General features: G+C 37.7%; 1 protein-coding gene and 3 long non-coding RNA genes across 6 annotated transcripts; 1 reads left to right on the forward strand and 3 right to left on the reverse strand.

Annotated features, from left to right (window-relative positions):
• Positions 1 to 18912: 18912 nt before the first annotated feature.
• LOC131632990 (uncharacterized) lies at positions 18913 to 19694 on the reverse strand. The gene is made up of 2 exons (XR_009293206.1): positions 19599 to 19694; positions 18913 to 19393 (listed from the first exon to the last, which is right to left on the reverse strand). It is a non-coding gene; the product is annotated as an uncharacterized LOC131632990 (long non-coding RNA).
• A 715-nt stretch (positions 19695 to 20409) lies between these two features.
• LOC131632979 (uncharacterized) lies at positions 20410 to 26180 on the reverse strand. Of its 3 annotated transcripts, none has more exons than XR_009293204.1 (6): positions 25780 to 26180; positions 25310 to 25688; positions 25077 to 25210; positions 24836 to 24940; positions 20618 to 20664; positions 20410 to 20543 (listed from the first exon to the last, which is right to left on the reverse strand). It is a non-coding gene; the product is annotated as an uncharacterized LOC131632979 (long non-coding RNA). The 3 variants fall into 3 exon arrangements; XR_009293203.1 differs by having other exon boundaries at positions 25039 to 25210; positions 25780 to 26179; XR_009293202.1 differs by having other exon boundaries at positions 24836 to 24946; positions 25039 to 25210; positions 25780 to 26179.
• Positions 26181 to 45502: 19322 nt separating this feature from the next.
• On the forward strand, positions 45503 to 47900 carry LOC131632989 (uncharacterized). Its single transcript, XR_009293205.1, has 3 exons — positions 45503 to 45985; positions 47153 to 47331; positions 47473 to 47900. It is a non-coding gene; the product is annotated as an uncharacterized LOC131632989 (long non-coding RNA).
• Positions 47901 to 49728: 1828 nt separating this feature from the next.
• LOC131632995 (tetraspanin-19-like) lies at positions 49729 to 57706 on the reverse strand. The gene is made up of 6 exons (XM_058903698.1): positions 57332 to 57706; positions 55140 to 55239; positions 54458 to 54538; positions 54206 to 54310; positions 50163 to 50342; positions 49729 to 50063 (listed from the first exon to the last, which is right to left on the reverse strand). The coding sequence occupies exons 1-6, from the start codon at positions 57499 to 57501 to the stop codon at positions 50052 to 50054; spliced, it is 648 nt and encodes a 215-aa protein (XP_058759681.1). The 5' UTR covers positions 57502 to 57706; the 3' UTR covers positions 49729 to 50051.
• Positions 57707 to 72089: the final 14383 nt, after the last annotated feature.

Consider the following 72089-nt stretch of genomic DNA (forward strand, 5'->3'; position numbering starts at 1 on the left):
AGGATAAGGATGATTTCAGCAACGGGTTCTACCAAGTTACTCAGAATTGTCAGCCCCCTCTAAAGCACCCTCGAACATGGTACATGCATACCACGCAATGATACTTTAGGAAGAAACCTATCTGAGCTGTAGTATTGGGTCGCGACCATAACTTTGCATGCACCAAGAATAGCCCTCCCACTACGTTCCTAAAAGTTAAGATGGGTTAAAGGTGACTAAAGGTCCTTGAGCTCCGACGCACCCAAAGATACATGCGTAAACCTCTCTCATGCAAAAGTGGTACACAATAACCAGTGGAGGCCTAACTCAAGTGCAAACTTCATTTTGACCAATCCCAAGCATGCACAAGGGAGGTCTCCATGACTATGTCGCTCCTAACTTAAGTGTTCTTGAATCCAGGTGTAGGATTCGTCCTTCATTTATTCCCAAAATAGCCCTGAAAAATAAAGCAAACAAAGCAAAGAATAGAAAACATTTAAGTGAATCCTAAACTTTTAAGGTAACCCCTCTTTTATAAGAAAATTCTCCCCAGCAGAGTCGCCAGTTCTGTAATACGGTGAACTGACTTTATCAAAATGTCGCGGTAAGCAAGAGTCGTCACCGACTTTTATTTTATCCAAATTATCAGAAAGGCTAAAAGAACAGGAAAAATCTTTTAAATAAAAAATTGAGTTCGGGGGTAATTTATGCAAAGGGAAGGTGTAAGGCACCCTTTGCATCCATGGTTTTCCATGGGCTCTTAATTGCTTTGCTCTTTAGTTTTGAAGCCAAAAGTTTTAGAAATGTAGAAGAAGAGAAATAAGGACTTTAGCTCGTAAATGAGCGTAGCCTTTTTGAAGGTTTATGAAAAAGTGTAAGAAAAAGATTTAAGCCAGAGCAAAGCAATTAGGGGAAAATTACCTGGTTAGATGAAAAATGTTCTTTTTAGCCTTTCAGGGCTATCCCTACCATAGGAGGGTAAGGAAGTCCTTTGATTTGGAGGTTGAAAGGTCGTCGAATTATCGTTCTCCACAAGACTGTCCCTGCCATAAAGGGGTAGGTAGTCTAAGGGAAGGATCAGAATAGCCATTTACTTTTAGGCAACCGGAGGATACCTCAGCACTTCATAGGCAACTTCGAGGGACGAGATCATATTAGCGAATCGAAGGCAGCATCATTAGGGACTTATGATCTTTGAATAAACTGAGGGCAACATTGCTGAGGTATCCTCGTATTCGAGGGACTTGGCTATTCTGCATTTAAAACACAAGGCAACAGGCAACAGGCAACAAGAGGGGTACCATAAAAGGTGCGTGGGTGCAACAATCACGTGATCAGATTCAATTATATTATCTTGTAATTAGGTGATTCTAATTCAATTCAGGGTTATCACTCCCTAGGATTACTAACCACACAATAATATAATATGACAGATTTAAGTGCCTTCAAGGCCACACAATACAACCTCGAAGCAGTTACATGATAAAATATGGGGAAGGGGAAGAAACAAAGCAATGAAACCCCAATAATGCGTTTGACACAAGTAATAATTTAAAACAAGAAAGAAAAATGAATTAGGTTTTAGGGTTACCGACTAATCGAGCTTTGACGGTTGGCTAACCCTGAAAATTGGAAAAAGAGAAATAAACACAAAGGGGTGAGTGCGTTACCAATTCATTGACATTGAAAATAAAACCATAATTTTAAATCAGAAAGGCAAAAATAAATAATCAAATTAAAAGGGCAAAAACAAATATTTAAATTAAAAGGCAAAAATAAATATTTAAATTAGAAGAATAGAATCAGGTACTTAGCTTTGATCTGATATGGCTCGTAGTCAGAGGAATCCTGATGCTAACCCTGAAAAAATTGCACAAGGAAAACATTTTTAGTGTAGGCACGTTCTTCGTAAACCCTGATTAGGGCACGAATTAACTAAGTTTAATAGAATAAATAAAATCGATTTAATTAATTATTGGTTTTCAACCTAATTAATTAAATCGGCAAAAATATATTTTTGATTTAATTATCTAACCCTAATAACTTAATCAATTAAAAAATTTATAATTAATTAAATAATTAAACAATTGGATTAATTTATTTAATCATTTAAATCAAATAAAATTATTAGTAATAATAAATATTTTTATATTTTATGTTTTTTTATGAAAAAGGAAATTTAAACAAAAATTTGTTGAAATAGAATATTAAAAGTATTTGGAAAAATAAACAATTAAATAAAAACTATGTCATAAAAAATAAAAAAATTTAGAAACACTCAGCTGGGATTCAGTGTGGTAAGCTGAGAAGGACCATGGTAGATCCTCGTCCTGGCGCGCGTTGGATCTTGTGGTGGCAGGATCTGATGGTGGAGATCTAAGGATGCACCATGGACCCATGTGGGATACCTGCATAGGACCACTGAAAAATATTGAAATTAAATATGCGTAAGGTGGGGATTGACAAAGACCTCACGCTCTCCTCTTCCCACTAAGCCAATTTGCGTTTCATGTAAATTAAACAATCTTCAAATGATATATACAATAAACCGTTCAAATTTTAAACAAAAAAATAACTGAGCCCGCGCGCAGTAACCAAAGGGTCGTCTTCTCCGTTGCTTTTTCTGCAAAAAGTGGATGTTTTTACCCACGGTTTTTAAACGTCTCCATAGGTCCTGCAACTCAAAACTCAACAAAAACGAATGGTACAGCAAGAATAAAACCATGGATCAACTAGAAATCATTCACTGAATCCAATGGTACCATTAATTTTGGCTAATTTCTCCTCTATCCTAATGTCCCTAAATCAAAGATCAAGAACCCTAGCCATGGTGTACAATTCAAACACGCACCAAACTCAAATTAATCATCCAGAACACTTATAAACATCCTTCTAAACATAAACACACAATCAAATTCAAATCATAATGCATATGTCCCAAGAATCGGAATTCGAACATTTGTTCACCGTATTCAAAGGGGGCGCGATTCCGACCGTATGCTGCCTTGAAGATGCTCCGGGTAGTTTCGGCGAACACCTAAGAACGGATTGCAATCGTCAAATCTCTTGGAGCTAGGTTAATTCCTTGAGTCCGAATCTCCCTTTGTATGATTTTTTTTAAACTACCGTGAACGTCACTAAAGCCACCAATCCTTCTCCTCCTCTTCGTTTGATTGATGCACGCTTTTGGATTCTTTTTGATGATGTTTGCTGGTAGTTTGTGTGAGAATTGTAAAAGCTGCAGATCGTTTAACCGGCAAAGCTACTGTGTATGAAATTGTAGAGAAAAAAAATATTATTGTGTAGATACGTACATGAAACAGGGTACGTTCCAGACTCAACAACAAAGATTAGGAATTGGTCCCCTTTTTATATTGATTTTTTTTTAGGTTAAATATAAAAGGCAATAATCAAATAATTAAACCATATATAATCAAAAATTAAAATAAAATTTGATTTGATTTTAATTCTTAATATATTGGATCAATTATATTGATTCATTCCTAAATAAAACTATCCTAAAAAATGCAATGTTTTTAAAATGATGAAAGCAAATCTTTTATATTTTTATGATGACTTTTTTGATTTTTTTTTTTTAAAAAATAGAAAAATTAAAAAATTAATATTTTAAAGAGTGCTTAAATAGTATATACAAAAATTAAAAATTAAAATGATAAAAAAAGTAATTTTTGTGATTTTTGAATAAAGGTAAATAAAGTTAAAACTAAAATTAAAAAATTAAAAAAAAAATAAAAATGAGAAATGTTAGAAGTGAGATTCGAGCCCGGGACCTCTCGCTCTTGTACCTTTACACTCAAACCCTTACCAACTGGTCTATGTCACTTATTCGAAATAAAATGACATTTGGCAATATATGAGGGCAAATTTTGGGGATGACATTTACACTCAGACGTAGTTCTAAACAATAGCGCGCTTGGTGTCATAGTGGTGACTCCAGTGCAATACATATGTTGTTAAGTGCATAGAGCAAAAAAAAGTAAATAAAATAAAAAGGTCTGGGCGAGGGGGATTCGAACCCCAGACCTTGGGCACGCGCAACAGACAAACTCTCTTTACCACTGGGCTATAACGATGTATTCGTTATATGAATACCTTGCATTAAATATATTTTAAACTTGACCAGGAATGATTGAAAATGGCGGGCCAACCACCATCTTCGTCTTCAACCTCTAGCTTCCCTCAATGCAAAATTCCAATTCTCTCATTTCTCAACCAAATCAGATGATGTAAACATCAAACTTGTTCCATTTTCTCTCACGAACTCAAATATATAACTATCACAAACTATAATTGGCTATAGCTACTGAATTACTTATAATACGTGAAGAACCCTAAAACTTGAAAATCAAATTAAATGACTATACTGAAAGATAAACAGATGATGATAGAGGGTTTTTAATCCTCTGATGATGCTGAATGAAATGGTATCAAGTTTTAACAAAAAGAGTGCAAAAATTAAAGAGGTGGAGTTCAAAAACTTACCTCTGAAACTGAAGGTCGTGATGATGATGGATAGCTTCTGGCTTTGAATGAATGATTGCAAAAGCTTCCTGGGACCTTGATGATGCTATCTGGACACTTAGATTGCTTTGAAAACCTCGGAAATGATCTACTCGACCCCTCTTGCTTGAGCTTCAAGTAGGAATTGAAGATGATGATTCTTCACCTACAGATGAGCTGCGACCATCTGGATAGCTTCACTACACTCCAAGGAAAGTGTTTGAATGCTTAGACTTGCTTGACACCCTCTGTATTGTTCTACAGACCTCCAAGTGCTCAAACTCCAAAGTGAAAGTGATTATGGTGTTTCTCCACTTACAGAAGTGATCCAGGTGCTTGGATCACCTCTAATGAACCTCCTTGAGATGTTAGAAAGCTTACTTTCAAAAGAAAAGCTCTGGTTTGAAGAATTCGATTCTTCTTGCCAAAGAACTCTTGAAAACCATAAGCAAGAGGGAGAGAAGGAGAAATCAAGAATTAGAGTTGCTTTGGTGTGTTTAATACTGAGGAATGCACATGTATTTATAGGCAAAGAGCTCAGTACAGATTGGAGGAGTGAGCTTGCTTAGTGAGGGAGTTTTGGTTTCTTGGTCATGAAGGAATTCAAAGAATCTCCAAAATGCAATGATGGCCAAACCGAGCTAGCTCCCTATCCATTGATTTTATCTGATCTTAGGGGATATTTCGATGCAGAGGAGTGTTCCAATTGGTTGGTGAGAAAATTCCTTTGGTGATTCATCCATTTGCCATAAATTCCCAAATGTAATCATTACATAATCACATGTTCTTGTTTTGGGAATATTCTCCAATCCTCATGTCTTGGTTAAAATGAATGCATGGCATCTTTACTTATGTGTTATGGGTCGTGTAGCATCAATTAGTTGAGCCATTTGCACAAATTTGCAAAGTTTCAAAATGGTACATGACCTATAATTTCACTTCATGAGGCCAACTTTGGACAAGCATAACTCCTAGCTCAAAATGAATTTGGAGAAGGTTGAGCACAATTTGGAAAGCCCTTAACATTTAATTCAATTCATTAGTTTGGAGTTTCTTCAATATCTCTTGGGAAAATTGTGAAAAACAGGCCCAAAGTTTGAAGAAAACTAGGTTAAAAAACACTTAGAATTTTTTCTAAGTTTTTATGACCTATAACTTCAAAAGCTCATATCTCTTAAATGATTGATCTCTTGAAAAAAGTTGCATTGTGAGAAGTTGTTTTATTTCATGAGATCTACAACTTTTATGTTGGGAGATTTTTGAGTGTGTAAGAAAAATTTTGAGATCCATGAACTAGGTCAAAATGCACTTAGTTTGACTTTTTGTTGACTTTTTGATCCTTGATGAATTTTCTTGATTTTATTTGGTCAAATGTCTATAATAATCATATGTTGATGATATTGATCCTTAAAAGTTAAGGTTTGACCAAAAATCCTAAAAGTCAAAGGTGATCTTGTATAGTTGACTTTTTCCAAATGAAGTGAAATCTTGGACTTTTGTGTTGAATCAAGCTCTCCTCCTCAAATGAATGATATGAATGGATTATATTGACGTAATAGAAGTTCTCGAGCCATGTTTTGAGTTGTGGACCCATGTCCTGATTAAAAGTCAACTGTCCAGGTGAATTAGGTCAAAAACCCTAATTGTCGACTAGATGAAATTGATAACTGTAGATCTTGAATTGAGGTACAATGCTAAATGTATATTGTTATATGGATCATTTGAAGATGATTGAATCCTTTAAGTGATGTCCTGGAGCTTTTTAGGGTTTCCCAAATGTGGTCCTTGATTTCAGTCCTTGATGGGCTCAAAACCCTAGTCTGGTGATCTGGGCAAACCTGTGTCTTGATGACTGGTGACTAATCAATCATAGGTGAATGAATGAATCATTTGAGTCTTGTGATTGTTTAAGAGACCATTCCCTTTATTGATTAATCCTTTGCCTGAGCTCTTTTGTCCTTGAATATCCTCGATTAGGTACCAGATGAACAAGTGACTGCTCTGTGTAACATCCCGATTTTACTAATATTTTTATTAATTATATTAGTAATTATACTATTTGGTATTTTTAATAATTATTTATTTATTTAGTTTTTATGTGATATAATAATTATTTGAAATATTTAATTGTATGTGTGTTTGTGTTATTTGGGTTAATTAAGTTGTATGAGAGATATAGTTAATTGGGTCTTAGTAGTAGAAACGTAATAGATGGATTATGGGTTAAGCCCATTAAGAGAAAAGAGATAGTATGAGGAGAACATTAGGGTTTTAGAGTTGGAGTCTCATAACTTATTTTTGGGAGAAAGGAAAAATAGAAAAGAGAAGAGAAAGAAGGGAGGAGCACTTGTGAGAAGAAGAAAATTATGGAGGAAGCCTTAATTTTAGCAGCAAGTTCCAGCATAGAGTCACCTTGGAAAATAGGGCATATCTCTCAATCCAACCGTTGGATCGTTATGGTACTTGGACACAATGTTCCTGACTCATAGAGGTAAGTTCTGACCGGAGCGATTTTGATTTTGAGGGTTTTAAGTTTGTCTGATAAGCTGATTCCCGAACTGGTGTTTAGGTGTGTCTCCAATTGATGTTAGAAAGGATTTCTTTTGGAGAAAAACTTAGAGCTATGATGAAAGAGTCCATATTTACCAAGGTAAGGGTGGGGTTCGAATTATATAACCAGGAATATGATGATTGTATGTGGGATTAAGGTGTATGAATTTTTCCATGGATTATTTGTTGTGATTATGTTGTGTTGATTCGATGAAATTAGTTGTTGTTGTGGTGATAATTATTGTTGTTTTATGCGAAGTTGTAGGATATTTCATTGACGATGTATACCTCTATTTATTGGTATAGCGACAATATAGGCTTATGCCTTTGTGACGATGATGTTGTTTATTGTGTGTGTTTGTTGCATTCATATACATATGCATTTTTGGTGATGGCCTGGATTGACAAATTAGTGACGAAGGCTTATGCCTTGATGCCTCTGTTAACTGGCAATTGGCGATGGGGGCTGAAGCTCTGGGTACCACATGCATGTGCAGTTGTAGAGTCTCATTATATGTGGCATGAGTGTGATTTAATTGTGACGTGATGTGACTTGAGTTGTTGTTGAATATGACGATGTGAAGTGAATTGTGATAATGTGAAGTTGTAATTATAAGTTGTTATGCTAATGACTTGTTGTGACAGGTACCGTCTGGAAGATGAAAAATAGTTGTTATAACTATTATTATGTTGTTGATTTTGTTATTATAACTGTACAGTTTTAAATTGTTGTTATAGCTGTCGTCTGAAAGTTGTAAAGTGCTAATTTTGTATGATTTAATTCTAACATATTAATTATCATACTTTTGTTTATATTTTTCGATATCTCACCCCTTCTGAATGATGTTTCCCTTACCGTGGGAAACGGACAGGTACTCAAGATAGCGGTGGAAGTTTTGAGGTGATTTTATGAAGTCTTTAGTTGTTGTTAGTCGAGTTGGTGTCTTGCCCTGATACGTAGCACTCGAGGGGATAAAACGATTGTTTTAACTATTAATTCGTTTGCTGAATTTTTATATGGTTTTGGTTTAAATTGTAACTTAAAGTTACCGTGCAATGATGCTACGACTTGATTTAAATAGTTATGAAGTTTGTTGATTTCGCTGTGAGTTAATTACTGAATTTAAACAAAGTGATTTTTAGTAATGATTTGATTATCGTTTTAAATTCTTATGCTATGTATCTATATGAAGGCAAGTAAGCCATAAATGTTTTTGAGATGACGAATATGTGATACCTCAAATGAACTTGTTTGAAATTTATACTCGGATTTTCTGCATAATTTATTGCGTAGATTTGGGGTGTTACACTCTGAGTACCTGTCTTGAGTTTGATGAGATGTTTGGAGGTGTGACATCTCAGGGGGGGTCAAAATTAGGGTATGACAGATGCCCCTATTTAAGTTTCTTTCGTCCGGAGGGAGAAAGATTGTCATCTTGGTTTCTCCCGCAGGAAAGAGACTTAAATATCAAAGAATGCCCGAATTTTGGGCGTCCTCGAGATGTCGCAGCGATAATGAAACGTTCATTCATGACTTATTACCGTTGTCGCACTCGGCGGGGGTAGGGAGACAAACTCCCGTAGAAATATGTTATGCGGATTCTGGTGAATGGATGGCAATGTAAAATGCGTGATCCATCTTCTTTGACTAAGTGTTTACTACTTAGAAAAAGGTAACCAACCTCCCCTTGTTTCGGATGTCCGATCACGAAACTAGTCTCAGTTGTGATTTTGGACGATATCTCAAATAAAGAGATAATTTCCAAGGGTTTGTTTCCTTATCAAACTTCTCACCAGTACTTATTGGAGAGATACAATTTGATGGCAACTAAGAAACTTCATCATCTTTAGGAAGATATCTCGGATGAAGAGAAAATCTCCAAGGGTTTGTTTCCTCATCAAATTTCTCACCAGTACTTGTTGGAGAGATACCATTTGTTGGCAACTAAGAAACTTCATCATCTTTGGGAAGATATCTCGGATGAAGAGAAAATCTCCAAGGGTTTGTTTCCTCATCAAACTTCTCACCAGAACTTGTTGGAGAGATACCATTTGATGGCAACTAAGAAACTTCATCATCTTTTGGAAGATATCTCGGATGAAGAGAAAATCTCCAAGGGTTTGTTTCCTCGTCAAACTTCTCACCAGTACTTGTTGGAGAGATACCATTTGATGGCAACTAAGAAAATTCATCATCTTTTGGAAGATATCTCGGATGAAGAGAAAATCTCCAAGGGTTTGTTTCCTCATCAAACTTCTCACCAGAACTTGTTGGAAAGATACCATTTGATGGCAACAAAGAAACTTCATCATCTTTTGGAAGATATCTCGGATGAAGAGAAAATCTCCAAGGGTTTGTTTCCTCATCAAACTTCTCACCAGAACTTGTTGGAGAGATACCATTTGATGGCAACTAAGAAACTTCTTCATCTTTTGGAAGATATCTCGGATGAAGAGAAAATCTCCAAGGGTTTGTTTCCTCATCAAACTTCTCACCAGTACTTGTTGGAGAGATACCATTTGATGGCAACTAAGAAACTTCATCATCTTTTGGAAGATATCTCGGATGAAGAGAAAATCTCCAAGGGTTTGTTTCCTCATCAAACTTCTCACCAGAACTTGTTGGAGAGACACCATTTGATGGCAACTAAGAAACTTTATCGTACTTTGGAAGATATCTCAGATGAAGAGAAAATCTCCAAGGGTTTGTTTCCTCATCAAACTTCTCACCAGAACTTGTTGGAGAGATACCATTTGATGGCAACTAAGAAACTTCATCATGATTTCCTTCCAACTTGACGTCTTTGAAGGAATACCATATGATCATGCATCCTTTTGAGGAGCTAATGACTTTGCTTGAAAGTGGACGAACTGTCTTCGGGAAGAAAACTACCATTCATCGACTTATGCTGAGAAAGCCTTGGAAGTGAACAAACTGTCTTCCGGAGGAAGACTACAATCTGTCAATCCGTTGGGGAGATCCAAAAGTGGGTGAACTATCTTCCGAAGGAAGACTACCATTTGTCATTTCTTGGGGAGTTGATAAACTGTTTTCCAGGAGGAAAACTGCCATTTGTCAACTTTGCTGAGGATTCTGAACTATCTTCTTGGTGAAGACTACCATTCGTTGACTCTACGAAAAATCTTTTAAGCGAAACAAACTATCTTCTTGAAGAAGATTGCCAAGTGTCGCTCGATAGGAGAATCTCGATTGGGGAATCCCAAAAGTGAACTAACTATCTCTTTGAGGAGGATTACCATTTGCCGACTTGCTGGGGATTTCCAAAAGTAAACAAACTATCTTCCTGAGGAAGATTACCATTTGTTATCCTCTTGGGGAAATTCCTGGTATACAAACTGTCCTCATGCCGAGGAAAGCACTTTATTGACTTGCCGGGGAAACTCGAGTTGAGGTCCACGTGTCTTGGGTAATTGCAGGATCAAAGCCTAGCTAGATGATCTTAACTATGCAGACATATGATATGATGCGTGAAGCATGCATGAATATTGTGATGATTATAAAATGTAAAGTGAATGTGAATAGAATTGTCGCGGATGTGAAATCCTGTGACTTGAATTTTTGTTGATCAGAAGATGTCTTCTTCTTGCAGTTTGCACTCTGTTGGGGATACCTGGTTACCGTTTGTCCGCTGTTTGAAGTGAGTGAAATAATTTGAAGTGAAGATCCTTAGTCGGGAAATGTTCGCAAAGCGACCTCATGGGGAAACTTGTTCCCGGAGTCTCAACCGTTTTTGGAGCAACTGTTTGCATTATTCCTATTGTTTGTAAACCTTAGAAAGAAATTTCTCCTTTATTTTGTAAGTAAATTCATTTTATTTTTGAAAATGTTTGTTTCAAGAAAAATGACTATCAGACCTAAAAAATGCATTTTAAGAAACTGGATAAGACTCGATTGCAAAGAAAAGGCACAAGGCTCGAATTGTTATTTATGGAATGGTAATCAGCCAAAGGCTTGATTCCATGGAGTATTTACAAAGTTGGAAATTGGTAATTTTCAGGAAAAAGGGCTACGATGAAACGTGACGACCGTTATCCTTCCCTTCCACTCTGAATCGCGCTGTATTCGTGCTTCGTAGAAGATGACCTTCTGATGATGAATACCCCGCTATGGATTTTCTGAATGATCAAGTATGTCCTGAACACAGTTACTTGCCATATATCCCTAACTTTTGCGTAGACTACCCCTTTTGGGTTTTAAGTCTACCGGGATTGATTATATATTTTTATGTCTCTAACTTTTGCCTGAATCTCCCTTTCAGGTTTTCGATTCACCGAGACGCTCTTTTTTGCCTAAGTTGCTCTTTGCGAGTTTTCAACTTAGCGAGCTGTTCTTTTAATTATTTAGGCGAAGTATTTCTTGATTGCGTCGATGTTCACAGGACGGGTGAATTCTTCTCCATCCATTGTCGTGAGTATTAAGGCTCCTCCTGAGAAAGCTCTCTTGACCACGTATGGGCCATCATAATTGGGAGTCCACTTGCCCCTCGAATCTGTGAGAAATGATTGAATCTTTTGAGTACAAGGTCACCTTCTTTGATTGTGCAAGGTCAAACCTTTTTGTCGAAAGCTTTCTTCATTCTTTGCTGATATAGCTGTCCCCACATGGAGAAAGGCCAAGGGGAAGAGAGTATGTTGAGAAGAGATGGTGGCACCTGAATTCTATCGGCGTAGATCTGACATTTGTGACACCTCTTTGCATACTGGTAGCAATCTGACTCCATCTTCAGCCAATAATATCCTGCTCTCAGTATTTTCCTTGTCATGGTATGTCCGTTGGTGTGAGTACCAAAGGAACCTTCATGTATTTCTCTCATGAGTGTTTCTGCTTCGTTTTTGTCAACGCATCTGAGCAGAACCATGTCGAAATTTCTCTTGTACAGAACATCTTCATTCAGGAAGAATCTTCCAGCTAACTTTCTCAAAGTTTTTCTATCTTTCTTTGACGTCCCAAGAGGGTACTCTTGCCTTTGAAGAAAGCTTTTGATGTCGTGATACCACCGTTTGTCGTCGATGATTGCTTCTACTGTGAAAACATGAGCGGGCCTATCCAGGCGCATAACATCGATCCGAGGAATGTCATTCCAATGATTTATCCTAATCATGGAAAAGAGTGTGGCTAATGCATCAGCCAAGTTGTTTTCTTCACGAGGAATGTGATGAAAATCTACCTTGTCGAAGAATGGTAACAATCTTCTCGCGTAGTCTTTGTAAGGGATTAGCCCGGGTTGGCGTGTTTCCCATTCTCCTTTGATTTGATTGATGACCAAAGCAGAATCTCCGTATACATCCAAGTGTTTATTCTTAGATCCACGGCTTCTTCGAGACCCATGATGCAAGCTTCATATTCGGCCTCATTGTTTGTGCACTTGAAAGTTAATCTGGCGGTAAATGGAATATGGGTAACTCGAGGGGTAACAATGATTGCCCTAACTCCTCGTCCATAAGCATTGACAGCTCCGTCAAAGATTAAGCCCCACTGGGATCCTATCTCAGGTCCTTCGTCTGGTAGCGGCTCGTCGTAATCTTTCATCTTGAGGTACATGACGTCCTCGTCCGGAAAGTCAAAACTGGTTGATTCATGACCATTGAGTGGATGGTGAGCCAGGTGCTCAGCTAGGATGCTTCCTTTCACGGCTTTCAGTGCGTGATACTCAATGTCGTATTTTGATAACAACATCTGCCAACGGGCAATTCTCCCAGTTAAGGCAGGCTTTTCAAAGATGTACTTGATTGGATCCATCTTGGAGATCAAACAAGTAGTATGTCGAATCATATATTGGCGGAGACGCTTGGCAGCCCAGGCCAAAGCACAACAGGTTTTCTCGAGCATGGAGTAGCGGGATTCACAGTCAGTGAATTTCTTGCTCAGGTAATAGATGGCATGCTTTTTTCTTCTCGTCTTGTCTTGATGTCCAAGGACGCAACCCATGGAATCTTCTAAGACGGTTAAGTACATTATCAAAGGTCTTCCTTCCACTGGAGGAGACAGGATGGGTGGTTCGAGCAGATATTCCTTAATGCTGTCGAACGCTTTCTGACAATCGTCTGTCCAGACGCAACTTTGGTTTTTCTGTAGAAGTTTGAAAATTGGAGCACTGTTGCTGTCATGAGATATATGAATCTCAAGATGTAATTCAGACGTCCAAGAAATCCTCTAAATTGTTTCTCGGTTCTGGGAGAAGGCATTTCTTGAATTGCCTTGGCTTTGTTTGGATCTACTTCAATTCCTCATTTGCTGACGATGAAACCAAGGAGTTTTCCTGAGTAGAAACCAAAGGTACACTTGTTGGGATTCAGGCGAAGCTGAAACTTCCGTAAGCGTTGAAATAACTTTGTCAAATTCTGTATGTGATCTTCCTCATTTTCTGATCTCGCAATCATGTCGTCCACATAGACTTCCACTTCCTTATGCATCATGTCATGGAAAAGTGTAGTCATGGCTCTTTGATATGTTGCCTCTGCATTCTTTAGTCAAAAAGGCATAACGCGGTAGCAGAACGTGCCTCAGGGGGTGATAAAATCTTATTTCTCCATGTCTTCAGGTGCCATTTTGATTTGGTTGTATCCCGAAAATCCGTCCCTGAATGAGAAAACGTTGGATTTTGCTGTACTGTCAACCAACATATCAATATGTGGTAGAGGAAAGTCATCCTTAGGGCTAGCTTTGTTCAAATCTCTGTAGTCGATGCACATGCGGATTTTTCTGTCTTTCTTAGGAACGAGAACAATGTTAGCTAACCACTGAGGGTATTCTGAAGTGACGAGGAAACCAGCGTTGATTTCCTTTTGAACTTCCTCTTTGATTTTCATTGCCATCTCCATATGAGTTCTTCTCAATTTTTTCTTGACCGGAGGGCATTCTGGTTTCAATGGTAAGTGATGCTCCACTATACTGGTATCCAACCCTGACATATCTTGATAAGACCAAGCGAAGACATCTGAGAATTCTTTGAGCAGTTGTATCAAACTCTCTCTGATCTCTGAACTGAGTGAAGCTCCAATCTTAACCTCTTTTCTATTTCCATCGGAACCAAGGTTAATGATCTCTATAGGCTCATTGTATGGTTGAATGGCCTCTTCCCTTTGTTGAAGTAACCGAGAAATTTCCTTTCATATCTCTTCGTCTTCTTCTTCCTCTGCCTCGAATACAGGAAACCCAAAGCTTGGAGAAGTCATACGATCGCACGTTTCAACGGGGTGTTTTATGATTAATCTGCATATGTGTGATGAGTTTTATTTAGACAACAAGGGAAGACTCGGTGTATGCAGTTAATGGAATATTTTGATGTTTTTTAAGGGTGTTTTTTAGGATTACCAATTTCCGAAAAAAGAAAAGGGAAAAACTAACGAAGAAACAAAATGACATTTTTATTTATCGACAGTCACTTCTTGAAACAAAGACCCTATAAAACAAAACTCTATTGCTTTGGGCGAAGCAAAGAGGGACATTTTCCTAAGAAATAGTAAAATGCAAAGCCCTATGAAACATCTCTTCACCTTGGGCTATGGTGAGAGGACAAAATAACGGTGAAAGTTCCTACTTTGGAGTGCGAACAACAGTCGAAACTTCAACAGTCGTCCAATAGTGGCGAACCCCATTGTGCACTAGGTAGTCTGTCACCTTAGGCTTAAGCTGGCCTGTGGTAGGTCTTGATTTACCAACCACTATCTTTGCAACACTTAGACGATCTTCTTCTGCTTCAGCAGACTGAGCGGTGTGAGCATACCCATTCCCAAGTGGAGTATGTCGGACTTTCTTTTGAGGAAACTTCCAATATTCTGAATGGAGAGACTCATTGTCGGAGACACTTTCGAGATCATCCTCTTCTGTATTTTGGTCTTGCTCTTCTCCCAAGATGCCATTGACTAGGTATGTGAACTCTAAATCCGTAGTCTCTGTGGGTAACTTGGGGATATAATCCTCAATGATGACTTCACCAGATGCTGATGATGAATAGCAAGGTTTGTATATCTCTCTTGGTTGAGAAAAGTACTCATGATCAATGTTCCATCCAGTCGGAACAATGTCTTCAAGAGAGATTTTTGAACTTTCAGGAGCGTAGTATTTCACCATGTAGTCGAATTTTCCGCTCGGTTCTCCTAATGTATCCCAAGTTTCTTCAGGGATAGGAGGAACTTCTCCTGATGAACCATGACTTCTGGTGGTGAAGCTGTTAGTAACTTCGTTACTGCTTGGTTGAGTCTTACTTTCAGATCCTTTAGTTGGATAACAGCAAGGTGAATCAGACTCTGTTAGGGAAATGTATCCTGTTCTGTGGAGATAGGATAGCCATTCCTCTTCATCAGTGTTTTCCATACCGATGGTATTGACTGTTTGTTGAACAGGTTGGAGAAAATCTCCGCTGCGGAAAGTTTCTTGAATTAGAAGAACTACCTCAATTCTTGGAATAGCCTTTGATGTTGGAAAGAATCCAACTCCTGTTCTGTTCTTTTTGTTGTTAGGAATCTCAATGTGCCCCCAACCACTGGTAGTGCCATCCTTTACAACTTGGATTGCATCTTTATAGGAAGAAATAGATGCTGCTTTCTCCTTTCCTTTTTCCTTATCCAAGGAAAGTGCTTGGAATTTAGTTCCAGCGACTCCTTTTGGTTCTATGTCGGAGAATGATGATAGACTGCTGACGATCAGAGCTTGTTCTCCACATATGGTTACCAATTTGTCATTTCGTATGAACTTTAGTTTTTGATGAAGTGTTGAAGTAGTTGCCCCAGCTTCATGAATCCATAGGCGACCTAGCAAATAACTGTATGTTGCATGGATATCCATAACTTGGAAAGTAATTTTAAAAGTGTGAGGTCCAATAGTTATGGGAAGATCTACTTCTCCAAAGACTGAATTCCTCGATCCATCGAACGCCTTGACGATGACGTGACTGTCCCTTAGAGGGAAATCCTTGAAGGATAATCTTGACAATGTTGATTTGGGCATGACGTTGAGAGAGGATCCATTGTCTATTAGGACTCCTGTGAGAACATCACCCATGCAGCTAACTGAGATGTTGAGTGGAAGGTTATGGTCCACTCCTTCTTCAGGAAGATCTTCGTCACAGAAACTCAGGTTAGTTCCTGCGGAGATGTTGGCAACGATGTTGTTGAATTGCCCCACGATAACACCAGGTTCTACGAAAGCTTGTTCCAAAACTTTCTGTAGAGCTTCCCTATGAGCTTCAGAACTCAATAGCAGGGAGAAAACAGATATCCTAAACGGCGTATGTAGCAGTTGGTCTATAATGTTGTATTCACTCCTCTGGATTAATTTCAAGATCTCATCATTTTCTTTTGCTTGAACAGCATTGGTCGGATGATTGTCTTGCTTATGTGGCGCTTCGTCAGAAGGCTTCTCCACATTTTCTGTTGTTCTATTGAAGACTCGTCCACTTCGAGTGACTCGACTAACATCAACAATGTTGACAATAGACGGTAATGGTATTTCCTTACCATTTTCAATGAATGTAGCGTTGTATTTGTATGGTATATCCTTGCTGGACTCATACGGTACAGGACCTGGTAAGTAGATGACTAATGGAGCAATTGCTGTCTTCCTGCTGTCATACTTGACTTGCATTGGTTCAACTTGATTAATCTGAGGAGATACGATAAAGACTTCACCATCTTCTATGTTGGCAAGAACTGTAATGGTATTGTCATCCATTAGTTTCTGAATGTCGTTGCGGACGCGCAAACATCCTCGTGAATTTCTTCGACAAATTCTACATCTACTATAAGGATGAAAATCCGTTCCAAAGTAGGCAAGTCCATTTAAAGATTTATGGAACCTTACTACCGATCCTTCGAGATCTTCAACTTTGTAGATCTTGTATTCTCCTGGACATCCTTGAACCATGTTGATGTCGTACTCAGTTTTGACTCGGATGCGTTGAATCCATCCTAAGTCCATTTCTTCTTGTAATGCAACTTGAACTACAGCACATCCTTGATTATTCTTTGGACAGATTTCACATTTGAAGTAGTTGTGAGGTGGTACGTGGCCGTACCCAGCTTGTCTAACGTGCATTTTGACGAGATTTTCCCTTATCTGACGAATATCGTAGATTTGAATGACATTGGGGTGTTGATCTATCAGATTTACTGAAGCTTCTTTGTGATGCGGCAAAGGATTTGCTTGGACGTTAGGATTAGTATCTTTGAAGGATAGCATTCCGCTCTTCACTAATCTTTGAACGTCGGTCTTGAAAGGGAGACAGTTCTCAATGTTGTGACCTGGTGCCCCCTGATGATAGGGACAAGATTGGTCAGCCTTGAACCAAGGTGAAGAACTGTTTGTAGGATTTGGAGGACTACTTGTCTGAATGAGTCCTTTTTCCATTAGTGCTGGAAACAATTCCGCATACGGCATTGGTACGGGGTCAAAGGTAAAATACCTCGGTACCCGATTGTTGTAATTTGGAGGTCGAACCTGCTGCTGAGGTTGTTGTGACTTTTGTTGAAATGGTTGTTGAGAAACCTGAGGTTGATAAGCTGGTGCTGAGTTAACAACCGGAGTTATTGTAGCAATTTGAGGTGGAAACTTCTTCTTTGCTTTGTGCAAGACATTGCTGACATCTTGATCCTTTTTCTTTGGGAAAGAACTTCCATACTTCCTAGGACCAATAGAAGATTTCAGTTCTTTGTTCAAGCGTCCTTCTCGAACTGCTTCTTCTAAACGTACGCCCATGTTTACCATCTCGGTAAAGTCACTGGGTGCACTTGCGACCATTCGTCCGTAGTAAAATGGACTTAAAGTCTTAAGATAGATTTTTGTCATTTCTTTCTCTTCAAGTGGAGGACAAATTTGAGCAGCAACTTCACGCCATCTCTGAGCGTATTCCTTGAAACTCTCTTTATCCTTTTGAGTCATGGCCCGGAGTTGATCTCTGTCGGGAGCCATATCCAGATTGTACTTATACTGTTTGACGAAGGCCCCCCCGAGGTCTCGAAAAGTACGAATCTCTGAACTGTCCAAGTTCATGTACCATTTAAGTGCAGCACCAGTCAGGCTGTCTTGAAAATAATGAATGAGCAATTGTTGATTATCAGTCTGAGTTGACATCCTTCGAGCGTACATCACGAGGTGACTTTGTGGGCATGAATTCCCTTTGTACTTCTCGAAATCTGGTACTTTGAATTTGTGAGGAATCTTAACATTTGGAACCAGACAGAGGTCTGCACACTACAAAAAAAAAAGTCTCCTGCCACGCCCAAGAAACCGAGGCTATATGCAAAATAACCGTGGCGTAACGCTGAGGCCACAGTTTGGCCACGAAAATCCAACTGTGGGATATGCGGCCGTGGCCTAAAGTATAGTCCACGGTTTTTTGGTATATACCACGTTTTTTTGACAATCGTGGCTTTTATAGGCCACGGTTTAGGTAGTTTGATTAAGGCCGCGGTTTATATTTTCCATGATTACAAAATTGTGGCCATATGGTAAAGCCACGGTTTCAATTTAACGTTTAACATACAATTTTGGTTCAAGATATAGCCACGGTTTGGTTATGACCACATATTTAAAACCGTGGTTATATGATTTCCTTAATAGAGATGAAATTATTGCTGAAAGTTTATCAACCGCCAAATAGAGAATAGGATATGATTTCCTTAATTTACCGATTCAAATCATAGCATTAAACAATAAATCGTGAACTTCAAAATTTAAATGACAAATGAATTGTGAATCTGCATAATGTAGGTTCACATTTGTGGGTCTGCATAATCTAAGTTCATCATTTGTGAGTCTGCATAGTTTTGATTCGTTCAGTATAATGAACCTCGTATTATCCGGGTATAAAATAATGTGTAGCAACATGTATTATACAAGCATGAACTCCACTACAATCATTCATTAAAAGTTAATCTATAAAATCAACAGACAAACAAAATTATAAATCAATTATTAAAAGTCAATCTATAAAACCAACAAAAATATTGACAGCTTCCAATCTTTGCAAAAAAGCAAATCTCGGAAAATTTATCTATGACATCCTATCAGGAGAAAGCTTATGGTTTTTTTCTTAGAGAAAAAGGATTTCAACATTTAAGGTGTGGCTCGGCATTGAAAGGTGTGGCAGATTCATCAACTGAACTACGTTGTGATGATCTACCTGATGCAGTAGGTGGGCTTCTCAACATTTTATCAGTTGATCCATACAGATAGAGAAACTCAATTTGCAGTTTAGTATCTTACATAACGAGCAAAAGCTATTGCAAAGCATAGAAATAGTGTTTCACCTGATTCGATTATCTTTCCTACCATGATCTTGACTGACTGGATCTCTTTTTGATATAAACTAAAAAGCTTGATCTGCATGTGGTCATTCAAATTCAACCGTTAAATATTATTATCTTTCAAAAGATAGAAAATGAACACTTCATTTGAAAGCAGGGTTCCGAGAAAATTTTCATTCTGCCAGGTACACAATTCTTCCTAGATTGTTTTCATCATTGATAGGAACGTGATATTTTTATTGCTATAATTTGAAGGAAAAACTGAATAGTATGGGACAAACCACTTCACAATATGCAAGGCCTAAAACGCGATCAAGACTCTCTTGATGCTTCAACAAGAAGGGACGCAGATGGTTCATGTATAACTGTTTAGCTCCCTGCTTGAATGCAAGAAGTTTGTTAGCAAAATAACAGAACAAAACTGACGGATTAAAGAATCAACATAAAAGAGTTTTGAAGTAGTCTTTTGTAATCTAAATGAGTAATCTAAACCCAGTCTTAGACAACGTACAGGGAAGTTATCATCATCATGTGTATATAAGTTAGTCACCAAACATTATAGAATAACAAAACAAATTCCTTATTATCATAAAAATATCTATTACCCAATAAAAATTTACCATTCACATATTTGTACTATTATCTTATAAAACAATAATGAAACATATATTTAAACATTGATATGTAATTGGACTTATGAGTAAAACTTTATTCACTAAAGATTAAACTTTATGGAGCTTATAGAGAGTTTTGTATTGAGAAACATTGATTCATTTCACTCCTCTCATTGGAAATCTATTATATGCTTAGAAATCTAATGCAATAATCACATCAGGGGCTTTTTGCTGACCTGCCTCCAAAAATGGCTTGGCTAAATTACTAGCTTATATAACCTTATTTTGATTCTTATAAAAATAAGAAACTATACGTCGCACATTCTAAGTAACACATCCTTTCGACTATCTCATCAGACTACACTAGAAAATGGCTTCATTTTCTTAGGTGGAGGGTTTCCTCTAGAGACAAGTGCACATATAGGTAAAAGCAGAGCATTGAAGAACTAGAAAGAAAATTTTCACGCATATATAAGGAGTCAGACCAAAGTCAGAACCATCTTGAAGCCAATAGACTGAAAGAAATAATAATTACGAATTTCAAACACAAATAGCTAACAGACTGAGATACCTTATAATAGTACTGATGCCGGTTGGAAATATTTTCTTGGCCTGCATGCAGAAAAGAGATTGAGTATAACAATGAAATGTGGTGCAGTATGTCTTTTGCGAAAAATATGTAGTACCAATGAGTAGCTTTAAATGTTCTTCTAGATAAGGATCCCTGACAATGCTGCAAAACAAAGAACCAGGCATTAAAGAATATTTATCCAAATAAAAAAATCATCATGCAACATTGAACAAACACAACACCATGAACATTCAATACAAACATGAACCTTATATACAAACAAATAGGAAACACATATTCCTTAAAGAAACATTGTAAGTTATCGAAGTGCACTCCAACATATATGGTCAATGAGTCCAAACACCAACATTTATAAAAGGTACTTAATAACTTTCACTTATGACTTTAGTATAAAAACATGTATATACTTTTTATGAAAGAAAAATATGAAGTGATTCAAATGTTTAGGAGATTCAAAGCAAGAGTTAAGAAGGATATAAACCAACATAATTAATGTCTTTGAACAAAATTGTGAGGGAGAATACACATCTAGTTAGTTTGTAGATTTATGTAAAAGTAATGGAATTGGGAAGAGTTGACTTTCAATTCTTACTTGCTGGGTCAGAGCGTAGACGAGCGAGCAGAGCCCAGGATACAGGGAAGCCCGTCATAGAGCAGTCGACTAGAAGTAGAAGACTGCTGGCCTGAGAGAAGGCGGCCTCCCTCGGGAAACATGGCCCAATTTTTCTTCTTTCTTTTTTGATTACCTTCTTTTAAGAAAAGTGAAGGATTATGCACGTGGAATACTCCTTTCCATTTCTTCTTTCTTTTCTTTAAGGGAGCTGTTCCAGAAGTTGCACTTTCTTTCGATGTTGGTCCAGGCCCCCTATCCATTGGCATTGAAGTAGGCAAGGCCAATCCATCTGTTAAGTCAGCTGGTTCTAGGTCAAAAGCTAGTGTAAAATATGTCTTTGAAGTACTTCCGCCTTACCTGGAGTTTAAGTTACCGTTGGAGGCCTTTGAGTTCCAGTCTCAGTAGTGGTCTTCCCTATATGTACAGGGGAGTAGTTAGTTGCGAGTGTCAGATAAGATCAAAGTGCTTTAAAATAGGAGAAAGATGAATTTGACCATCCCAAGGGAAAATGAATGGGAAGGGGGCGTCTTAGCTACTCTTAAGGCTAATTCTCAGAATAGGATGACTTACCTTTACTGTAAGGCTTTTTGGAAGCCTGCTCCGAGTAAACTCGCGATTCTTTCTTTTAGGCGGACAATTCTATATATCGACTATCTCGAGGAGGGAATTCCTTAAGACTACCACTGCCTCCGCCGCTGCTGCAGTATCCTCATTAGATACAGATTCAGATACTACTCTTTGCGACATATGTTTAACTAGCCTTCGGGTGGAAAAAGATTAGCAGTTAAAGGAGCCGCATCCAAAGCAATTAAATTGTGTTGCGGAAATGAGTATACTATTATTTGTGGTAAATTTACTGGTATTCAATCAATTAGGTAACTCTTAGCAAGTGCTACGGGTGCTTCGTACTATATATAAGTATTGGAATTTTTCCTCTTCTTTATATCATATAACAATTTTTTTTGACGATTCTGCTAATCCTTATGCTCTAACTAGTCTTAAAATTCTTTAAATTACAGGAAGAAACCTAAGAAAGAACTTCAAAAGAAAGAAAGGGAAATAATAGGGTTTTATTTATCCTTACACTATTTGATCAAGGAGAAGGCGGGGGACCTGTAAAGCATCAACCATTTAAACGGATCCATCTTTTCTTAGTCCGATTCTTATATGTTGGGTGCCTCTTCCTCTTCCGCAGATTCGGATTAGTGACTAGGGACCTAGCTAGGCTCCTTGTCTTTACCCCAGAGATCTCCCTGCCCTTTCGATCTTACTTATTGACTTATTCTCTAATCCACCTATGGGCATATTCCTTCCACTGGGGTTGCTTCATTCTGACCTATCTCAACAAGCCCATCTAAGAGCCTATTGAAATTCAATCAATGGCACAGCGTCCGATTCGATCACTCTATCGAGTAGAAGTACAGGGATGATTCAATCGATTCCTAAGACCTTGAAGGGCGAAAGCCCTAATTAAGCTAGGATGAATCATCTAAGTTCCCTATGGCGGGTTGGAGACACGGAATGGGAGAAGGAATGAAAGAAGCCAGCAAGTCGGGCTAACCAGTAACAGTAGAGATTGTTAAAAGCATGGATGAACCTTCTATTATGTATTCCGTATGTCAGGTCTTGGTCTTACTTAAATAGTCAATAGTCAGTTTCATTGACTGCGGATTTCCTTTCTACGCTTTCTTCTCTTATGAAATTTCTCAACCGTAATCTAAATGCCCTTAATAGGTTTTGCAAGCTTCGCACAGAACAGTAAATCTATGAGGGGGAGGAATAATAGTATAAGGACGCATAAGGAGGGGCTGGTACACGTGAATCAGAACTAGCTATTTATTACCGGAAGTTACATCCCTATCCTATAATGGTTGAAGGCTGGGCTACTTTCCCCAAGAGTTGGGGATCCACCAGCTCTTCTATACGATCCTTCTCCTTCTTTGGAACAGCCATTGTATGAGATAAGTCTTATCCGTATGGTATGTAGCCACTATCGGTCTAGTGTAGCGTGTCTCTCTTCACGGGATCCTCTGCCCTGTACAGAGCTGATCACCCAATCACAGCCGTCTTGTGCTTGCAAGTCTCGATTGCCTTCAAAGCGTAGCCTTTGCTACCTCGGTCTGGAATCTAATCTAAGGATCTTTGTCTGTTTAGAAAACTAGATTCTTAGTAGCAGTTGTCTTATTTCATTTTATTGAATCTACCCTTATCAAAATAGTTGACTTAGCTCAGTACCGCTGACGGTGGCGTAGGAAAGACTGCTCAAGAGACACACTGTAAGACAGGCAATAATGAGTTTTCCGACTACTATCTTATGAGATAGAGATTCCCTACTATTATTTCCTCTTTGTTGATTATACCAAAGGGATCCCGACTCTGCGCTGGTCCCTACTTCCGATGTCCCCGGCTGTATCGAGTCCCGTGGATCTTGCATTCGTTCTGAGCGTGGAAATCTTCTTTGCTTTCTTCCAGTTCCTTTCGTGGGTGTGTCGGGGGCGATGTGAAAGTCCCTTCTTTTTGTCTTTTCGGCCTTCTATTCCAGTTGAACTTTCCTAACAAGCTTTCCATTATGTCTAAGTGTCCATGCTTGGGGTTCCGGATCTATATCTATCACCATTGGCCTTTGCTTGAGCCCTTCGGTTATCATTCCACGTGGTATATGAGTTGATGCTGGCAGGTAGGGGCTTATCTATGTGATTCGCTACGCTTCGCTTGTTTCTATATGAGAATATGCACCTTGGGAGCTGCGCCGCTTTAAGAGGAAATCCGGGAAAAGCTTAACCTCAGCGTACCAAGGTCTGGGGCTGAATCCGATCCAAAAGAAAAAGAGCTTGAATTCACTAGCCAAGTGAGAAATTCTCTGATTCTGACTGAGATCTTTGTCCTACTTATCACCCGGCTAGCTGCTGAATTAAAGTAGTTGACTTGACCGGAATCACAAGTTCTCAATGATACCGGCAATTGGGAATCTCAGTTGATGAGCCTGGCAAACGGAGCTACGAAACCCAGCCTTTTTCTTCTGGTGTCATATATATAAGTCTAATAACAACTAATAGTGTGCCGAAGACTTTTTGATCATATGTAGTTAGTTGAAGTGTTTATTTTCTTAATGTCACAAATATGACACCAGAAGAAGTTTAGTCTGTTCATAGACCAACTCTTTATCACTTCCGAGTATAACCCTGCATTGTTTATGTGCATGTTCATAGACCAACTCTTTATCACTTCCGAGTATAACCCTGCATTGCTTATGTGCATGTTCAATATCTAAACAGAAATAAACTTGATAATAAAGGAGATAAATGTGTACTACTTGGTGTGTGTGTGTGTGTCTAATATAAGGCTTGATGTCTTTATAATCCCTTAACTAATAAGGTTTAAGTTTACAAAGAAGATGAAAGCACACAAGCAAAAGAAGATGCACACATTGATTGGGAAGAACCAAATGCATTTTCAGTCCAAAGAAACAGGCAGTCTTTCAGTCATGCACAAAAGAAGAATTGTAGACAAGGGAACTCAATGGTAACTACATTAGATTGATGGAGAAATCTTTCAGTCCAACAACCAAATAAGAAAAAATCAAGTAGCTAGATCACAAAACTCATTGCTGTAATTGAATTTCCAGTTCCTATCATCAGTATCAATAATTGAAATTTTCAGGTAATGAATTAAGTTTTCCTCTCATTATATTCTTATAACCTGTCACATTGATAGGATAGTCCTTGGATATCTCTGCTGCTGTTGAATAATCTCCATCATCCATTATTTGGGATAAACTTGATGTTGATCCTTGTTTCCTTTTAGCTGAACCTTACAAAAATGCAACAAAAACGGAATACAATGAAACAATATATATGTATATACTTAAAATAATCACAAATTAGTCTCTTAGATTAATAAACCTTTGGTGCTGCTAAATGCAGTTTGAGAAGCAGGAAACCTGTAGAAGTAAAGTTTGTCAAACTTGTATAGAAGCTTTCTGTAGAAATTTTGAACTTGAGTACATAGCCTTGCATTGTTGCCTTCCAGTTTTAGTGCTGAAATAATTTCACCCCATTTCTTTTCCTTCCGAACCTGGAAACATTCCAAAGAATTTTTTTCATATAATATATACACAAGCGTTACTAAGAAATTAACTTATGAATAGATACATAGATAAAACAAGACAAGTACCTGGTGATAACCCTAACATCAAACCTCTGCCTACTTCTCTCAAAGCCCTGCAAAAATTCACCACGAAAATCCTACCATAACTCATTGCAAACTCCAACAATCTCATACTCAAACCTCTGCCAAAATCCCTTCTCAATCACTCTTTAACCAAGCTCAAATACTCAGATTCTCGCACGAACAAACAAACTCTTTACATAGCAGCAACCAAACACTTCTCCACCTCTCAACCTTAACTCACCCACCTATAAATCCATCACTCCAAACCTGTAAAAGACGCACTCACAACAGCCTAACAGCCAAAAACACTCAGAAACCGAAACATCTTGTTGGAATCGAACACAACAACACAACCCACACCGCAATTTTGTACCCTCACAGACTGCGCACACAGATCAATAACAATAGAGTTACGAAGAAGACGAGTAGAGTTCGAGACGAAGAATAAGAATTGGAAATAGAAGATCAAGTACCTGAATCGTTATTTTTATTTTGCTGTTGCTTGTAACTGTAAATCTGAGTAATAGTGAAATTTGGGGCTTAGGGTTTTTGAAGGGATAAGGGTATTATCATGTTATGGTTGTTTCTTTCTTTGATCTCCCTGGTTCTGTTGTTTCATTGTTTGTGTATAGCGAGAGCGAAATCCAAAATGATGGAGAGATCGAATCAGCTCTCGGTTGTTGTTGTTAGAACACATAGTAGATTAGTTCAACTGCAAAGAAGATGAGGAACACGAGAAGAGAGGAGAAACGGAGAAGCAGGGAGCGATGAACAGAGAAACGGACCTGGCAGAGAGTGATGAAGTGAAGGAACATTTGAGTGATCGCGAAGGATCGAGATCTTCTGAGGATCGACGACGATCGAGGAACAGGAGAGGAAATATTAGGTTAGACTCTTGAAAAGTAGTGAGTGTCTTTAGAATATTTCCCTTTATTGTTTTCAATTTTTCCCTTTTTTTTAATTAAAAAAAATTAGAAAAGAAAACAATTAACTAGAGGGAAATTAAAAAAAAAAAAGAGGGAAATTCTGGAGGGGTATAATTTTTTAGGCTTTGACCACAGTTTGAAGTGAAAATTATAATGTCGCGGTTTTAATTTGCGATTTAAAATATCTACAGTTTGTTAACCGTGGCAAATGAAGAAAAGGCCACACTTTCACACTCCAGATTCAATGTTTCAAAACATATGTCTACGGTTTGAAAACCCTGGCCAAAGCTTATATTTGGCCACAGTTTTTGAGTTGTGGAAAAATTTAGCGTGGCCGTAGGCCAAAAATGTTGTAGCGGCAGCATTCTTTCCAAATAGATCTTGTCCTCGGAGAGTCTTGAGTTCCTTCTGCATTTGCAGAAACTGTTCCTGGAACTCGTCCAATCTTTCATACACGCCAGCATCCTCACTGGGAGCGTGATGATATACTTGTCCGCCCGGTGGAGGAAAAGTATGCATAATAGGCTGTGGAGAAGCCATGACGGCAGATCTTGGTATCTCGGCGTTCTGTTGCGCATAACCCATTGCCGTTGCTCTATCTCAGCGTTCTATTGATTAAGCGAAAACGCTATTTTTTACACACTTTGAAAAGGGAGATATAGAGAAACAGAGAGAAAGGACTCTAAAACTTTGACGACGAGCCGACTTCACGTTCTAACATCTTCTTCTGTTTCTTGAGCTGAGCATTCTCTGACGTGAGCTGATCGATGATCCAGGAAGAAGGAGGGATAAGATGAGAAAGCAACATTTGTGTCACTTGTCGATCAAGTACTTCAAGTAACTCATCCTTCCTTCTTAGGATGTTCTGAATCTCAACGTTTTCTGTGTTGACGATTCGATACTTGTTTTTCCAAGCATTCCTTTCTTGGCATACCTTGTTTCATGCTGCCTGTAGTATCTCAACGTCTGTGGAGAAAAGGAAGATTGGTTCCCTTAGGGGAATAGGTTCTTGACGCTGATATGGCATCCTGAGCTTGAATGCCCTAACGCGTACCCATTGAAGGTAAGGATCCAAGGAGATGCAAAGATGTTTTCCCAACAATCTTCTTCCTTTTGTGTGAACAAGACGCCAGGCTTGGACAATTTCCTTCTTCAGCATGTTACCGTGATCGTCGATGTTCTTGAAGAACAAACCCTCCAATTGAATATTACATGGTATATTTTTCATGGGATAACCGTATTGACGATGGGCTAAAGCTGGATTATAACTGATTCCTCCCTTAGTTCCAATAAGGGGTACGTTGGGATAACTTCCGCAGCTGAAGATGATCTTGGTTTCGTCGTTGTCAGGACTACACCAATCAATGTCCGAATGAGAGAGGGACATGATTTTCTGTGACCAGTGAAGGCCATCCCTCATGTTCCATAAAGTGCTAGACTTCGGCAGGTGCGAGACGAACCATTCGTATAACAACGGTACGCAGCATGTGATTAATCCTCCTCGCTGCAGGTTTCTTGAATGCACAGAGTGGTAAGCATCCGCAAGCAAGGTTGGAACTGGATTTTCAATTAAGAAGATCTTAATTGCGTTGATGTCGACGAAATTTTCAATGTTAGGAAACAAAAACAATCCGTAGATAAGCAGTGCCAAGATGTCCTCAAAAACGCTCATATCTTGGATGCTGACAAAGTATCGAGCTTGATCCAACAGGAACTTGGAGGGTAATCCTTGAATTCCTCCTTTACTCACCATATGAGTTCTGATGTCGACTACGTTCAAGAGAGTAGTTGCAGCAATGATAATATCGTCAAGATTCTTTTCCAAACCGAAGTATGGATCTTGCGCGTACACGGGTATTCCAATCAGACGAGAGTACTCCTCCAACGTAGGCATGAGTTGATAATCTGGAAAGGTGAAGTAGTGATACATTGGATCGTAAAACTGTACCAAAGTGGGAAGGATCCCATCCACAATGTTGGTTTTGAGAAGAGGCAGAAGTTTTCCATACTTCTCCTTGAAAGCCTGGGGGTTGACCATCAGTTTTCCGAGCTTTTCCAATTCCTCGACCTTAGGAATTTTGAAGGTGTATTTCCTAGCTCTCTTTCTTCCGTAATCCATGGTATAGATCCTTAAGTCCTTTCTCCATTTCTCTCTTTCTATGAAGTTCAAAACGTTCGTTATTTAGTTTCCTTGAAAAACGAATCGAAAAAGACTCTTTGTTTTTATTATTATGATGCATGAATGCATGAATGCACACACAAGAGTTTTTGACAAACATGGTGTAGAAGGGTATAGTGGTCATGGAGTCACAACGCAAACCTCGCCCCTGGGTAAACTAAGGATAAGGATTGTTGTACCTGTAGAACGGGTTCTAAGGGTTCTCAGAGCTTTTGCTCAATCTTAAAGATACGTTGACTGGTATCTATAAGAGAGTTTTCTCTGAGTGTAGTATCTGCGTGACAATTACTTTCGTAATCACCGCTCTACGTCCTAATAAAGGCTTTAAGTGGGGTTAATGTGTTTCTAAGTCCTCCTGGTACAAATCAGTCTCGGAATGCATTGGCGCAGTTAATCACAACCAGCCAGGCAAATCCCAAGAGTAGATTTGGGAACCAAGATTAGAGGGCCTTCACCGAGAAGACATCCTCCATCCTATCTTATGTTGCACTCAAATCTGGGTATAGGATTTCTCACCACAAGGAGGAATTAAGTCTATTCCCGATACAGAAAAAACAAAATAAACAAGTATAAATGCAGCAAACACATGAAATGACACAGAGGTTAGGCAGGACCTCTCTTGTTTGAGGGGGAACTTGGCATCCCTAATTCCTCATTGGGGGCTAGACCAGCACAAGTCAACCATTGGTTTGGATGAAAAACCATGGTTATTACTTTCCCAAGCAGAGTCGCCATTTTTCTGTGGTGTCGTTTTTTTTACCTCCCCGTTTCACTTGGGAGGACGGCACGCTAGACCCTTCACGCGAAATTTGGAAGGAGAATGCGCCCGTGGCGGGATGAATTTTGTTTCAGTTCTTCCTACGATAACACACGAACTTTTTAATTATCCTACGAAAGAGGAAGGGGAAAAAGATCTCAAATAAACCCTAGGAGTTTGCTAAGTGTGGGGATTCACCTAGACTAGAAATTCTGGAGTCCGGGAGGTCGGTTATACATAGGTAAGGTTTTAAGCACCTTACATATCCGTAGTACTCTACGGGAACCTTCTCTGTGTCTATGTGTTTGTGTTTGTTGCTAATTGATTGGGAAAGTTTCTCCTTTGTGTTAGGAGGAAAAATTGAATTGAACGTAAAAAGACAGACTGACTGACTATTTTTGGTTTTTTATTAGCTCGCTGAGATTCCTTGTGAACCTCATGCCTACATATCCCTAATGGAAGTCAGAGCTTTTTGTAGTTCGGAGAACTAATTAGGGAAATTAATTATCTTTGGTGCCTTGCTTAAAGCTCAAGGTTGAAGCTGGAATTAAATCTCTGTTTACAGTAAAGAGACATGAAATCATCTTTACAGAGAGGTATTTCTACTATTCCACCACAAACATTAAAAGAGTGACAGAAAAGCTGAATTCATTTCATTCAAGAGGGGGACCTTACTTGTGTATATGCAAGTATACCAGTCAACTACGTCTTGAATGAAAGAATGATACTCAACCAAATTAGGGAAAGTTACACATGCCTGGGTTAACTTGCCAGAGCATGTCTTTCAAAATCCTAAATGGGAGAATGATTAAAATTAAAATATAATGTTTGTTTGTTTGAATATGGTGAGATAGGAGAAATATCTCTCTATAGAGATAAACTATATCTATCTACTGTATACAAGATTTGACTTTAGCTGGCTTGTATGAGGCCCAAGCTTGAGGCTTTTTTGATTGATTTCATTGACTCTGGGAGATGACTCCACTGGGGTTTAACTTAAACTAAAAGGTTTTGTGTTCTGTACAAAGCCCAGAATTGAGGCTGACTCTAGTTGGAGAGTGTTTATTTGATGGATTTTATTTGATGTTCTGTACAAAGCCCATAATTGTGGCTGACTCTATCTAGGGAGACTCTATTTTTGTTCCTTGTATGAAGCCCAAGGTTGTGGCTGATTGTTGAGGAAACTGAGTATGGATGACTCTATGGGGAAAAGATCCTTAAAGGTTAGGAATCTTTTGATACAGGAAAATGTGGTTTTATCTGCCTTGTACAAAGCCCAAGGTTGTGGCTACTTGATGGTGAAGGACTCACTGGGGAGACTCTATTATCTGCCTTGTACAAAGCCCAAGGTTGTGGCTGACTCGGGATAGGGGAATACCTATGAGTAGGGTTTTGACTCTAAGAGGAGTATGTGCCTTGTACAAAGCCCAAGGTTGAGGCTGACTTTTAAAATGGGGAAAGATCTACCAGTGTGGGATCTTTTGACTCAGAGGGGACTACTCTGTTGAGGATTATCCTATTGTTTGGAGGCTAAAGGTTGACCCTACTGAGGATTGTGCTTTTGTTAAGCAGGGATTGATGAATGAAAGACCCAGGTTTGAAGATGGACTCTGCTGGGGATTTTGTTTGAGTGGTTGACCTAAAGTAGACTCTACCGGGGAATTGGTTTTTATTGACTCAGACTGACCTTAAGTGAGATTTATCTTTTTAAAAGTTTAAGTTTTGGAAGCTAACCCTTTCCAGTGAATTATCACTTTAGAGGACTGATTTTGGAGGCTAACCCTTTCTAGGGTTTTACTCTGCTGGAGAGTTTTATCTTTTGAAAGCTTAATTTTTGGAAGCTAACCCTTTCCAGGGATTTTGATAAAATAAAGGAATGAATGGAGGTTGACCCTTTCCAGGGATTTTGATGATGGCAAAATGATTAACTATTTGAGACTTCTTGTTTAAAGCCCAAGATTAAGGCTGACACTGACTGAGGATAGACAGATATGGATCCTAGACTCTGCTAAGGAGGAAAATTAATGGAGATAAGGGTGACAGAGACTGTCCATGTCTCTCATTCCAAAAGATGTACTCAATGTGAAATTGAGACATTCTTAGCTTTTTTAAAGTTTGGTTTTAAGAATAGAAGAAACTCACCAGGGTAGGCTAAAAGGTGACTAAAGACCTGTTCCTATGTTTATAAGAAACTTGATGGGTCCTTGTATACAAGCTCAAGAGGAAGATGGGAATGCTTTTAAGAAGCCTGTGGGTCCTTGTACAAAGCCCAAGAGGAGGCTAATCGAGGATCATCGAGGGTCCTTGTTATAGCACAAGAGAAAGCTATGTGGTTTTGAACTTATTTTGGCTCTAAGCAAATGGGTAAGAGGTTTCACCGGGAATAATTCCTCTTGGGTGGATGTATCCTATTTTGGTTCTAAGGCTTTTTTCAAGATGTTTCACCGGGAATAATTCATCTTGAGGTTTGAACTAAAGATCTCTAATTAGGAAAGAGCCTTCACCGGGAAGACATTCTCAATCCTAGGCCATAGTCCTATTATATATATATATATATATAGTTTAACTGTCCTAAGGTTTACACTCAGACGTAGTTCTAAACAATATATATACAGTTTATATTTGACAGTAATTTAAATGAAAGCTTGTAAATTGAAAGCTATCAAGCCTAACCTGGATGGAGTGGAGGCCTTTGAAGATGTATGTGCAAATCCTTACCAGTAACATGGTTTGAACCCACGCCCTTGAAGCCAGTACTCAAAACACACACCAACCAGCCAACGCGCGCTTGGTGTCATAGTGGTGACTCCAGTGCAATACATATGTTGTTAAGTGCATAGAGAAAAAAAAGAAAATAAAATCAAAAGGTTTGGGGCGAGGGGGATTCGAACCCCAGACCATGGGCACGCGCAACACACAAACTCTCTTTACCACTGGGCTATAACGATGTATTCGTTATATGAATACCTTGCATTAAATATATTTTAAACTTGACCGGGAATGTTTGAAAATGGCGCGCCAACTACCATCTTCGTCTTCAACCTCTAGCTTCCCTCAATTCAAAATTCCAATTCTCTCATTTCTCAACCAAATCAGATGATGTAAACATCAAACTTATTCCATTTTCTCTCACGAACTCAAAGATATAACTATCACAAACTATAATTGGCTATAGCTACTGAATTACTTATAATACGTGAAGAACCCTAAAACTTGAAAATTAAATTAAATGACTATACTGAAAGATAAACAGATGATGATAGAGGGTTTTTAATCCTCTGATGATGCTGAATGAAATGGTATCGAGTTTTAACAAAAAGAGTGCACAAATTAAAGAGGTGGAGTTCAAAAACTTACCTCTGAAACTGAAGGTCGTGATGATGATGGATAGCTTCTGGCTTTGAATGAATGATTGCAAAAGCTTCCCGGGACCTTGATGATGCTATCTGGGCACTTAGATTGCTTTGAAAACCTCTGATGATCTACTCAATCCCTCTTGCTTGAGCTTCAAGTAGGAATTGAAGATGATGATTCTGCACCTACAGATGAGTTGCGACCATCTGGATAGCTTCACTACACTCCAAGGAAAGTGTTTGAGTGCTTGGACTTGCTTGACCTTGACACACTCTGTATTGTTCTACAGACCTCCAACTGCTCAAGCTCCAAAGTGAAAGTGACTATGGTGTTTCTCCACTTACAGAAGTGATCCAGGTGCTTGGATCACCTCTAATGGACCTCCTTGAGATGTTAGAAAGCTTACTTTCAAAAGAAAAGCTCTGGTTTGAAGAATTTGATTCTTCTTGCCAAAGAACTCTTGAAAACCCTAAGCAAGAGGGAGATAAGGAGAAAGAAAGAATTAGAGTTGCTTTGGTGTGTTTAATACTGAGGAATGCACTTGTATTTATAGGAAAAGAGCTCAGTACAGATTGGTGGAGTGAGCTTGCTTAGTGAGGGAGTTTTGGTTTCTTGCTCATGAAGGAATTCAAAGAATCTCCAAAATGCAATGATGGCCAAACCGAGCTAGCTCCCTATCCATTGATTTTATATGATCTTAGGGGACATTTCTGATGCAGAGGAGTGTTCCAATTGGTTGGTGAGAAGATTCCTTTGGTGATTCATCCATTTGCCATAAATACCCAAATGTAATCATTACATAATCACATGTTCTTGTTTTGGGAATATTCTCCAATCCTCATGCCATTGTGAAAATGAATGCATGGCATCTTTACTTATGTGTTATGGGTCGTGTAGCATCAATTAGTGGAGCCATTTGCACAAATTTGCAAAGTTTCAAAATGGTACATGACCTATAATTTCACTTCATGAGGCCAACTTTGGACAAGCATAACTCCTAGCTCAAAATGAATTTGGAGAAGGTTGAGCATAATTTGGAAAGCCCTTAACATGTAATTAAATTCATTAGTTTGGATTTTCTTCAAAATCTCTTGGGAAAATTGTGAAAAACAGGCCCAAAGTTTGAAGAAAACTAGGTTAAAAAACACTTAGAATTTTTTCTAAGTTTTTATGACCTATAACTTCAAAAGCTCATATCTCTTAAATGATTGATCTCTTGGAAAAAGTTGCATTGTGAGAAGTTGTTTTATTTCATGAGATCTACAACTTTCATGTTGGGAGATTTTTGAGTGTGTAAGCAAAATTTTGAGATCCATGAACTAGGTCAAAATGCACTTAGTTTGACTTTTTGATCCTTGATGAATTTTCTTGATTTTATTTGGTCAAATGTCTTTAATAATCATATGTCGATGATATTGATCCTTAAAAGTTAAGGTTTGACCAAAAATCCTAAAAGTCAAAGGTGATCTTGTATAGTTGACTTTTTCCAAATGAAGTGAAATCTTGGACTTTTGTGTTGAATCAAGCTCTCCTCCTCAAATGAATGATATGAATGGATTATATTTAGGTAATATAAGTTCTCGAGACATGTTTTGAGTTGTGGAGCCATGTCCTGATTAAAATTCAATTGTCCAGGTGAATTAGGTCAAAAACCCTAATTGTCGACCAGATGAAATTGATAACTGTAGATCTTGAATTGATGTACAATGCTAAATGGATATTGTTATATGGATCATTTGAAGATGATTGAATCCTTTAAGTGATGTCCTGGAGCTTTTTAGGGTTTCCCAAATGTGGGCCTTGATTTCAGTCCTTGATGGGCTCAAAACCCTAGTCTGGTGATCTGGGCAAACCTGAGTCTTGATGACTAGTGTCTAATCAATCATAGGTGTATGAATTAATCATTTGAGTCTTGTGATTGTTTTAGATACCATTCCCTTTATTGATTAATCCTTTGCCTGAGCTCTTTTGTCCTTGAACATCCTCGATTAGGTACCAGATGAACAAGTGACTGCTCTGAGTACCTGTCTTGAGTTTGATGAGATGTTTGGAGGTGTGACATCTCAGGGGGGGTCAAAATTAGGGTATGACAGTGTTGGCCATTCTTGAATTTCTTTCACCTTGATTTCATCAACATGGAGTCCTTTAGAGCTTACAATGAAACCTAATAAAATCATATGATCGGTGCCAAAGACACATTTTTCTTGTCTTAGCACTTGCAAAACAGCCCTTAAGTGAATGCAATGTTGCTCTGAATTTTTGCTATATATTAAGATATCATTAAAATACACAACAACAAATTTACCCAAAAAAATCCCTCAAAACATGGTTCATTAATCTCATGAAAGTGCTAGGTGCATTAGTTAGTCCAAACGAAATAACCAACCACTCATATAAACCATATTTTATTTTGAAAGTTGTTTTCGTTTCGTCCACCTCCCTTATCTTAATTTTATGATACCCATTTTTCAAATCAATTTTAGAAAATAATCATGCACCAAACAATTCATCAAGCAAGGCATCTAACCTAGGAATGAAATGTCTATACTTAATGGTAATGTTATTAACAGCCCTACAATTGGTGCATATTATCCAAATATCATCTTTTTTTTCGAACTGAAATTACCGGAACAACACATGGACTTAGACTTTCTCTTACCCATCATTTACTTACCAAGTCAGCCACTTGTCTTTGTATTTCTTGAGTTTGTTATGGATTGCTTTTGTAAGATAGTGTAACTCGGTGAACTGACTTTTATTTTTAAGCAAACAATGTTGCGGTAAGCATGAGTCGCCACCGACTTTTATTTTGTCCAACATCTTGGAAGGGTAAAAAGAACAGAAAAAGATTCTTTCTTAAGAAAACGGGCTCGGGGGGTAGATTATGAAAAGGGAAGGTGTAAGCACCCTTTTCATCCGTAGTTGTCTACGGGCTCTTAATTTACTTAGCTCATGTTTGTTTTGTTTGATTTAAGTTGAGAAGGGACTTAAGGACTTTAGCATAAATGCGTAGCCTTAGTCTTTGAAAGAGTATTGAAAAGATTTTTTTTAATCGAGCTAAGCATATTAAGAGCACTACCCTAAATTGGTCTTTTTCTATGCTTTTTATTCTTCTAAGAAAGGGATAGAGCTATCCTTACTATTTAAGGTAGGTAGTCCTATTTATTGGACGTGCTCGGGACAATCGAAGGGTCATCGGGTGGTCGTTGAAGGCAACAAGTAGAGGTACCTTTAGCAAGTTTGAAGGGACGATCGTCACTTTTTCGTAGGCAACAATTGAGGGTCATCGAGGGACTTAGTGACGATTTTATATTGAGGGACCTTTGCTAATGGGTACCTCTACATTTCGAGGGACACGACCTTTATTTGTAGGCAATCAAGAGGGGCGTACCCTAAAGGTGAGTGAGTGCGAGTGAGTTGGATTCGAATATTTTTTTATCTTGAGTTAAGGTTAGCTAGCGATTGATTTTAAATATTTTCATACAATCCTAAGCATACATCTAACAGTTAAATATATACATAAAAATAAAGTGCGGAAAATTAAACCTAAGCTATTACATGGCTTCGGGGATGGGAGAATTACAATGATTACAAAAATAGGGAATAAAAATTATTACAAACCCCAAAATGAAAATTAAAGCGGGAATGGGACGATTAAATGTACGAAATTAAAATGTAACTTGCAAATGTCCACCAGAATATCCAAAGTCTCAAATTGATACCTCCACGTAAACAAAAGACGTTAGTAGCATAATATGGAATAAAGTTGGAGAAATGATAAAAATATGAACAAATTTGATCAAAAAAAGTTTAAAAAAGATATTAAATCTAAAAGAAAATATGAGATTTAACTAAAATATATTTTTGGTATTTTTCCAACATTTAAAGAAAAAAAGACATGAAGAGGTTCCAGTTGAAATTTGAAAGTTGAGTTTTACTATTATGTACAAAAATCAAAGTCAGATTTAAAAAAAAAGTTTGTGCGTAAAGACCATATGCAAAATGTGTGAAAGATCGGGAAAGTTAATTGTCAGGGAGGAAGATTATATGTACCAAAAGTGTTAGTATTGACTTGAGAAAAGTTAAAATTGTTGATGTTGTTGGTTTACGGCAAAACCTGCGTATGAGTGTTTTGTTTTAGTGTGAATGGAAATTATAGTGTGAATTCATATGTACAGCTTCGAAAAGAAAAAAAAAGGTGAAGACTCTGGTACTCTTGAGTTTAGATGGGTACCGGTACCTTCAACCAATCAAATGCTATAATTTCATGCCATGTCACTTATTTATTTTAAAATAAATTAATATTTAATAATAGTTTATACTAAAGGTACCGGTACCCAACTTGAATTTATGGGTACCAAAGAATTTACCAAAAAAAAAGCATCCACAGGTTATTGAGACAGAAATATAACTTAAAAATATATCACCATCAGATATTCATCATTTGGTTGCAAAACAAATAACTTAAAAATTTAAAGAAATTGAAAGAATAAATAGGGGCCTCATATAAAAATCATTGGCCAAAATTGTTAAAATAAAAAAAACGTAGAAGTGTTAAAAGGATTTCGAAAAGATATGTGAATGAAATTGTGAGAGCTGTTTTTTTGTTGATGAAAAGAGAGGGTGGAGAGTCTCTTATTTATAGACTGGAATTTAGGTCAAAACCAGTCTAAATAAGGAAAAAATCCAACTCGGAGGTCCATGGACCTTCCTTGATAATTGAACCCGTGACCTTTTGGTTGCAAGCCTTACTTCCAAACCAACTGAGCTATGTTATTTATTTAAAATAAAAAACCAATTGAAAGTGTATGAAGTTTTGGCCAGCATTTTCTATTTATTAAAATATAACATTTTAAGGGTAAACTATTATATTTTAAAATAGACTTTAAATTGAATATTTATAAAATTCAGGATGTCAATGTAAATGAACTCAAGATTTTTATAAAATCCAATTTTTGAAATTGTTTTGAATTTTTGAAAAGTGTGGGCAAATTTTGGGGTATGACAGATAGCCTATTAGGCAAGGACGCTTCTGGATTGAGATCAATGTGATGCTTAATTCCTCTTAAATATGGTAAACCACTTGGTACCTCCTTTTGAAACATGTCTTCAAATTCATGCAAAAGAGTTCCAACACAACAAGGCAAATTTTGTGTGTTAGGAGTATTAGCTAGCAACGTCACCTCTTTGCAAAATAGCAAATATTGGGGATGTTGTGAAATAATTGCATTTTTAACCTCTCCTTTTTTTTTTTTGCAATCAAACTTTCTTTCTTTTCATCATTTTTTTGTCACTCTTTTTCTTTTCTTTTTCATTCTTTTCTTTTTCTTTTTCATTATTTTCTTTTTCTTTCTCGCTCATTTTTTTCTATCATTTTCTTTTGATATTCTCTCACCTCACTAGGACTCAATGGTACAAAAACAATCTTTTGGCCATGAAGCACAAAAGAGTATTTGTTGGAATAACCTTCATGACTAGTCTTTTTATCAAATTACCAAGGCCTCCCTAACAACAAATTACTAGCCTTCATAGGTACTACATCATACAACACCACATCCTCATACTTCCCAATTTTTAAACAAACTACAACTTGTCTATTAACAATCATTTCAACAGTTTCATTAAGCCATTGAAGCTTATATGGCTTAGGCTGAAGTTTTGTTTCTAAATTAAGGTTTGACACTAACCGAGTACTTGAAACATTAGTACAACTCCCACATCAATAATTAAAGAACATACATTTTCTTGAACTAGACATCTTGTGTGGAAAATATTTTCTCTTTGATTGGTGTTTTCCTCTTTGATTAAGTTCCCCAACATCCTTCTCACCACGAGCAAATCTCCACTAGTTATTTCTTCTTTTTCTTCCTCATCATACTCTTCAACATTCCCATCTTCTTCCTCTTCAATAACTACTTCATTTTCCTCTATTAGCATAGTTCTCTTAGTTGGGCATTGATGCAATATGCCCTTGGCCTTGACACTTGAAACGTGTAGTTTTTTTGTTAGTTGAAACACTTTGAGAAGGTGTGATAGCTTTACCTTTGGTTTAAACCATAGGCTCCTTAGATGATGAAGATGAAGCATCCTTCTTCTTTAGCTTGTCTTTCAAATTTGAAGAATAGAAAGTGGTGGATCTCCTTGCTTGGCTCTTTCTTTTGAGTTGTTGTTCTACTTTGACAGCTTAGTGCACTAAGACCTCTATCTCCATATAATGTTGCAGCTTCACTATGTCACTTATGTCCCTATTTAGGCCATGAAGAAATCTAGTCATGGTTGCTTCATTATCTTCCACCACATTGGCCTTTATCTTTGCAACCTTCATCTCTTTGTAGTATTCTTTAACACTTTTGGAGCCTTGATTGAGTCTTTGTAGTTTTTTGTGAAAATTCCTATTGTAATAGGATGGCACAAATCTCGTCCTCACGAATATTTTCATCTCTTCCCTAGTTTCAATGGTTGGTTTATCATATCTTCTCCTTTCATTGACAAGTTGATCCCACCACACCAAGGCATAATCTATAAATTCAATGACAGCAACCTGCACTTTTTGAGCATTAGTATAATTGTGAAAAGCAAAAATTTGTTCAATTTTTGTTTCCCACTCTAAGTAAGCCTCCGGATCATCTTTTTCCTTTAAAGGGTGGCACTTTAATTTTTATGCCACTCTATTTTTTCTCCCTAGGCCTCTCCTCCACCTTTCATCCTCATCACCACTAGCTACTGAATTTTCTACTCGACCAATCCTCTCATGTATCCTCTCTAGTTCTTCTCTCAACATTCTTTGCATTCTTATTGTAAGAGCCTCTAGGAAAAACCTATTGGCTTCTACTCGTCGTGGGCTTCCTTCCTCCTCACCTGACATGATTATCACAAAATTAATAAAGAAAATTTGTCCTCACGTGTTTACACTCAAATTTGGCTTTTTCTATAATGAACACTCTTGTCTTTTTCCACTTAATTACTGTCGCACCCCAATTTTTGTCCTATAAATTTCATTCATTCTTGATCATGCTGCGCTAGTATTTTATGTGCATTCATAGTTCCATCGTCGCATCGTTGCATATTTTTTAAAAAAAATAGACTTTTATTAAAGTCATTAAAAATAGCTTACATTTTGCATCTTTGCATTTTTTTTATTCGAGTTACTATTTTTTCGAATTTTTGTTTTAGACTCTATAGATTTTAATTTTATCATCATCATTTTAAATAAAAATATAAAAAATTTAGTTTTAATCTTTTAGTTTATTTTATTTTTTATTTAGAATTGGTATTGTTATTTTTTTTTTTTAGTTTAGATATATTTTAGTTTAATTTAGTATTAAACAAAAAGAAGAGTCTTTTTTATATAATTTAGTTTAGGCCCAATTTGATTTCTTTTGTAAAGCCCATTTCATTTTTTTTTGCCATTTCACTAAGTCAAACAAAAATAGTACAAAAAATAAACCAAAGATTCTTATTTCACGTTTCCTATCACCATCATCCCCTGCACAAAACAAGACAAAAAAAAACTCTGCATCCTGCCCCTGCATCAGCCAAGAACTTCATCAATTTGATCATACAAGCCTGCATCTAAAAAAGCATAGAATCAGTATACTCCAAATGTTCAAAATTTCATCTAATTTCCCCCCAAAACCCCATCTCTCACCATCTATAAAGGAGAGTCACAAACAGTAGCAAAAGGGGAGGAGAAAAAAGAGCCACGAGAAACAAAACGAAAAACTCAGAAAAGCTCTGCAAACCATTGTTCTTCCTCCAATTTTCCAAACCTAAAACCTGAACCGCAAAACCCATAGCTTCAGTACACAGTTTCTTCAACAACCATTATAACCAAACTCAACCTTCAATCCACCACACCTACATCAATATGATCCTATTCAAACTCACCAAATTCTTCCACTCATAACATCAATTTCCGCACAACAATCCTTCTGCAGCACCTTCATCACAGTGTATCTAAGAACCAATAGCAATCCCACACACAGTGAACCACAGCAATACCACTCTGCATCATTCAACGCGATTTCCACGGTTAAAAAGTCACAACCTCAGCAACACAGCACCGAATCGACCTTGGATAAAAAGCTCTCGATTAGATTTCAAAGCAGTAGAAACGAGGATGAACTGTACCTGAGTGGATTCGTCACCTCCGAGAACGTTCGGAGTTGGTATTTGTTTTTGATTCCTCTAAAACTTTCATGAACCGTTAGCTTGTAATGTCTGAATCGTTACTTGAATCTTGTTTGCATTCTGCATTTTTTTATTTGTACTATTCTTGAAATATTGGATTTTGTTTGTTGTGTATGTGAACCGCTTTTGATTGTTTGTCGGAGCTGAGTTGAGAGGTGAGCTGAGAGTCCGAGAGAGATGAGATTAGGTGTGTTGTTGTTCATCCATGAAAAATAGAGTGAGAGAATCACACAGGGAGGTGAGAGCAGAGATCGAGAGAGGAGGAGCTGCTATTGTTGTTGTTGTTAAATGGTGAGAAAGGAGACCTCGTTCTTTTTTTTTCGTTGCTATTGCTGAGTTTGTTTTAGGGTTGTTTAACCCGCTGAAGCATTAGAGGAGGATGGATCCTGGGTCCTCCTGACCCGGCCCAGGTCCATCGGTTTATTTTTTTATTTTTTTTCTTTTCTTCTCACTATCTTGGACCTTTCTTCAATTAGGCCCAGACACTATCCTTTTATGTTTTTTTTCTTATTTTTAAAACATTTGCTGGGCCTAGCTTTTGGCTCATCACAACTTTCTTTTTAATCATTTTTGTACTTCACTTGTCTTTTTAGTTAATCAAATATTGTTTAATTATTTGATCTTATTAATTATATTTTAACTAGTTTAGTCAATTAATTAAATTTGATTTAATTAATTAATTTCAATTAGTTGATTTTAATCGATTCAATTTTATGGTTAAATATATTTAATTATACATTTCGCCATAAAAAAATCAAAATAAGAAATAATTTTCATTCAAATAAACCTTGGTCCAACGCCGGGTCTTCTCAATTAATTTCTCGATCCAACGTCGAGTTTCTTCTTTTAAAACTTTCTTTAAACCATACCGAAAGATCGAGTGACAAGAAGTGTACACCTCTTGAATACCTCGATTCTTTTGGATTAACACCTTTTTTAAAAACCTTTCATTAATCAAATCAAAGTGATCAAGTGACAAGAAGTGGACACCTCTTGAATACCTTTGGTCCTTTGGATCCAACATATAAATTAAAACCCCTTTCTTAATCAAATTAAGAGATCAAGTGACAAGAAGTGAACACCTCTTGAATACCTTGATCTTTTGAATCAAAATACATTAATCCAAACAAGGACAACAAGTGACAATGGGACTCGCTCCTGTTGAATACCTTGGGTAAAGGACGCGCTAGGTGAACACCTATGCTCAAACACTTTACTAAACGTCTGCAAACATCCTCTTTTCATTAACAAGGACAACAAGTGACAATGGGGCTCGCTCCTGTTGAATACCTTGGGTAAAGACGCGCTAGGTGAACACCTATGCTCAATCCTTTGCTAAACGTCCGCGAATATCCTTTTTTACCAACCTGGACAACAAGTGACAATGGGGCTCGCTCCTATTGAATACCTTGGGTAAAGACGCGATAGGTGAACACTTATGCTCAATCCTTTGCTAAACGTCCGTAAATATCCTCTTTTACCAACTTGGATAACAAGTGACATTTGGACTCGCATCCTTTTGAATATCTTGGATGAACAACGCGCTAGGTGCACACCTATGCTCAAAGGGTTCACTAAACATCCCTTCAAAAAACAATCTCAACTTCATTCAAATCTTTTTCCTTATGGCCTTTTCATCTTAAAACCTCTTTTTATAAATGAGATACTTATTCAATTTCAAATGCGAACATACTTCCGCATGTGAAGATCGAATATCTTCCACTCGAATGCGATGATGGCCAAAATCTCGTCTTACTCTTGATTTAGTCATCCATTCTTGTAGTGATCTCTTATCCATGTGTGCGTAGTATTGTCTCCATTTGAAAGCGATCGAGTACCTCTCGCTAAAATCAACCAACAAACTTTTGTGGCTCTTCGTCCGAACTACGATTGCTCTGACTTTCCCATTGCACTAGGGAATACGTAGGCACAAGATACAGACGTCTTGGCGAGCATAATAATAAAAAAAATAATTTCTTTTTCTTCACAATAATAAAAACCCTAAAATCTTTTCTTTTATATTTTCCCGATTAATAAGCTCAAGAACGCAAACATTGCGCTAACACTCAAACACAAAACTAACTAAATGGGTCTCATCGAGTACGATGGAGGTGAGGGGTGCTAATACCTTCCCCTTGCTTAACCGACTCCCGAACCCTAATTTGGTTGCGATGACCATCTTATCCATTTTTCTTTTATTCGTGGGTTTTATCGATATTTTCCCTTTCCTCTTTGGAATAAATAAAGTTCGGTGGCGACTCTGTTGTATTTCGAGTGTGTGAACACCTCGAGTATCTTTTACCGCTACAATTACTCTTTTCAGTTTTTAAAAAAAACTAAATGCAATAACACAAGAAAACTATTTTCAAATGGTAAAACACACAAAGTTTGAAATTGAAAGGAAAAGAAAAAAAAACAAAGACACAAAATAAGGGGAAAATGTGAGATACAAATAAATAACTCACAAGGTAGTCAAGACTCTGCAGCAAATAATTCCAAAATAATCACAAGCTTCACAACCAGAATATATATATATATATATATATATATATATATATATATATATATATATATATGCATGAATGATGATGCAAATGCAACAGAAATCAGGATCAAAGATCAAAGGCTCTCGGATAACAGCTTCTCATGATGGTCAGTGATGGTCGAATCCTCCAGATTCAGAGGTTCGATGTTGCTTTCTTGATAAATAGTCTGTGCATAAGTCAAAGATGGTCGAATCCTCCAGATTCAGAGGTTCGACGTTGATTCTGGATAAATAGGCATCGTGATATGATGTACAATCTTTGGATAACTGGCATAGAACCTCGATACAAGTCAAATGTTATAGGATCAAAGGTCCGACGCCTTTTTGAATACCAGGAGAACCAATAGTCACCAAAAGAACATGTACCTGCACCTGTAAAGGATATGATTCCCTCCCCACTCACGAGTAAATCTAGGCCAGGGTAGGTCGAAAAAGCTAACAGAGGATTGAAAGTAGACGCAATCATACGAAATTGCCTCGTTCAACCAAGCTCTGCCCGTGGATACATGATCGGAACAATCAGACATACGTCTTCCGTCCGTCATGGCCACTCTAGTCCTAGTTCCTAAGGTATCATTCATGACCTGTGTATTGGGTCTTTTACCTTAGAACACCCCTCCCATCAAACAGAAAAGTCCAGCACAATAGATATATATACAACATAATATATGAATAATAAACTATGCAAGGTATATGACAATACATAATGCAAGTAAAACATATAAAGAGTAAACACACAATGAAAAGTAAACAAACAAAAGCTTGGATCGACTAAGCTATATCCCCAGCAGAGTCGCCAGTTGTTGCACGCTCGCGAAAATCAAACATAGTCGCCACTAACATATTTACCCTAAAAGGGAAAGGAACGTCAGCAAACCTAAAACAAATAAGAACAGTCTCACGACTAGAGAAAGGGTACGGAAGTCGGTTACACAAGGGGAAGGTGCTAGCACCCCTCGCGTCTGTGGTACTCCACATGATCCACTTTTGCTAGTTTCTATTCTATAGGTGTGTTTCAACTAGTGCTTACTTTCTAAGAAGGAAATGAAAGGATTATAAACAATACGGGAGGAATAAAGTTTTTTAAATAGTTGTGCTCGCTTATGTCCCGCAGCCTAATATCTACGTATCCCCTTATGAGAAATCAGAGCGTCGTAGTTCGGCTCACATGTGTTTGGTTGTTTGTTTGTGTTTTTTAGTGGATGAAGTTACGTTCGCATTCTAGCATTAGGATAGCTGCTCGTTAAGTGGAGTCTTATGCGTTACCTGTCTGCGATTGAAAGGAAGTAACATGTCCGATTAAGAGAAAGAATACCTTGAAGGCGGGAGAGAAGAGAGAATTGTTTGTCGAGTGTTTCAAGTACCTCCCTTGAACAAGCGAGGTTTGAGCTACTCTTGGTTGGTGTTTTTTATGGTTGGGAACTTTCACTCAAGTGATCCCCTTAAACAAGAGAGACGAGAGCTTTCATTCCCTTTTTATCATTTTCAACATTTATTAAGTGTTTTAAGTGTTCTATTGGTATTTTTTAAAGGGAATTAAATTTGAATATTTATTAGATGTTTTAAAGTTGAAAAGGAAAAAAGAAAGGGAATTCTAGTCTAAATGTATGAACAAAGGGAAGGTCTAACCTACAATTGTTATGTTAATCTACCTAAGTGGTTATAGGATTTTCTAAAGGGAGAGAACTATGTCTAATGTGGTCATATGAAGATTTACAAGTCCTAAAGTCTAAGGGAACATGCAAATTGAAAGTTATAAATTAAAATAATTACAAGTAGCAAAATCAAGCAAAACTCACATTAAACTAGTACAAGAAAAATGTCATGGAAATGGTGTACAAAATAGGAATAAAATGACTAAAAACTAAAGTATTTTTTTATTAGATTTTTTATGGGGAATTCTATTAAACTAGAAAATTAATTCCTAATATGTGACCAAAAAAAATTAACAAGTTCTTATTGATTTTATGATTTTTTTATCACCTAAAACTAGCATACAAATGGCTTTTATTACATTCTTTATTATGCTAAAAAGTATGATACAAAACTATATGATAAAAACCTAAATCTAACATGAAAAATATGTGATCAGAGGGGTATGATATGGAAAATGGTGGTGTAGCCAGTAAACTGGCGCAGGCCCAAGGCTGGTGGCCTAACAACTTGTTTTTGTTCAGCAACATAAAAAAATGGAGAGTGTGCGATGGATGTGAACTGCAGTTTCGTAATGGCCCATGGTGTATGTATCAGATTTTCATTTTATTAAAATAAAAAATTTCAATTAATTAGAAAAAAAAGAAAATAATTGAAAGAGGAAAATTAGGGTTACGCTATGCCTCAAGAACTTCCTCAGGCTAACCCTCACTCCTCTCGTTCTCAGACAAGTGCGACGGTGCCGCTCACAAACCCCTTCTCTGGCTAAAAATTCGACGAACACCGCCATGAACAACCAAACTACCCCACCTTCGGTTCATTTCTTGCATTCATTTCGTCAATTTCACCTTATTCTCCCTAAATCTAGCAAAATCGTTTAGAAATCCTAAGCGCAAAATTCCAATTACAGAGCAACAATCGAATTATGAAGCCTTAGGTTTATGATTCATGGAACTTCAATCTACACAGAAGTATGAAGGAGACGAAGGATGAATGAAATAAAGGGAGTTCCAAGGCTTACCTAATGTGCGAAATGGCGAAGACCGTTGAAGAAAACCAGAGGGGAGATAATAAGGTACGATTCAGATCTTTTCCTTTCTCTTTGATTCGGTTAACCGGTCGTTCTTCCTCAACCTCTTCCGTGTGCACGATTAAGTATGTCTTCGCTTCTATACTCTGAGAATATCGAGAGCTCGAGAGAAATTGTCGCGAATTGATGAAGACGATGAGAGGATAAAATTGGTCGCAGAGGGAGGTTAGGGATGAAGTTGTTGAAGTAGGTTGCAAAGAGAGATGAAGATGATGAATGGTGAATATGGCGTGTGTAGTGATGAAAAGAGAGTGAGGAACGAAGGTTGGAGAGAGAGAGAGAGAGAGAGAGAGAGAGAGAGAGAGAGATGATTCAAAGGAGTTTCTCTCTAAAAGCCCTGAGATTTTGGGTGATTTTTGGTGAAGTGTGGGTCAAACTGTGAAATGAGAGGGGAAGTGATTTATATAGTTGCTGAAGGAGAGAAAGTAGTTAGAGGGGAATGGAATATGGGCCTTTGGAACAATGAGAATTAGTTAGTGAATTGATGGTGTAGATCGAAGTCAGTTATAGGGAGGTTAGGAATTGATGACTAGGTTAGGAGTTTGTTATTTTCTGTTTTGACAGTTAGGATAGGTAGTTGTAGCTTGAGCTTGTTAACTGTTATATGCAGAAAGTTTGTTATAAAATCTGTTAAAGTTAGTTGTTAGTAGTTATCAGCTCTATTAGTAGCAGTTAGGAGTTATTTAGTTGAGGCTAGGTTTGTTAATTGTCACAATTAACAGTTAGGAAACTGTTAGAAGTTAAATCAAATGGGAATTGTTAGTAAACCAATTTGTGTATGCTAAATGATTAGAAGCAGTTAGTAAGCGGAAAGTGATATTGTTAGAAATATTTAGTTCAAAAGAGTTGAATGTTAGAATGTAGCACAATTAGTTGTAGCTTGTTTGGACTGTTAGTAAACTATTAGTGTTAGTAAGTGGCCTGTTATCTTGATGAAACTGTTGTTGCTTTCACCTTTGGTCTGAACCGCAAGACACGAATCGAAACAGTGGCCAATCCATCCTGAATAAACTGCCTCTTGTTCGAAACGGATGCATTGTTTCGATTCTTTTTTCTTTGTTGAATTCTGAATAGCATGAACATGAGTGTGTTGATTTGGTTTATATGGTCTTTCTGATGCTAACCGTTGTGTTTTTTCTTCTGATTGGTTAGGACATGGTTGGGTTTGCAAGTGCGACGACACGATCTTGGTATAACCTGCTGGTGATCATGAGCAAAGGGGCTATCATATTGGCAACTGCTGAAGTGGTTAATGGCTAGCTATTGTGTTAGTTTGGTGAATGTTGAACTTAACATAGAGATTTGATCCTGGAATGTGAATGTAATAATGTGTAAGGGCCATAATAAATACCGTGCATTGAATCAATGTTTTGTCTTTTTGGTTTTTATATGAGAATAGTTAAGGCCTGTGTATTTGGAACTGGATTGACATATGGTTTGGAACTGATATGGTTTAATGGTGTATGTTGCAGGGACATTGTATAGACTGAAACAACATTGCTTTAGCTGTCAATATTTCGGTTATGTATGGTGCGGGTTATGAATGTGGTTTTGGTAGCAAGTGGAGGTGGGGCAGAACCGATATGGACGGATTTGGATGCAAGTAGAAGCAAGAAAATGGCATAGAATTTTGGATAGGTTTATACTGTGACAATTGGAACAAGGCGAATGGGATTAATTTGAATCAAGTTCTGTGGTTGTTCGAATGTATGCTTTAGGATAGGTAGTTTAAGGTTTGTATGTGTAGGTTTTTGTACATGTAACAAAAGATAGGCATGGTTTGTAAATAGTGAGTTTTATTTGTAAATTTGAATTTGAACTTGAATGAATGCACTTGGAATAATGTTGGTTTTGAATGTTGTTGTATTGAGAATGGATGATGAATATATTTGTTCTTGAAATTGTGGTGATCTTTGAATGAGCTTTGAATAATGATTCCAATTACTCTTGTACTTCACATTAATTCGTATGAATCTTCTTTCCAAACTCAACATGTTTACATCTCGCTCCAATCAATTGATTTGAACAGACATTTGAATTCATGACATTAAGTAGTCCCTTGAAAGAACGCCTCCAAGTAACGAGTACAACTATTATCATCATTAATAATTAATGTGTGTCGATCCCTAAACATGTCTTGATTCATGATCCACATGATCCACAAGCAAATCTCATTTCCCAGTTCAAGCTTTTGAAAGAAGTCAATAAGATAACTTTGTCCAGCTCAAACAAGAGATAAAAATCCCAATCTTTTATGATCCTTGATCCCATGCTAGATTTATTGATTAATGATGCATGATGTGTTTGATGGCCTGATGGAGGTATGCAGATGAATGCGAAACTTAAGCCAGTTAGAAATAAAGTTAGGAGGGCAAATTTTGGGGTGCAACACATATGTTCGCAAGCATTATACAATTGTTCATTTATGAAACGTTGACCAATGTCTATATCGGTTTAACATCATGCTTCACTTTTTTCGGTTTAACATCATGCTTAACTTCAAATGGTTTAACATTATATGTCACATCACCCTTTTTTACATCGTTACGTACAATAGCTTTGGGAAACATATATGAATGAACCATATCTGGTAAGAACCAAAACAGGAAAAAGCTCAAAAATCAGCAACAGACTAATTCGAATATACATATTCGAAATAATGTTGGTGCGTTCGAATATGTATATCCAGACAAAGTGAACGTTTTTTCCAAAAAAAATGAAGATCATTGCAAGCAATAAAGAATGAAATGAGAGAACTTTACCTTAAATTGTAGCTTATTGTGCTCCTTTTGATGTGATAAAATGCAAGAAATCTGGTTTGGAATCGAAACGTTGATTGAGAATGCGTTTTTAAGAGTTTTTTGGTTATAGAGGAGTTTGAAGTTTGAAGAGTGAGGAAGATGATCATGCATATAGTCAATTTGCCGCTTGACATTTTCGGATATACATCTCCGAAAATATCACTGAATGGTTAAAAAAACCCAAAGTGAAAAGGTTACTTCGGAGATGTATATACAAATTTACCTTATGGTTGTCTTCGGAGATGCATCTCCAAACTAAATTTTGCCAAAATTTGATATTTGGTATATTTAAAGATGCATCTTCAAATTCACCCAGGGACATTTGCAGAATTTTCAAAGGTGCATCCTATATACCAGCGGTGGGAGAGAAATTGTCTATCCTGTATACCAAGGGTGGGAGAGAAATTGCCTAAAGAATTTGAGAGCAGGCTTTCATTTTTTAGGAGATCTAGGGTTTTAGAGGGTGTAGAAGATGGAGAGATCAATTTAGCAAATATGGGTGTATCAAAGCCTTGAGATTTTTTTTTTAAGAAAAGAATGAGATTTTCTTGATTTATTAGTCACATTTTACAATGAGTTATAGTTTAGGTTAAGGATATCCAACAAAAATAAGAAAAGGACTAGTAAAAAACTAGAATATATTTATTAGATCTTTGTAGCCGGGTACGGATATGGTTGTGGATATCCCCCTTATCCGGTTAAATTGAACACCCTAGAGTTCATTAACATTGCAATTTTTTTACCCTGGTCATATAAACTGATAATTGTACCAAAACTTCATTTTGCATCCAAACGGGATACATGATTTCCTGTTCAAAATATTTTCCTCTCCATTTGCTTAAATAATGAAATGTAAGTTCACTCACCCAGTGTAGATGCTCCAGAGATCAAACTTCATTTTGCATCCAAAAAGGATAAGTAACCATATTAACCAAAATAAATATTGATTTCATAACTATTGACGCAACTTACTGAGATTCTTTCAACAGAAAATGCAAGGGTTGGTCAAGAGATCGGGATCTATATACCATATACAAACATGAATCAGACAATGCATATTTTTGCTCGTGACTGTACGAGTTAGGTGTAACAGACCAAGAAGAACGACTGAGTAAGCACATGTTACACCCATGGCCATTAATTCGATAGCTAATCCATCTCCAGCCAACAGATCCTCTAAAGGAATTATGTTACCCTTGTCTTTATCCTTTGGCTCCAAACGTCGAGAGGTTCAAGTGAAACCTTCGACCTTACCTATTTGTCTGATTAAGAAAGAAGAAATTTTTCATTTAAGAGTCAAGTATAAATAAGTGCCAACTTTTGACAGAAAATTCTGAGCAAGAGTCCCAAAATTATTCTACCTTGTTGTTAACCCCAATCCATGCATCATTTTTTGGCCCATACCCATATTGTTCAACAACATATGGAGGTGGAGCATTCTTCAAGAGTGGCACCCTGTCAGGAGCATATTCGTCATCACTGTCATAATATTGATGTGGCCCGAGAGCTTTGAGTATCATTGCCAATAATAGAGAGAATCCCTGGTAGTGAAGGGTACAAGCATCAGTTCATCTTTCATTAAACAAAATTCCAAATTCTGAAAGTAACTTTAAAAACCAGCAGTAGTCAGCACAAATAAGCAAATGAAGAAATATGCTCATGTTATGCATTAACAGAACAAATGGTTGAAGAAACAGTGTACCAGTTCCCATTGTTTTACTAATTATGTATGGAATATGTTCATATTAAATCAATCTCACAATCATGGTGTTACAAAGGGTATATTGGGAAGCAAGGAAAAGAATGGTGACTCGACAAATGCAGCTCCAGCTAACTTGGAGGGAGTGATTCTCCCTGATATTCTAGTATTCTCTCTCTAGTTTTCTTCCTGCAGTGTACTAGATCCTTCATTTACGGATGTCGATCATTCATTTTCATCAACGATATTCCAATCATTACCATAACTGTGTGTGATCATTAGATTTGGTGTTTTCACTAACACCACGGCAGACAACAGTCCTCGCACAAGGAGCTTCAAAATGACATTCCATGCAACGCCAAAGCCATCGATCATATCACATCAGAGACGCTAGCACAGTTCAGGAATGCAGAAGCCACCAATGCCGAGTGTTTCAATCTCATTTATGAAGCTCTCGATGCACTCATCCAGATGCAAACAAACCCACTGGAGTCTTCCCATGGTGTGATGAACTCGAACAAGCAACCATTTCAGGTAAGATCTGTGAAACTAGATTTTCCAAGATTTTGCGGAAAAAAACGTGCTGAATGGATTTTTAAAGGGGAACAATTTTTTCGATTATCACAACACACCTTTGGTAATTTCATCTGTGCACATGGACCATGATGTGGTGCCGTGGTACCAAATGATTCAACGCTCGCGTCCTTTTCGCTCTTGGCAAGAATTTACAAGGGCGTTGGAGCTAGATTTTGGCCCGCCGGCATACGAGTGTCAAAGAGCGGCTCTCTGTAAGTTGAATCAAGTGGGTGAATACTACAAAGAGTTCAACACACTGGCAAACAGGATGTATGGAGTGAGTACAAAAGCCTTCTTAGATTGCTTCTTGAGTGGATTCCAATCTAACATTCGAAGGAACGTTCTAGCCCTCTACCTAACCACCATTTCCAAAGTGTTTGCACTGGCTAAGCTTTTGAAAGAAAAATATAACACCCAACCCAAACCAAAGTACACTCAAGGCCCATACAAAATCCCAAACACCCAGAGTAACTACCAACCAAAATATGGCCCAAATACATACAGATCTGACCCAATCCCAAATCAACAAGCCTATGCTAAAATTGCAGGTCATATGACTGATCTGTTGGAAAGGGATGCATTTGTTTGGAACCCAGAAGCTGAAACATCATTTCACCAGTTCAAGCAAGCAATCACCACTGCACCAGTGCTTTGTTTAATTGATTTCACAAAGCCATTTCACCTAGAAACAGATGCTTTGGGTACAGAAGTATGAGCAGTATTGGGAGTCACATCTTCTCACTGATATTCTTTTATTCTCTATCTGTACTCTTCTTCCTGCACTGTATTAGATCCTTCTTTTACAGAAGCTGATCATTCCTTTTCATCAATAATATTCTGATAGAAACTGGTTCTTTATAAATATAATTACAGAATTTCAGTACAGAAAAATAATACAAACAGAATGACAGGGACTAGTTTGGTTCCTTCCAAGAATTCGAGAGTCTTGGATCTCACCCTTCCCAACCGTTCGAGAATGGGTCTCCCAATAACCACTCAATAACTTTCTGATAAAACACCTCTGTTCAGTGTCTCCCTTTTATAATTACACAACACCTAAAACTAAACGGACATAAATAATTACATAATTAATTACTGCTCACAGCATTAACACCCCATTATGCAGTCACAATCCCCTAAAATAATTGACTCATAACTAGCAGTAACTTTCCTAAAACTGATATAATCAGTTTTGTCCTTTCATCTTATACATTAAATAAGAGGTCTAACAATACTCCCCCTAAAGATTCACCTTGTCCTCAAGGTGAAGGGATACCCAAGTGTCCACCAGGGTCCCAAAACTTGAATTCAGCACCTCTTTGGGTTTCTCACCATAGTTTTCATCTTCCATATTTTCCTCCAATAGCAAGACTTGAAATTGTTTGTTTGCACATACATGTCCAGGGCTAAACTTCTCATTACATCGGAAACATAGTCCTTTACGTGATTTATCTTGCAGTTCTGCATCTGTCAACATTCTAAAGCATCTCCTTTTGAAAAAACAGTTTAGCTGTGACCGATTTGCCTCACCTGTGGAACATGCAGCAGTGAAAACAGTCTGTACATGACTTTCATTTCCTGGATCACATGTTACATTCCTGCTATTGTCGTAGTTTTGGAAGGTCACTTCACAAGCAGAATTTGTACACCACCATTCCCTTTATTTAACCAGTTATTTTTCTCATCAACCCTTTGTGCATGATCCATTAATTCAGCTAATCTTTCAACTGGAAGAAGCTTTAGTTCAGCCCTTATCACATCTTTGAGTCCATTCATAAAAAAAAAAAATTTAAGTAAGACGGCTCAGCACTTTTCAGGGAACCTGCATATAGCTCAAATTGCTCTCTATATTCTTCCACCGTTCCTGTTTGTTTGAAACTCAGCAACAATTCAAAGGGACTTTGGATCAGTAAGGGTTGAAAACGTTTAAGGATGGCTGTTTTGAATTCCTCCCAAGTTGATTTTGGTGAGGACACCTCCCACCATTGATACCAAGCAAGTGCTTTGCCCTCCATGGCTACCATCGCTGCCTGCAGTCTCTCTGTTTCATCCACTTCAGGTCAAAATAACGCTCGACACGGTTCAACCAACTGTATGCATCAGTACCTTCAAAATTTGGAATTTCCAATTCTTGCCATCTTTCTTTGCAGGACCGTGGATGTTGGTGATTCACAGACACATCCTCTTCATCCGTTTGGTCCTCGCTGGGTCCTGAACCTGCTGGATTTTGGTGCCTCATGCGACGAACAGTTTCGACTAATTCCGTCATTTGTCGTCTAACATCCATTCGCTCCACACGGTCTTCTTCACGCTGTTTCTCCATTGTTCCTTTCATTGCTAACAATGTTTCAAATCTACGTTCGAGAATTTCCAACCTGGCCTCCATTTAAGTACAGAGAAATACACATAACAGAATGACAGGGATTAGTTTGGTTCCTTCCAAGAATTCGAGAGTCTTGGATCTCTCCTTTCCCAAATGTTCGAGAGTTGGGTCTCTCCCAATAACCACTCAATAACTTTCTGATAAAACTCCCTCTGTTCAGTGTCTCCCTTTTATAATTACACGCCACCCAAAACTGAATGGACATAAATAATTACATAATTAATTACTGCTCACAGCAGTAACACCCCATTATGCAGTCACTATCCCCTAAAGTAATTGACGCAAAACTAGCAGTAACTTTCCTAAAACTGATTATCAAATTCCCTCTATTCAGTGTCTCCCTTTCATAATTACACGCCACCTAAAACTGAATGGACGTAAATAATTACATAATTAATTACTGCTCACAGCAGTAACACCCCATTATGCAGTCACTATCCCCTTAAGTAATTGACTCATAACTAGCAGTAACTTTCCTAAAACTGATATAATCAGTTTGGTCCTTTTATCTTATACACATTTAAATAAGAGGTCTAACATATTCCAATCATTACCATAACTGTGTGTGATCATTGCACATGGAATATGTATCCAGATTACTAATAACTGAAGAATTTATGCAAATTGCTCTTATTAAATAAATGCATAATAAAAGACACTGCAAACCATGACAATGAGAAGAAGAGATTTCCCGTTTCCGGCAAAAGTACTGTTTAAAGACCAGAAGAAGAGGGAGGGTGAATTACCTGTACAGAAACAAGTGATAGGCCTATCCATTTGCACATCTTATAGTTTGTTTTGATGAAATTCTTGAACTGGTCAAAATTCCCTGAGGGGTCCTTAGGGAAGTCCTGATTCAGATTTCAAAGTTAAAATGGATCAGACCATTGCTTAACCTATATTATGTGTCATTCGGATTGGAGAGAGCACTACAAAATTATTAATCAAACAAAGAGCACCACTGAGTCACTGACGAAGAGTTTTTATATATAACATACCTCCTTCCAATCCCGGTTTAGAAATGCATCAACAGAAACTGCAGCCTCCAGCATGAGAAGCAAAACCACAAACACCATATACTGAAAGCAGTCAAGGTCACATGGCTCTAATGGCTCTAATGCCGTAATGGCCACACAATGAAATAATTCTGTTGTTAAAGGGAAGTTGCTTCAATGCAAAAATTTAAGTTTAAGCACTGAAAATCAACTTCATACTTAAGTAAAGTGAAATCAATTGAAAAGAACTAAAATATACAGCACAAGGGATCACCAAATATGTAAAATCTTTTCATACATAAATATTACACGATAATGATAACCTTAAATATTGCATCTTTAAGATTATCTTTGCTTTATAGTACATGTAATGCACTACAATAAAAGTCTCTAAATTAGATTTTAAGATACTACTTAGTTATAAGAAGATCTCATGATGTCTTGCATAATATATATATTTTTGTTGCCTACTGCCCTGCCCAAATTTCTAAAATGTCATATCCTTAGATTGCACACTGCCCTGCCCAAATTTCTAAAATGCCATATCCTTAGATTGCACACTGCCCTGCCCAAATTTCTAAAATGCCATATCCTTAGATTGCACAGGTATGACATTTGATATTGATTGCACGGGTTTAGTATCTAATACCCTTCCCATATGGCGGAAGACTCAATAAAAGGATACTAAATACAAGCAACAGCCGTTAGCAGTTTCAGCAGCAACATGACCCGAACAAGTGATTACACAAAATGTAACTCCAAGGCCTAGAAAGGTGTAGATAAACCTGATTGCAGTAACAAAAAAAGGCCAAATCATTCACAATCCATCAACGCAGAACATAAGAAGTAAAAAGGTTACAAAAAGAAACATACATGCAAAATATAATGAATGGTGACAATCAACCCCCCATTATGTTCAAACATTGAAAGTGTTAACATTAGTTAGACTTTAGGCTTATTTCGTTAGGTTTGTTAGGGTAGTTATGATCTACCCTCTATATTCTCTAATTTAGTGATGGGTTTGTTAAGTTAGTTATTATTTTCTCATTCATGACCCTATTTATAAGTGTATGGGAATCACACTGTATTTTTACTTTAATAAGAAACTTCAATGAGAACGAGTAAATATTAAAACATATTCTTAGTGAGTATGTATTTTATCTTGAATTTGCTCATCTCTTTACATGGTATCAGTTATCTTAGAATCTGATCCTTTTTCTTTTACTATTCTTTATCTTTACTTTCCAATTTCTTTTATTCATTAGCTTCTTTTTCCTTCATTCATCACCTTTCCTTTTTCTCCATTTTTCTCCAAACTTCTTCCCCAAATTCCTCCATGGAATCTCATGCCGAGAGCATTGGCTCCATTCCTTCGATCGTTTCTTCCCCAAACCCCTCCACCACCACAAAACAACAATTTCAACAACTTGTCGTCATCAAATCGGAGCTAGCAAATGGATATGCTCAATCCATTTTTCATGCATCCAAGCGACAATCGAGTCATCACAATCATCTCAACAATACAAACTACAAGTACAACTATTGGTCAAGATGAATGCTCATGGCTATGAGATTGAAGAACAAATTAGGGTTTCTCGACGGAACCCTAATTCGTCCATAAGATTCAGATCGATTACCAATTGCTTAGGTCAAATGCACTACAGTGGTAAGTGTTTGGAAGACCAATTCAATTGATGCGGAAATTGCTCAGAGTGTGATGTGGATGGACACAACTCAAGAAATCTAGGAAAAGTTGAAGGATCAATATCATCAAGGAGATATTTTGCGCAATTATGATCTTAAAGAGGAAATCTACCCTCTTCAACAAGGTGCTCCATCCATTACCCTTTACTACACCAATATGAAAAATAACTATGGCAAGAACAAGAAAACTTTCATATCATCCTTGTTTGTACCTGCCATGTCAAGTGTTCATGTGCTTTACTCCCAAAGATCAAGGATTATCGTGAAGAGGGCTATGCTATTCGTTTCCTCAAAGCCCTCAACGAGCAATACACCCCTGTCTTCACAAATCAAGTTCATGACCCCTTTGCCTCGTGTCAATAAGGTGTTCTCCATGCTCATGCAGCAAGAATGCAAGAATTCCACCCTTCTTGATAACGGTAAACACGTTGCTAACATTACTCATAGAGGAGCTCCAAAGGATGTTGGTATGGACATCATTGGTAAAGGACCTCATACGGGTCATGGAAAAGGATTGAAAGTTTCAGCTACTTCCAGAAGCAAGGTCACACCATTGAAGTATGTTTCAAGAAACATGATTTCCCATCATATTTCGAGAAGACCAATGTCAACAATTGCTCTCATGATTCAGATGACAATGTTGAATATTCTATTTCTGAACAAGCTGAGGATTTTATCAATGAAACTGAGAACCTTGAGTTCATCCATAATCAAAAGAAATCTCTGCTAGGTCTCCTACAAAACTCACCTCAGAGGCCTCTCAGGCTCTCACCAATGTTCAACATCTCAAGGCTTCCTACCACCAATCATTGTAGCACCACTCATTTTTCTCATGACTTCTACTTGCACAATGATCTCTTTATTCCTGAAAATTTTATACCAATATAATTTCTATTCCTAAAGTTGCACCATTTTATCTTTTTTTATTCAAAGCATTGCATCATACAGGGCAATCACGCAGAAAGATGATGGGTGCAGTTGAGTTACATCAAGGATTGTACTTGCTCACCTTTTCCTATTTACTAAGGCCTTGAATTTCGGTAACTTTTCTTCCCTAGTTTGCAAACTTGGATTGATTAACACCCCTTCCACTTTGAAGGGGTGTTAATCAATAAAAAGAAGAAAAAATAGGTCTATAAGAAGAAGAAAAAAGAAGAGAGAAATTTTATTTACCAGGGAGGTGGATAATCAGAATCATGACCAAAAGGAAGTTCACCCATCTTCCTCTGCCAAACCCTAATCATCCAAGCAGAGTATAGAATCATGGCTAACCCAGCCATCCCAATCACCGAGTTCACCAGTTTCAATATCGATTGTATGCAACTTCTCATCACCCTCGCCATTTTAATTCACAAAAGGAAAATAGTAAAAGAACTATAAACAATCTATCGCTCCCTAAGCTGAAATAAGCCTTAAATCTAGGGCTCGAAGTCTCGAACAACAAATCAATCGATTTGAGGAGAAAAAAGAGGATAGTTTTTTAATTGAGTTAATTCCATTTAAAATTTTATGGTTCTAAATTTTTAATGACTTAGTTATTTGGATATTGTAAAACATACTCAAGGGAGAGGACCGAATGGAATAAAGATGTTATTTTATTGTTTTGGTATTTAGAGAGATTTTGTCATTATGCAATGATGGAATTTTATTCGGCTCCCCTTCATTTCATCTGTTTTTATTCAATCTAGACAATAAAACTTAAATTTAAATTGTTGAGTTATATCTCATTTTATTCTCTTCCATCAATCCCAAATATTCTCTTCCATCAATTAAACATACTCTAAAGAACATATATCATTCCGTTATTTAAAAGTTAATAAAAATTTATTTTTGAAAAATTTTTAAAATTTCATTTATGAAATACATAAAATATCAAATAAAATATATTAATTTAATTACTTTTTGTACCCTTAAAACATCAGTAAACTTGACAGTAGTTAGTATACAAATAAGATATTTATTGGGAGAAAATAATCTTAATAGGAGTGAATAGACTTTTAAAATTGTTTTATTTAAGTAAATTGTTTTATTTAATTTATTTTGATTTAATTATAATTTTGTGTATTTATTTGATTTAATTTATGTGGATGATTAAATAAATATGGGTGAGAGGAATAGTGTTTCATATAATGGTGTTGATGTTGTATTTTTGGAACAACTCTATGTTAAATAATGTTGGAAAAGTTTTTTATGATAGATTGTAAGTGCAGAAAATCATTCCTACTTCTAGGTTAAACAAAGAAGGTTGTTCAACATTTGAAAAAATATATGCAACAAAATCTGAAATTGCAGCTATGATGATGAATTTGGATGTTTTTAATATTATGTGTAAACAATGTAATGTTTAAAAAAATAGAAATTATTCATCTCGATTTTATTCTAAAACTGAGGAACTTACATATTTAATTTTATTTAATATTGTTATTTAAAATAGAAAATATGTTTCCCCTATGTTTTTCTAACGACCAAGGGAATATATTACACAACTACAACAACAAATCTCTATCATACATTCTTAAAAGTGCAACGCTCAAGCTATTGGCAAGACATAAATCCACAACAAACTATTTATATCCACCACTACATATATTTCTTGTGAAAGCATTTGCCTTGATAAAGTTTGCTCGAGATAATGAAATTTTGGAACCTAAAAGAGTTTGAAAAAGTTCCCAATGATGGATTGCAAGTGTAACACCCTGTCATACCTGTTAGCTGAAGATTTCGTTTGGGAAGAATGTCCTTCGAAGGTCTGAAATTCGAAGGAGATGGTTACTGATGACCATCTTTGAAGATAGAAAATGGCTACTGATGGCCATGCTTCGAGAATGATGTTTAAGTTGGAGCAAAGATAGTGAGCGCCGAAGCTAAATTCGAGAAGAATGGTCTTTGAGACTTAGACGTTTTTGCGAAATATGCGAAGTACTGAAGCTTGGTGTGTTTTCGTGGCATTCTCGATTTTAAATTACGTTGCCACGCGTCGAAAGAGGATTCAGGCGGGAGGATTTGAATTTCGAAGTAGTTTATATAACTGCACAAAGACAGATGGCATCCCAGGGATTCTCGAAAGTAACGTGGCATCAGATTAGTGTAGGACCGTTAGGGTCAAATTTAGTATAAATAAGGGTCTTAGTATTAGGATTCCGTGTGTTCATTTTGTACAAATCACTCACATATTGCTCAAGTATCAAGTGTTAAGAGAAAGAGTTCGCTGAGAAATGTACGTATAACACCAACACCATTTTAAATACATGTGTATTTTCCTTTATTCAAGTATCTTTTGATATTACTGCATTTTATTTACTTTCTGTCATTTACATTCCTGCACCCTTTATTTTCATGTCATTTATCTTCGAAGCATTTAACTTTTCTGCACTTTAAGATTCTTGCACTTTTACAATTTTGTCTTATATTTTATCTTTAACTCACCTTTCACTAGTGTTATATTTACGTGTATAACAAGGTGATTGCTAATCTTTATTTCTTTGTTCAAGTATTTCTTATTTCGAGACACATCAATCATAGACATAATTCGAACTATCATGAATAACAACCTTTTTGACTATGTCCTAGGATCAATCTAGTCGATCCTGCGAGTAACCAAATCATATTTATTATAGTTTGGAAGACTAGCGGTTGTTTACCGGAAATCACCGTAAACAAATTGGCACGCCCAGTGGGACTGTGTCAAGCAGATTGTTATTAATCAATTGTTTTGTTTTGTCTAGAAAATATCAAGACCTTGTATGAACCTTAGGAACGGTAAATTAACAAACAGTGCACAACCGATTCCCAAACGAAGGTACAACAAGAAAATGGTCGTTACGACCAGTGCAGGGGGAGAACAAGATCCCCCACAAGGGTCAGGAACAGGAGCGGCAAATTCTACGCATGTTTCGACTTCTACTCAAGGAGCGCAGAATATACCGGGTCCGAATGGATCGAGACCCATGGATAGTTCCCAGGCTATACCTGAAAACAATACAGCAACGACAGGGACTATTCCAGTTCCAGTATCGACTACCGCGCCTCCATCCTCAAGTGCGAGCGAAATGCAACTTGCCTCGACGAATGCTGCAAACCAGTTATTTACCCCTGGATCATCTGCGTTCGAATGGAGATCAAACAGTCAATATGGAATGCCATATGCATACATGACAGGTACACGAGGAGCAGGACCTACATATACTACAACTAACCCTGCGACGTTTTCGCCAAATGCTGGTTCAGTGGGTCGAAGCGCACAAAATACTGGCTTCTCTGCCCAAATACGCAATTTTACCACAAGTAATCAAGCAGCATTCCGACAAGAGATGGACGCAGGTAACCATGATATGTTAGGAATCCTGGCCAAAGAATTAGCGTCAATCTTAAATTCTTTAGCAACAAATATTGCTAGTACTAATCGGGAGAATATGGAAACTTTTCAAAAGATATCATCCCAAATGACCCGAATGGCAGAATTCATGGGAGTTCAACCACCCAAGCGAAGAAATAACCAATCCTCTTATCGAGAAGAGGATCCCATTCTGGAACGTATCCAAAATGCAGTTCCTCCGCCTAGTGCAAACACTGCTGGCGTGATTCCTCCACAAAGAACAACAATGGTCGAAAGGAATCGGGTAATAGATTTAGAGGCTTCGAATCAAAGAACTGTTCCCGTCCAGCAAGGGTTTGAGGAAGAAAGACCTAGATTAAGGGTAGTAGGTAGGAACAAACACCCGGATGAAGTAGTTCAGAGAGTCAGAAGAGAAAACTTGGCTACAGAAAATAACCTAACTTCCATGATAGAGAGAGTTATGGCCAATAATGGCCTCAGTACTGGACTTCGACGTCCAAATTATTCATCCCCCATAGCGGATTATATTATGCAAACAGAATTACCAAGGGGGACCAAAGTACCCAAATTCACAAAGTTTTCAGGGGACACTAGTGAATCAACGGTGGAACATATTGCCAGATATTTGACAGAAGCAGGAGATTTAGCAGGGAATGAGGATTTAAGGATTAAATACTTCCCTAGTTCGCTGACAAAAAATGCTTTTGTTTGGTTCACTACCTTACCCCCAAATTCGATAGATGCTTGGGCACACTTGGAAAGATTATTCCATGAACAATTCTACATGGGTCAAACCAAGATAAGTCTGAAAGAATTGGCTAGCATCAAGAGGAAGTTCACAAAACCTATAGATGAGTACCTAAACAGGTTCCGTTTGTTAAAATCAAGATGTTTCACGACCGTCCCGGAGCATGAACTAGTCGAAATGGCTGCCGGTGGTTTAGATTATTCAATTCGAAAGAAACTGGATACTCAATACCTAAGGGATATGGCCTAGTTGGCAGACAGGGTTCGATAGGTCGAACGCTTAAAAGCAGAAAAGGCTAGGGCAAACAAGGGCTACAAGAAAGAAAGGGTAGCGTACGTCGAAGCAGAAGACGTTGACAGCGAATCTTTCGAAGACTCATATAGTGTAGAAGAGGTCGAAATAGATCTAGCCGAACTAAAAGAAGCACCACCTTATGCTTGCAAATTACTTACCCCTGCCAATGGAAAAAATCCAGTAGAGAATGATAAGAGCGATAGATTTCCTAAGAAAACTTATACATTTGATGTCACTAAGTGTGACGAAATATTTGATTTACTAGTGAAAGATGGCCAAATGATAGTGCCTCCTAATTCTAAAATTTTTCCGTTAGAACAACGGAAGAAGAGAGGCTTTTGTAAATATCATGGTTTTTTAGGCCATAAAACCTCACAATGTTTTCTTTTCAGGGATCTAATTCAGAATGCTATCAGAGATGGATGTTTGAAATTTGCTGATAAGGCCAAAAGCCGCATGAAGGTCGACACAAACCCCTTGAACATTGCTGACACTAACCTGTGTGAACCACTTGATGTCAACATGGTAGAGGTGTCTGAAGTCGAAGTTGCTGAACCGGAAAAGATGTCAACTGGAAAGCAGGCTACTAAAGGCCTAAATAACAATACAGTCTTCAATACTGATGTTGAAGAATCCTCCAATACAGAGATGATTGAAGTTTTGAAAGAAGAAACCAGCGAGGCCACCGAGGACCTTAGGGCGAAACTTCAACAAATTCAGATTTCTGAAGTTCCCCCAGCAGTTGTTAACATGGTCAATATTCGACGCCCTTTGTCTGAAATAGACGAACTGGAAAAATGGTTGACAAGGCAAAAGGGAAATATTGAAATTCCGCCAAGAGGAGAAACCCTAAAAGATTATCTCTAAAATTGCCATGAAAAGACTGGCGGAAAACAATGGATGTGTCCAAGGTGTTCGATCATGCTGAATCGAAGGGTCCAGGCTAACTTTGAAAGGGCCCTGCGAGAAAGATTGGAGCAACCATGGAGAGGAGGAAATCCTTTGCTAAAGGTATACCCAAAGATGGAAGAAATCTTGGTGGGCTTCCTGGTCAAATGCCACAGGGAAAACACTGAAATTGCACTATGTCCCAGATGTGGAGCAGTTTATGACGAAATGCAGGCACAGTCATTCAAAAGGGTGTATTGCTATATAGGTAGAGAAACTCAGGGACTGCGTCCTAACCTGTATGGTTTCGATATATGGACTCCATCGAGAAGGCCTGACAGCCCACACCCTAGAGCTCGAAGGGTCACATTCAAAGTTCCTGCAGACATACCCAGGGATAGATGGATGCAAGCTGGTGCCAGAACCAACAAATGGTGAAGTTGGGACCAAGGTGGAAGAACTGCAATGGCGTATAGGAAACAATTCCAAACCTCAAATCGAGAGATGTACAGGTTGGAGAACTACAAAGGAAAAAATCCTATGTCCAGATCCCAATGGAGAAGACACCAGAGGATGAAGAAGGCTCAAAGAGAATACAAACCAAGGGAAATCGGAGAATCTAGTAGCAACCAAGTCCCAACACAGGGGGCAAGGTCAAGCAAACCTCCAGTAGAACGCAAATTGTTCGATTCTGAAAATGAGAAAGAAGAGGAAAAGATGCATTCTAGCCCTTGGAAAGAAGATGATAGAATGACAAATGATTTTTACTCTGACGGGGTATCATCTATTAACCTCAACTGCAATGTTGTGTCCGTACTCCCTCATGAGTTTAATTAGGAAACTGAAGTTGAAGACTGTGAAGAGGCTGACGTCGAAGAGATGGCGAAACACAGACCTGTGTGTTACTATGTGCTGAACAATGGTGCTGTTGAAGAGCAGAATGCTTTCTTCGAGAGGCCTGATGAAGGTATGCGAAATCATTTGAAACCACTCTACATAAGGGCTAAGATTGAAAATGTTGGCATTAACAAAGTCCTGGTAGATGGAGGGGCAGCGGTGAACCTAATGCCCCAATACATGCTGAAAAGAATTGGTATGTTTGATACTGATATAAGGCCACATAACATGGTTTTGTCTAACTACGAAGACAAAATAGGGCAAACCTTGGGAGTTGTCCAAGTAAATCTAACGGTGGGTTCAGTTACCAGGCCAACTATGTTTATGGTCATACCAGCGAAAGCAAATTATAACCTCTTGCTCGGAAGGGAATGGATCCATGGAGTTGCTGCTGTGCCTTCGACAATGCATCAAAGGTTAACCATTTGGAGAGAAGATGGCATAGTAGAGAATATTGAGGGGGATCAGAGTTATTACATAGCTGAAGTTAATCAAGTTAATAAAACTAACTTCGATAGGAATTTGGCAAACATAGGGCCTTGCCATGCTGCGGAAGATATATACACCCCGAACAAGAATGCGTTGTATTACTTATCTTTGCACCCAAATGGATTCCAGTGGAATAGAGAAATAATGGACGGCCCAGAAGATACCGCACCAATAGAGCATTATCCAACAATACGGCCAACAGGCTGGGATGATGACGTTGATGATGTTTGAGTCTTCATTCTTCGAAAAGATTTCGGCTTACATAGCCGAGAACAAAAGAAAGACGGCTCTCGAAGCCGAATTATCAAATATGGTGGTTAATGCAGTTCCAAGAAAGGAAGAAATGACAGATTCTGGGATACACATGATCCCTCAACCCCCTGAAGATTCAGTTCGAGTCGAAGAAATCTCAGGAGAAGATTCGAGTCAAAGGTTAGACGCAATCTACGACGAAGAACCCTTGGGATTCGAGAAGGACCCAATGGCATCAAACATAAAAATGTTAGCCCAAGATCCACTCGAGGAAGTAAATCTCGGAGACGAGGATCGAAAGAGGATAACATACGTCAGTGCGAAATTAGACCCAGCGTTGAAATCAAAAGTCATTAAATTGTTAAAAGAAAACAAAGACTGTTTCGCTTGGGACTATGACGAGATGCCTGGTTTAGGGAGAGACTTGGTCGAACTAAAGTTACCAATAAAGGAAGGGAAGAAGCCCATAAAGTAGACTCCTAGAAGGTTCGCGCCAGAGATTCATTCAAAGATTAAAGCAGAGGTCGAAAGGCTTCTACGTTGCAAGTTCATTCGAACCACAAGGTATGTTGAATGGATTGCCAATATTGTGCCTGTTATAAAAAAGAATGGTTCGTTATGAGTATGCATAGGTTTTCGTGATCTGAATGCAGCGACTCCTAAGGATGAATATCCTATGCCTGTGGCAGAAATTCTAGTAGATTCAGCCGCATGCTTTGAATACCTAAGTATGTTGGATGGATATTCTGGATATAATCAGATTTTCATTGCAGAAGAAGATGTGTCTAAAACAACTTTTCGTTGCCCAGGGGCAATAGGCACCTATGAGTGGGTTGTAATGCCTTTCGATTTAAAGAATGCTGGGGCAACCTATCAAAGAGCAATGAACTCTATATTCCATGATTTTATAGAAACATTCATGCAAGTATACATAGATGACATCGTTGTGAAATCTGTTTCAGATTACGATCATCTTGATCATCTAAGCCAATCATTCAAAAGAATGAGAAAACATGGCTTAAAGATGAATCCCCTTAAATGTGCTTTCTTTGTGCAGACTGGAGATTTCCTGGGCTTCGTAGTCCATAAAAAGGGAATAGAAATTAACCAGAATAAAACGAAGGCTATTATGGAAACTAAGCCTCCATCCACGAAGAGAGAATTGCAGTCTTTACTGGGGAAGATAAACTTCTTGAGAAGGTTTATATCTAATTTGAGTGGACGCACGCAAGCTTTCTCCCCTCTACTTCGACTCAAGCAAGGAAAGTTCGAATGGCGTGCTGAACATCAAGAAGCTTTTGATAAAATCAAGCAATACTTGATCCATCCACCAATCTTGTCTCCCCCAAATGGGAAGAAGCACATGCGCCTGTATATTTCGGCTTCAGATAATATAATAGGCAGCATGTTAGCGCAAGAAGATGAAAATGGCATCGAAAGAGCCATTTATTATTTAAGTAGAGTACTCAATGATGCAGAGACTAGGTATAGCGCAATAGAAAAACTCTGCCTTTGTTTATATTTCTCTTGTATCAAGCTTAAGTATTATATAAAGCTAGTTGATGTTCATGTTTCGTCTCATTGTGATGTTATCAAACATATGCTATCAAAGCCAATATTGCATAGTCGAATTGGCAAATGGGCTTTAGCCCTTACTGAGTACTCACTGATATTTCAACCTCTTAAGGCAATGAAAGGTCATATTGTATCAGATTTCATTGTTGACCACGCAGTGGTTGAGAACCCTCAACAATATGTAGATTTGAAGCCTTGGAAGCTATACTTCGATGGTTCGACTCATAGAGAAGGAACTGGTGTTGGAATGCTGATAATTTCTCCTGATGGAATTCCAACAAAGCTCAAGTACAAGATTGAAGGTCCCTTATGCTCCAATAATGAAGCTGAATATGAAGCACTGATTGCTGGACTTGAAGCTTTGTTAGAATTGGGGGCAACCAGAGTCGAAATTAAAGGAGACTCCGAATTAGTGATCAAGCAACTGACGAAGGAATATAAATGCATCAAAGAAAACTTGATCATGTACTTTGTCATAGCAAATAGGTTGCTTAAAAAATTCGAATATGTGGAGTTAAGTCACGTCTCGAGGACCAAGAATCAAGAAGCCAATGATCTGGCACAGTTAGCCTCAGGATATAGGGTATCAAAAGAGAAATTAGAAGAACTGATCGAAGTAAGAGGAAAAGCAATGGCTACCAAGCTTTCCCCAAGTGACTTGGAGAATTCACAATTAGGTTTCGCCAGCAAAGAAGAATTCGAAGTGTTAAATATAGACTCTATGGCAGACACAGATTGGAGGAGTCCAATCGTGAACTATCTAAAAGATCCTTTGACAGACACGGATAGAAAGGTGAAATATAGAGCCTTGTCATATTTCCTGATGGGGAACGAATTGTTCAAGAAAACTCCTGAAGGAGTCTTGTTGAAATGTCTGGGTGAAGCAGAAGCATATTTGGCTCTCTCAAATATACACAGTGGAGCGTGTGGTGCACATCAAGCGGGGCACAAAATGAAATGGCTTCTGTTTCGATATGGAATGTATTGGCCTTCTATGTTAAAAGACTGCATAGAATTTGCAAAAGGGTGTCAAGAATGTCAAGAACATGCAGGTATTCAACACGCTCCAGCAAATGAGTTAAGTCCAATAATAAAACCATGGCCTTTCAGAGGTTGGGCACTAGACTTAATTGGAGAAATTCACCCTAAATCCTCTAAGGGTCAAAGATACATACTAGTAGGAATAAACTAGTTCACAAAATGGGTCGAAGCGATACCACTGGCGAATGTGGACCAAGAGGCTGTGATTGAGTTTATTCAAAAACACATCATATACAGATTTGGAATCCCAGAAAGTATAACTACAGATCAAGGATCAGTGTTCACTGGGCGGAAAATGCAAGACTTCGCCAAAGAAATGGGTTTCAAGTTGCTTACGTCTACACCTTACTATGCTCAGGCAAATGGACAAGTCGAAGCAGCGAATAAGATAATAATTGGTCTCATAAAGAAACATGTGGGAAAAAAGCCTAAGAGTTGGCACAAAACCTTGGACCAAGCGCTTTGGGCTTGTCGAACATCTCCAAAAGAAGCTACAAACACTACGCCTTTCCAATTGACATTCGGACATGACGTAGTACTCCCAGTTGAGATATATTTGCAGTCAGTTCGGATACAAAGACAGGCAGAAATCCCTCCTAACATGTATTGGGAGTTGATGATGAATGAATTAGTAGACCTGGACGAAGACAGGCTTCGAGCATTGGAGATGATAAAAAGACAAAAAGAAAGAGCGTCCAGAGCATACAACAAAAAGGTGAAAGGTAAAACTTTTATCAATAATGACTTAGTTTGGAAAGTTATTTTACCTATAGATCGAAAGAATCAAACACTTGGTAAATGGTCTCCACACTGGGAGGGACCCTTTCGAATCTTGAAAGTATTCTCGAATAACGCTTACGAGATAGAAGAGTTAGCAGAAGATCGCAGGATTTTAAGAGTAAACGGGAAGTATCTGAAGAGATACAAACCAAGCATGCATGAAGTAAAGATTGCAAAAACGTAGATATTGAGGTATACTACGTAAGCCAAAATGGTTGAACTAACACCAAAATGGCTTTGTGTTCAAACAAACATGTATGGCAAATAAAAGAAGAAGACAAAGAAACTTCAAAACATCTTCCATTAATATTAAGAGAGTACATTCATTACAGGAGGGTTGGTTTCCAAAGCATTGAAGGTTACAAAAAAACTAAAACAAATAAAAACCTAAACCAAAGTTTCGCATCCTCCTTACTATTCCCTTTTTGAGGGGGCAAGCTTTTCGCCTCGAACATGTCCATGGATCCAGAGTTTCGCATCCTCCTTACTATTCCCTTTTTGAGGAATATGTAAGACAAGAGCCTTCCATATGGAAGACACGTTACGGCCCCTTGACGAGCAGCAGCCATAGAAACTGCTTCAACAAGCCCTTTGAAAATCATTAAGGGGAAGTTGATTTTCTTCCCACGAAGGGCACAGAGGATAAATTCCAAGTCCTCCACCATGATGCTATTTTGATCATGGTTTCATGGATGAAAGTTACCCACGAGCAGTTGATGCCAAACCCTGATGACTTTGGCGCTGTAAGGATCGTTGTCCATAAGAGTCCTCAACAGAAGATGAGTCGTCATGTTGAAGCTGTTGTCATCAAAGGTCTCACCAGAGTTGTTACATCTCATCAAGTTAGAGATGGTGGAAGGAGTGATTCTGATGTGGGCATGTCAAACCTCAGAAACTATAGTAGTTCTACCCTCCGGATCTATGCGTAGAGACGCAAACATCCAGAAATATGCTAGCATGTTGGGATAAACAGGTCCCTCACTCTTCAGAGAGTTTGAACTCTTTTTTTATGCAAGCTCTAATGTTATTGTAGGTAAGAGGTTGCGCCATGTGGAGAAGAAAAAAGGTTGAAAAGGTTTTTCTTTTAAACTCTGTGTTTTGAGAAAACGGAGGAAGAGAAACAAAGTCTTGAGCAAAAGTTTGAAGCAAGTGTGAAGGAAGAAGTGTAATGTTAATCCTTTATATAGACCTGGGGCAATAAAGGAATGGTTCAATTTTAATGATTGATTAGACTGCGTTTGGTATTCCAAAGAGAAGTTATGGCTTCCACCGTTTCCCGCCTTGGGAAGTTGAGATGTAATCATGAAAAACTGGTGCACGCACGTCTTAAAGAGACGTTTTGAAGAAAGTGACGTCATCACTTAATGTTGGTTATGGCTAAGGGAGTAGAAACGTCAAGTCTAGACTAAAAGGAGTGCGAAGGATAGTCAGGTCACGTGCTTGCATTTATTAAAATTACTGTGACAATAAAATATATTTTCACTACGCCAAATGAAACATTTACCAGCGCAGCTACGCCAGCGCTTTTGAGAGAAAGCGCTGCTATAGCTTTCACTAAAGACAACAATATAAAACAAGGGGAATAAAGCGCTGGTATATGGGGGACCTACGAAAGCGCTTTTGAAAAGCGCTGGTAAATGGGGGACCTACGAAAGCGCTTTTAAAAAGCGCTGGTATAGGCTGGTCTACGAAAGCGCTTTATAGAAGCGCTGGTATAGGGTAGTCTACGAAAGCGCTTTCAAAAGCGCTGCTATAGGGATATCCTACGAAAGCGCTTTTCTCTTAAAAAGCGCTGGTATAAGGGGTGTTACTAAAGCGCTTTTCAAAAGCGCTGTCGTAGCTTTTATAAAATTAAATTAATTAAACTAATGAACAGAAAAACACGTTTTGCCCCAAATTTCTCAGTCTCTCTTCTTCTCCTCGTGTACGGCCTGAAGCCCTAACCACCCTCATCACTGTTTCCGACCGTTCCCCTCCGTCACTCCGCCACGACATTCATCTTCAATCGCAGCTCTCCGACCGTCCCTCCCCCTCTGGTTCGCCGTCTCAGTCGCTGGTTCGCCGTTCTCAGCAGCTGGTTCGCCGTCCCTCCGCCTCTGCTGTGTCGCGCTTTTTATCTCCATTTTTGTTCAAATCAGGTTTGACAAATTTCTTGATTGCAAATATTTTGTCATTGGATTTGGAAGCATACTTTTCAATTGTGAATCTGAATGAATTTGGTATTACATGAATGCTTTGAATCAATGAATTGCTGTAGGTTTTGTTGAAAAATTAAGTCACATTTTCTTTTGGATTTCTTCTACCTGGTGCTGTTTGTGGCTTATAGAGCTACTGTCCTTACTAGAGTTAATTGGCTTATAGAGCTACTGTCCTTACTAGGGTCTGTGGCATATGTTTTGATACATTATTTTGATACATTGTTTTGATACATTGTTTTGATACATTGATACATTATTTTGATACATTGTTTTGCTCTGTTTGAAGACAAAAGAGGTTTAGTCACAACAACTTACAAATTATTATAGGTTTTTGAGTGAAGATAATTTGAGTGATTGTAGGTTATGTTGTGTGTAAATACAACACGACACCGACAAATTAGTGAAGATATTTTGAGTGCTATCTTATTGATTATTAAGATTTAATAGTATCCTTTGAAATTAACGATAGAATAACATTCTTATTTAGATTTTTCCAACTAACATGTATATAAATATTGTTCACATCTTTTCATTGTTAATGAGAAATATTCAATATTCAAGTAAAAAGAAATTAATATCATTGATGTTAGAAGTGACTCTTAAACATAACTTAGGCACTATTTAGATAAATAGTTTAATTAAGTACTATATTACATTAGTGCATATCATATAAGTGCCTATCTATAAGCTATTTCTATAACAAAAGATAAAGATAAAGCATCTAGCCAAAACATATTTGAGCATTTCGGTTTTGTAAATTCGGGTGTTTGTAGTTACTAGCTAATTCATAATTGATTTCATAATTGAGAATATATTCTATATTCATATTTTGCTTTCACTTTAAACTATAAAATTATAATTTTGTTTTCATTTTATTTACCATTTTAAAATAATTGTACATGAATCAAGTTTATTGAACAAATAGTTGAATATGCTACAGTTTGCATATTCAATTTAGTGTTTATTGTTTATAGTTTATTGTTTATGGTTCTATTTAATATCAATTTAGTGTCTCTCAACCAATTTTTTGGTTTGTGGACTTATATTACCTTGAAATAAGGTAATGTCTTCTTTAAGAAATCGGGTATTCTGATTAGGTATTCTATTATGATGATAGCTATCTATTATCTTGACAGAATTCCTTAGTACCTGATAGAGAAACCAAGACATGGATAAGACATGGATGAGATCAAACCGATTGTCGAAAGAGTACGAGAAAGGGGTATGGAAATTCGTTGAGTTTGCGGTTGCGCACTCCGAAGACCCGCTTCGAATGCCGTGTCCTTGCTTGGGTTGCTGTTATGGGGATAAGGTTGACGGGAAAAAGTTGGGATCCCATTTACTACGGTTTGGAATTGATAGAAGTTATACATGTTGGACAATGCATGGTGAGAAAAGTAACGGGAATGTTGGGTCGAGTTGTAATAGGAAGTATGCTTCAAACGACGATTGCACAGACACATACGATTGCGATCGAGTCGAAGAGATTGCAGAAGCGCTTGAAGAAGATCTTGCGGATTGTCCCAAAATGTTTGAGAGGTTGGTAAGCGATGCAGAGAAACCGTTGTATGATGGTTGTTCAAAATTCACAAGATTGTCTGCGGTGTTAAAGTTGTACAACTTAAAGGCGGACAATGGATGGTCGGATAAAAGTTTCACAGAGTTATTAGCCCTTATGAAAGATATGCTACCAGAGGATAATGTTCTTCCCAATCGAACGTATGAAGCCAAAAAGATGTTGTCCTCTATTGGCATGAGCTATGATAAGATACATGCATGTCCAAACGATTGCGTTTTGTTTCGAAACGAGTATGCAGCGTTGAATGAGTGTCCTAAATGTGGTGCCCCTCGATATAAGAAAAAGTTGTCTCCTGCTAAAGTCTTATGGTATTTTCCTATAATTCCGAGATTTAGACGCATGTATCGTAGTGAGACCGATTCAAGACACTTGACTTGGCATGCAGATGAAAGAATTATTGATGGAAAGTTGCGACATCCGGCAGACTCACCACAATGGATGAAAGTTGATACTAAATATCCTGAATTTGGAAAAGAAGCAAGAAACCTTCGGTTGTCATTGTCTACTGATGGAATGAACCCGCATGGTATTCAAAGTATCTCGCATAGCACATGGCCTGTGATTCTTATGATCTATAACCTACCTCCGTGGCTATGTATGAAGCGTAAGTACATGATGTTATCTATGCTAATTTCTGGGCCTAAACAACCAGGGAATGACATAGATGTATACTTGGCACCCTTAATCGAAGATTTAAAGTTTTTGTGGGAGAACGGTGTGGAGGTTTACGATGGGTATAGGAAGGAAAGTTTCAACTTGAGGGCGATGTTGTTTGGAACAATTAATGATTTTCCAGCATACGGAAATCTATCCGGGTACAACAATAAAGGTCAAAAGGCTAAAGGCTAATTGGA

The sequence above is a fragment of the Vicia villosa genome, unplaced genomic scaffold, assembly GCF_029867415.1.
Source record: "Vicia villosa cultivar HV-30 ecotype Madison, WI unplaced genomic scaffold, Vvil1.0 ctg.001059F_1_1, whole genome shotgun sequence".
NCBI lineage: Eukaryota > Viridiplantae > Streptophyta > Magnoliopsida > Fabales > Fabaceae > Vicia > Vicia villosa.

Bases quoted from the DNA above. Each gene is read 5' to 3' on its own strand.
- LOC131632995 (XM_058903698.1), bottom strand. From the start codon at position 57,501: ATGGCGAGGGTGATGAGAAGTTGCATACAATCGATATTGAAACTGGTG. The intron at 54,311-54,457 runs GTATGTTATATA...AATCTGAATCAG, and splicing joins TAAACCGGGATTGGAAGGAG to GACTTCCCTAAGGACCCCTC. The intron at 50,343-54,205 runs GTAATTCACCCT...CTTCACTACCAG, and splicing joins TATCACTTGTTTCTGTACAG to GGATTCTCTCTATTATTGGC.